This window comes from Hydractinia symbiolongicarpus, chromosome 12 (genome assembly GCF_029227915.1).
Source record: "Hydractinia symbiolongicarpus strain clone_291-10 chromosome 12, HSymV2.1, whole genome shotgun sequence".
NCBI lineage: Eukaryota > Metazoa > Cnidaria > Hydrozoa > Anthoathecata > Hydractiniidae > Hydractinia > Hydractinia symbiolongicarpus.
This window is the reverse complement of record NC_079886.1, coordinates 19,992,865-20,064,953: the sequence shown is the minus strand read 5'-3', so window position 1 is coordinate 20,064,953 and position 72,089 is coordinate 19,992,865. Positions and strand designations below refer to the sequence as shown.

The following is a 72,089-nucleotide window of genomic DNA, read 5'->3' as shown; positions in this document are numbered from 1 at the left end:
CATATCTGAAATTTTGAAGATGTTCCTCAAATGTTTTAACATAACATAATACATCATCTAGATATGCAGAACAAACAATATCTCTTAAACCTTCTAGACATTCATTAATGTAATGTTGAGACACAGGTGGAACAATAGTTAAACCAATTGGGATTCTTAGCCATTCATAAAGGGCCCAAGGTATTGCAAATACAGTAAAATGGCGCGAATTCTCGTCCATAAAACCCTGATGATAGGCCTTAGTCATGTCAAGGGTTGTAAACCAGGACTGACCTCCTAATCCATCAAAAATGTCCTGCACCCTGGGGATGGGTTGTTTGTCGGGAACTGTTTTTTTGTTTAATTCACGATAATCAATGCAAAGTCTGAGGTTGCGATCATTTTTTCTAACGCAGAAAATCGGGCTAGAATAGGTAGAGTATGATTTTTGAATCCAGTTATTTAATAATAAATTGTCAACATAATCTTTTACCTCCTGATACAATTGTCTGGGTATTGCTCGATATGGCTTGGCAATTGGTTTGTCATCTTTTAACTTGATTGTCATTTTGAAGTCTGAGATATTTCCAATATCATTCTCTGCTTTTGCAAAAACGTCGCACATTTCACGCAACAGATTTTCAACTTGTACTTTTTGGTTTGGGGGAAGATGATTCAAATCTACATCCGGTAGCCAAGGCTCTGATTGCTCATCTGTTTCCTTCAGATTCTTTTCTCTTTCTTTAACAGTGACACCACTGATTTTTGCTGTTTTAGCTGGAATTTCCAATGGTATAACAGCAGATGGCTGATTAATGATACCAATGGAAACTCCTTTTTTTAAAACTATTTTACGGTTCGTAGGATTTTCAACAAACACCGTGACGATTTGGGTTTTTCCTCTTTTTACTCTCACTAATGAATCCCTGAATGATAACTCCTCATCAAAATCACCAGTGACATTTGGCTCGAACAGCCTTGCTAATTCATTTCCATCCATTACAATTTTGGTTTTCCATTCTACTGAAACTCGTTGGTTGGGCGGTAGGATTGTTTTGGTTCTAACTTTAACATCTCCTAGGACATCTCCGAGTTCATTTTGATATTGAATGAAGTCAATGACGGCTTCTGCTTTTTTCTTATTGAGACACAGCAATGCAGCATATAATAAGGGTGGCAACTGTAACTCAGAGTTTAAAACAACGTGCTCGATAACGTTATATCTGATAATGGGTAACGCGATATTGGTTGGTGTAACTAAAAATGGTACGGAAATTGTCTCGTCTCCTGCGATTGTCAAGTTTAATGGTAAAACACCGGCTACACGCACTTCCATATCATTTGCCGCTTTTAACGATATGCCGTTTGCATGCTCCGCGAATTCCTCAATAGGTACAATATTTACGTTCGGCACACGTGGTTGTCTACCCATCGTTGACTAATTAGGTTTATCATGGAACCGGTATCCAATAGAACCTGACAAGAAACATCGTTTATTGCACAATTCAATGTGGGTTGTGTTCCAATCAACTTTATAAGCTTGTTGGCCATTTTTTGGGAAATAGGGGAATTTTGAGACGCATAAAGGTTTTTGAAATGTTTCTCTCTTTCCACTAATTCTAATTCCTTAATAGCACTACATATAGCTTTGTGGTTATTTCTGTCTTGCAATTGACACTCTTTGCAAAAACACAACCTGCAACGACAATTTGAGCATCTATATTTTACATTCTTTTTACAAACACAACAATTTTTGGAGGTCTTTACAAACTCAGCTTCTTGCCTCCCGACTGGAGCATTACCTAGTTTTTTTCTTTCGATTTGTTTTGTGGGCAAAAGGATCTACAGTGTTCAGTTGAACCACACAGGAAACAATGGCTACAACATACAGAGGAATTCTTTTCACGGCAAGTTTTACACTGGTATCTTGGACGAAATAGTTGATTTTGGAAATTTGAAGCAGTGTCTCTTAATTTTTAAACTTCATTGTTTACAAGTGAGAGTTTTGCCAGTTGTGCCTTGATTTTTTGTATCTCAGAAAAAAGTTTGGATTTGGATGGATCATTGGATATACTTTTCGTTTAGTAGATGATTTCCTAGATGCTCAGTTTCCTCGGAAACGATTTGGTTTAGTTTTTGTAAAATATCCTCATCTGTAAGTATTGGATACTGTCGTAAGAGCGGTTTCAGTTCGAGTCTTACATAATAATTTCTAAGACCTGTCAATATGGTATGCAAAAGTCGGTTCATAACCATTGACTCTTCAAATGGACAATCTTCCTCTTGCTGAATTAAAATGATTTTTTGTCGTAAACTCATTAAACGCATAACAAATTCAGGTGCACTTTCATTAACCCTATTCGGTCCGGGGTTTTTCGAACATACTAAGACCGGGGGGGGGGCGGATTCTGCCCCCCCCCCCCTTAATAACTTTTCATAGGATTGTTCAAATTGAACCAAACTTGGCACACTTATAGTACGTCATAAAAGGAACAAAATGGCGGCAATAAATTTTTTCTTGCGTCAGCACATTTTCTGTGACGTCATCAGAAGCTTGAAAATTGTTTAAAATGCCACTATCTGCTTAAAATAAAATTACTTTTGTTCTAGAGCGAATTCTTACATTCTGTTTGAAGTTTCAGAAAGGTAAATAAAATGTTTTTAACATATCTTCCGGTTTTTACATAGATCGAATAAAAAATTGCCAAAAATTGCCGGAAAATCCGTTTTTTCCCGATTTTCGGGTAAAATCCGACAAAATCGGGAAATCGGATTAGTCACGTGTCAAAATTATTCAAAATGATTCTTCTTGACGAAACAAAGTTGTGTTGCAAGTTTGAAGTTCTAAGGATAATCCTAACAGGAGTTATTATATTTTCCCCATTATAAGGATTTCATAGAGATTTTAGGGGTAGTTTCGAGTAATGGCCAATATCAAAGCCTCTGAATGATATGGGACCTAAAAATTTAGCATGCAGGTGTCTAATAGATAAATGTTGAAACTCAGTAAGTATCATAGCCATATAAGAAAGCAATCAGGAGTTATTAAAAAAAAACCGTCAGGGGGGGCGGAATCCGCCCCCCCCCCCGGACCGAATAGGGTTAAGGTTTTGTGAAGTGACTACGCAAATATGTTAACAGCTTTTGTGAAGTGACTACGCAAATATGTTAACAGCTGGTTCTGCCTTCTAGATAGGTTCTAAATGGGTTTCCATGATTTATAGCTTTGATAATTTCAGTTTCTGAAAATCCTTGTTTATCTACACTAATAATTTGATATGACCGACTTAAATAAGTCAAACGGTCCTTTTGTCCTGGTGTTCCTATTGATCCACTGATTTTGATATCTCTTATTTTATGCACAAATTTTGGGATATCATCTTCAAAATTTAAATGTTGGTGGTGTGGATGTAGCAAACGTTGTAAAAGGATTTTGTTGATTAATTTTAGAAGCAATTTCATTAGGTTGGTTTGAAGGTTTTAAAACATAGGCTGCACGAAATTTCTCCTGGGTTGGAAGGTTTGGATTTAGTAGTGGTGATATGGAGTTGTGTAGGTTTTTGAAAATCTAGATGCCTTAACCAGGTTAAATTCAAGTTCTTCAGAATTTAAGTATCTCAACACAAGTCTAAGGACAAAAGTACGATTACCTAGCTTTTCATCAGGTACCTGGATGTCCAATCTCAGGGCAACATGTATAAGGTCTTCCAAGGTAAGTACAGAGCACATTCCCATCAATTCACTCAAGACTTCTTCATCATCCTTCTCTACTTCTCCTCCCTGTTCAAAGTCAATCTAATCTGTCTCCATCACCACATCCAATCTTTAATAGCACACACCCAAACAGCAAGCCACAACCAACATAACATAACACATCACCACAATCCACTAGTTGATCAGGACAATTCTTCTTTTGGTTGACACATAAGTGGCCCCACATTGGCCACCAAATGTTAGGTGGGGTCTATCACATGTGCAATAAAATTGAACAGATAATAAGTGTATCTCACATGGATATCTTCTGTGTGTCACAATTGGAACATACTTGTACAATGTTTCTTATATAAGGTCAATACATTTGTCATATTCCTAAACCACATTAGAATGGGGGAGGGGCAGCACAAAACAAAAGAAAGAAGATAAGAATATAAAGGAGCTGGGACCAAGACTTCCTGTCCACACTGACCATACTCAAAGAGGGTAAACAAACATGGTACCCCCTGCTGCATATTACATATATAAATATACTATACACCAAATTAAAAATTGTCAAAGCTGGCTGTATCTGTCTCGATATAGTTTTTGTTAGCTAGGGGTCGGGTCACTCACATATATCGTAGCCTTATTCATACAGTAATCAGATATATAGGTGGACAAGTGCCTAGATGCTAAAAATAGGATCATAAAAACTCATTTATAACATCACTTAACTTCAAAAATACATTAAACAGTGCAGTTGGAACAACAACTTAGCCTTAAAAATAGCTACGGCTCAATTTTGCATTGGAGTAATTTTAATCTGTAAAGTACAAAGTTTCAACCGCTGTGAAATATAAAATGAAAAAATATACTGTGGTTAAAATGAACAAATTTACTGGAAAATAACTTTTTAAACAAATTTAGTGACCTTAACTGTTTTCGTCAAATACTTTCGGTTGCCAATTTTGCAGAATTGTGCAAAATATGTGCAAAAATTTTTCTTATGTCAATGTACTAAGAATTACTAGAGCTATCACAAAATTAAAAACCTTGCCTAAATTTATTCTTGCATTTTACCAAAATTAGGAACACAATAATACAATGTAACATGCTATTGACAACAAAAAAAACTACATTATTCGCGACGTTTCGGATGTTCACACACCCATTTTCAAGCAATCAAAAACGTACAATGTTCTCCTAAATATATACAAGTTTAACAGCAACCATAGTTACAGATTAATTACTATTTGTATAAATACAATGGAGCAGATCTAATGTTGTTATTCAACTGGGGACTATCCCGCATTATGAACAAACTCTCTTTAATCTCTAGCAAATACCGGTTGTTACCCCTAGAGACATGCTATTATATATATCCCTTCCTAGCTAGTTATGTAATATTTATATACAATAATTTCTAGCAAAAAGTCAAAGCCAGTCATTATGTCATTGAAGTGTGTATTTTATTTTCAATCCATTTCATCTGTGCTCTTTTTTATATAACTAGTTAGCTAGCTATACTTTGCAGGTGAATCATTTATTAAATGCTCTTCCACGTCAATCCATGTCAAACTTGCAGATCCATATATAGCTAACTATAGCTTAATGTAAAAAAACTTTCTTTAAGTCTTTATATAGCTAGCTGTAACATTTATTTCTTCTTGCCAAACTGCACTGATAATGATAGAATAGTGTTTCTTTTTAACCATTACTTTATTCCTTACAGCACAAAATGTATGGCATATGTAGCTTGCAACAGGAAGCTAACCTAATCTTACCTCTCTATAAAAGTCAGTAATTTAAGTTTTCTTCGATTTCAACATCTCACCCATGTCAATATAACACCAAAAGGATTAGCCACACCATTTAATTGTGTTATTAAAAGCAAAACGGCAGTTAAAGTAAAAAATTAGTTAAAGAAACATCAGGCAGGATTTTGCATTTTTGCCTCTTTTCGCAGTACTAACCAGAATAATTGTGAAAAACTGAAATGAAAATTACTTGGGCCATCGAGACAAATGAAAACAAACCAAAAATTTGTCCCTACAAAGCGCTTCGCTAGCTCCCACACCTGCGCGGTATGAACTCCGTAATTAATCCTCGAACATGGAAAGGAATGGGGGAATTCATGTTTATGGTTTACTATACCACACATACTGTCAGATGAATATATTTTACAATTTTATAGGTTCTACAAGTGTATGTTTATAGTGTTGCCAATGCATGGGAATTGTATATTTTTTAAGGCTGAGTAAATACTTAGATGTACCATTTCATGGATTATTTTGATGTATCTACAATATAGGGAATAAAAAAAGTTGACATATGTAAATTTTTAGGGGTACCGCCACAGACCCCGTAGATTTGATGTCATTCACTGTCCCCATTATTAGGAATAGAAAAAGTTGACATATGTAAATTTTTTAGGGGTTGGGTTTTGTGACCCCAAGATTTGATGTCATTTAGTCACCCTAATATAAGAGATAGAAAAAATTAAGATATTTTGTAATGTCCGTATGTATAACTGGTTATACCATCATCATGGATATATCTCTTGTCATCAAAACAACTGAGTGGTATTTTGTTAATCTCATAACTTCCCAATATATGTTTTTCACTTCTAATGGTTCTCATTTTATGTATCATCTGTTTATTTTCAAATAATGTTTTCCTATAATCTTTATGTTTTATTGTATTCTTAATAATGCTTTTCTTAACACCCTTCGCTGTTTTTCCTGATTTACCATTATCTTTAATATACCTGTACATTTTGATTTCATCTTTCCTTTTCCAAATAATTTTCTTATTTTCTGTATTATAAAATTGTGATGATACTTAATAGTCACTATTGTCAAATTTATACCTATCACCCCAGAAATCCATATATGCATCATCGGTTGTAACTTCATATCTTTAGAAATATGTATCTGTAAATAATAGTTTAGCATCATTTTTATACTTTCGTTTGATATAATTATAGTGAAAATCGTACATTAATGTTTTGGATAAATGTAGAATTCACATTCCAACGTATGCAGGTCTGTTTAATGGTAATGTTCCCTTAATTTTGAGAACAGCAACAAGGTTTTCGTTGAATATTTTTGATGATTCAAATGTTGGTTTTGATGTTAATTTCATTAGTTTTTTCTTATTTGTTACAAGTTCGACATTTACACGTTTTCTAATGTATTCCATTGTTTTGTTCCAAATACACTGTTATTCATAAATTTGAAGAAATCCTTTTCAAATGCGTTTTTACAAAATGTTCGTTTATTTGTATTGAAATGAATATATTTTTTCAAACATTGGGATTGATCAAATTCTAATATTCTATGTACTTTTTAACTTTTAATCCTAATGATATATATAATTGTAAGTTTCTGTAGTGCACTACGTATTTATAGTTTTTGTCCAATGTTAGGATTAATTTTTTGACAACACTGATTGATATATTATACTTTTACTGGATTTTTTTATGGTTTGATAGCATATTTTTGGTAACATTCATTTTTTCTGGAGCTAGTGGATAATCATTATGTATATCATGTAGTTCCTTTGGATATTCCAAATCCACTTCAAATATTAACCCTTTGCTGGCGTGTTGAAATTCATATTCCAATATGTCCGTGTCTTAAAGTTCCATCATAAAAAATACTCGTCCTCATATACTCAGTTTTGATTTCAGATGCCAATCAAAAATTAGAAATTACATCAAACTCCAATGAAATGTTGTTAATTGCGTATGTAGCGTCCGTCTTCTCACTCTTAATCAATTTATTGTATTCATTAAATGTTAGTTCGTATGAAAGCCTGCCCGCTAGTCCAAACTGATAGAAGAACTTTCCAGCATTTCAAAGTCTAGTGGAATAAAAAAATTATTACCAAATGCTGTAGATATTGCTTCATCTCCAGTATTTGCAACTTTGTCTCCTGCACCAATTCAATATTTAATAGCATTTTCAGTTTGTCCATTTCCTTTGATAAAAATACCTTGATATATAGCATTTCGTATTTCAGAATATGCCATCCATAAATCATAATATGTGTCAAGTGTGTCACAATTGGTGTACAGAAATTAAGTGAATCCGTTAGAGCATACTCTTATCTACTACTAACATCCCAAACGTCTACAAGATCAAGGATTTTAGGTAATACAGGTCCAACATTAGATTGCCAACAAGTGTTTCTAAACAACTTTAAAGACATTATTAATAATAGACATGTGGATATAGCTGAAGACATTAAAAGATTCCAGAATACACTACAATATGCTAGAAGTAAAGTAGATTATGTTGTTGGTGAGAATGTGTATATGTTACCAAGTGATATGAACCTTAGAATTGGGAAAGTGAATAATTATAACAATGAAATTCTAGTATCTAAATCTGGTTTTGGTGTAGGTAATAATCTTAAAATTACCAAAAGAGAAGAAACCAGATCCAACTACACCAAAGAAGAAGAACCCAGATCCTATACCACCAAAGAAGACAGATCCTACAATTCCAAAGAAGAAGACTACTAATAATACAAAATCAGAAGTACCGACAGGTGAAATAAATCATGCAGAAGAGAAAATAGCTGTAATTTTAACTATAACTATTGCGTTTTCAATATGGTGGTATCTTTTTTAGATAGATTATCCTCTTTTTCTTGTCATAAAGTATGCATAGATTAACACACATGTACCCGTAGTAAGTGCCCAATACATTTTGTGATAGGCATCCAATGGCATCCTTTTTTACACCAGAATATGTCGCAATCCACGTAATATGTCGCAATCAACGGTAAATGTCGCAAGCCAACAGTAAATGTGGCTACCTTAACGGTAAATGTCGCAACAGCAAATGTTGCACCAAAATCGATGATCAACGGTAAATGTCGCAACAGAAAATGTCACACCAAAATCGATGATCAACGGTAAATGTCGCAACAGCAAATGTCGTAACAAAATAGATGATCAACGGTAAATGTCGCAACAGCAAATGTCGCACCAAAATCGATGATCAACGGTAAATGTCGCAACAGCAAATGTCGCACCAAAATCGATGATCAACGGTAAATGTGGCACAGATAGAAAGCAACATATTACTCTCAAAATGTTTTACAACATAAGTATCACTGAGGGAAGGAATAAAAATTTGGAAGAAGCTAAAAAAGTTTTTCTTACATACGCAAATAATCCTAGCAAACTAAACTTTAATGTTGTCTCGAATTAAACACCACTTATGAAAAGACCACTTCCCTACGATTTTGTAATGTGTATTGAAAGGGAAGACGTTAAAACAAAAGTTCGACAAATCGTCAAAATAAACTTTTTTTTTGTTTTTTGATTCGGTGCCCTACTCTCCAGTGGAGGATTCGAAGTATCGTATGTAGAGAAAGGATGTTGTGTAAGTAAAGGGATGACCTATATACCACTTCTTATACCACTTTCTACTCGGGTAGTGAAATTGATACGTGATAGAATCAAAACAACCCGACCTGGCGTAAGCGGTTGGTAATTTTGAAGGGTCTGTTTATAACGGAAGGGTTACCTCTATATATTTCTTTCTCGATTTGTTTGTGGGCCATGATTAACAGATTTGGTAAGTAATCGATAACAAACCACGTACAATGATTTGCGAGGTGAAAAAGGAAAGGGAAAAATCTGCTCTCTAGTTGCTTAAAAAGACTAAGTCACTGGAATGGTAAGCATCTGGAATGGTGAGATTTTAATTGGTTGAGAGCACCACTGCGACTCCGTCCGGTTAAAAACGCCAAGTTAATTAAATACGATTGAAAAATATTTCTATGTTGACAGTAATATAAACAGTCTCTGTATCTTCTACAGCACATCTAATTTCAAGGCAATCAAAACTCGAAACAGTTTGAAAGTTCAAGCGGTAGTTGTGCAGGTGGTTTATTCTTTCTTTATAGTCAAGTGATATTTAAAATAATGTTATTTAATCAAAAAAAGTTTGAAACCATCAAAAAAAAATTGCGACATTTACTGTTAATTGTGAATTTCTGTGCGACATTTACTGTTGATTTTAACATTCGAAGCAAAAAATATTTGCGACAAATACCGTTGGGTTTGCGACATTTACCGTTGATTGCGACATATCCTGGTGTAACATCCTTTGCTCTATTTAGTATCGATGCGACCAAGGATCCTATTCCTGTTATGCTGCTGCTTTTCCTGATAATTTACCAAGTAGGCCAGCGAGTGCTTTCAACTTGTTCTTTATCCATTCTTTGGCACCTCCTTTGCCACCATGTGTATCACCACCTCCATCACTGGCTGCCACCGCTGCTGATCCACCACCGGTTAATGCTTCAACGAGGAAACCAATAGTCATACCAAAGGTTGTCATAATTGATACTATTGTTATACCTTGTTCACGGAAGAGGTTTTTAATCCGTTCGCCTAGTGTACCTGTTTCCTTATCTTCAAAATTTAAAAGTGACTGTTTAATTTTTTGTATTTGATTTAAATATTCATCTTTTAACTTACTTAGATCTTCATTATTTTTCTTAACCCTATTCGGTCCGGGGGGGGGGCGGATTCCGCCCCCCCTGACGGTTTTTTTTTAATAACTCCTGATTGCTTTGTTATATGGCTATGATACTTACTGAGTTTCAACATTTATCTATTAGACACCTGCATGCTAATTCTTTAGGTCCCATACCATTCAGAGGCTTTGATATTGGCCATTACTCGAAACTACCCCTAAAAATCTCTATGAAATCCTTATAATGGGGAAAATATAATAACTCCTGTTAGGAATATCCTTAGAACTTGAAACTTGCAACACAACTTTGTTTCATCAAGAAGAATCATTTTGAATAATTTGAACACGTGACTAATCCGATTTCCCGATTTTGACGGATTTTACCCGAAAATCGGAAAAAAACGGATTTTCGGGCAATTTTTGGCAATTTTTCATCCGATCCATGTAAAAACCGGAAGATATGTTAAATAACTTTTATTTAGCTTTCAGAAACTTCAAACAGATTGTAAAAATTCGCTCTAGAACAAAAGTAATTATATTTTAAGCAGAAAGTGGCATTTTTAACAATTTTCAAGCTTTTGATGACGTCACAGAAAATGTGCTGACGCAAGCAAATTTTTTTTGGCGCCATTTTGTTCCTTTTATGACGTACTATAAGTGTGCCTAGTTTGATTCAATTTGAACAACCCTATGAAAAGTTATTGAGGGGGGGCGGAATCCGCCCCCCCCCCCCCCCCCCCCGGTCATAGTATGTTCGAAAAACCCCGGACCGAATAGGGTTAAGATCTTAATTTTCTTTATCTATTCTATCTTTAACTTCCTGTTTCTGCTCATCGGTATAGCTCTCATCATCTTCCATTACCTTAGGATTTATGTACGCCTTCTTTTCCCTATTTTTGGTTTCCTTTATTCTATCATATATAGCTTTAATTCAATTTATGAGTTTGTTAAATGCATTATTTCTTAATTTTAGTTCTCTATTTTGTAGCGGTGTATTTTCATCGCCACCTAAGGATGTAACTTTCCCCCCAAAGGATGTTTCTATAGTGTGTCTAAAATCATCTATGGCTTTTGTTGTTCCTTCTAATTTTTTAATATCATCCATTTCCATATCAAAGACTTTATTATCATGGCCTAATTCATTTAAATCTCCATTTAGTTTAGTAGCATCTTTTGATATTTGATATCTGATTTAGATGAATTTTGATCAAAACCCATATTTCTTAAGAATTATACCTAAGAATACACCTAATATTTTCCTATACTTTTTGGGGGTTGATAAATTTTCCCCAATTAATAATTCTTTAGGTGAACCTGTTGCACTAATGAATATAATCTTTTCATCTTTAAATTCAAGACTATCATACAATATTTTACCGCTTTCTGTATCAATTTATTTTCTTTTATTTTAACATATTCTTTATGCAGTTTCGATACTATCGTTTTAGCAATCCTAAATTTTTGTTTTTCAGCTCTTTTAGTTATGTTCCTAATACCTTTCATCAATTATTCTATTTCAGTTATTTGCTCTTCTGACATTACATCTCTATCTATATTTAACCTTGTTTCTAATTCATTTTGCTCATGATACGTTTCATCAAAATCTAATACACTATCATCATTATAATCTTCAGATTCATCGAAAGTTTTATTAAATTCATCGTTACCTAATGTTTCAAATCCTTCTGCCATTGTATAATATATAACTAGAATAATTTATTTTACATATAATATAATGAAACAAATCATATGCTTTGGATATAGCGGTGAAGATTGTTTAGACGCTGAAATAGGTAAACTATTGAATTTGTATAAATATTACCATAAGTTGTACATATACTACAAATGGAAATAAAAACGTACTAAAAAATTAAAATTGGTTATAAAAATGGTTAGTATAACATTAATTGTTGTTGGTGGGATTGCTGGATCAATCACTGCAAACGCTATGGTTCTTGGTACAATTAGTGGAGTTGGTGTTATAATCCAAGGATGCATGACAAAAACTAATATAGCAAATAAAGTTGAAATATGCAAATACAATAAGGTTCCAAATACAATCATTTCTAAATGGAATAAAATCTGAGGATACTACATTTCTATCAGATACGGTGGTATTAGATGGTATTATTATTGAACTATGTCCACCAATCAATGGAAAGAGTAACAGGTATGAGAAGATTTATGGTCCATAGATATTATACTCCATATATTATAACAATTACTACTCGAATTACGAATTACTAATTATTACACTGATACTGGCTACCGGCGAGGTAAAAGTGCAATAAGTAAGTTGGCTAAAAAACCTGGTACAACCAATGACGAAGCAGAAAAATGGCTACTAAAACAACCACTGTATCAAATATATCTACCAGCACCAAAGTATATTCCGAGACCCAATTTCTCATTTTCTATTTATGCTACACCCAATGATATTCAGCAGGTAGATGTCTTGTATCTTCCAAATGATAAGTACAAAAGAAAAACATATAAGTATGCTCTCTGTGTTGTGGATGTAGCTAGTAGGTATAAATCAGCATATCAACTAACTAGTAAAAGATCAAAAGAAACTGTTGAAGCCTTTAATTGGATACATGTTAATACCGAATTAAAATTTCCCAAAACATTAATTTGTGATGCTGGCAAAGAATTTCATGGTGATGTTATCAAAATTATGAACAAGCATGGAGTCATAATACAACGTGGTAATCCTAGCCAACATAGAAGTCAAGGTATTGTTGAACGATTTAATAAAACATTAGCGGATAGAATGTTTAGTTATCAATACCATAAAGAGTTCGAAGATCTATCAAAAAGTAACAGAGAATGGGTTGGTATTGTTGGTATGGTTGGATTGCAAACGGTAGTTAGTGCATTGCATAACGAAAAAACCAGACTAATTGATATGAAACCAGTAGATGCCATAAAACGTACTTCAATAAAACAGGGATTGTCACAGCAAAGTTGATAATAAAACATTGCTAGATGTTGGTACCAACGTTAGATATCAATATGAGCCTGGTGAATTGGAAGGACACATTTATAAAGGTGAAAGACGAAAACGATCTATTGACCCAATATGGTCGGTGGACGTATATAAAATAAAAGATAGATACATTAAACGTAATCAACCAACTAAATATTATTTGGATGGTCCTAAGAGATCATTTCTTTATGAAAAGCTTCAGCCCATTTTGAATCCTTAGATATTAAAGCCCATATTGCTCTATTTCCTGCCTAGATTGTGTTTTTAATTGTGGAAATATTTTTGCATATTCATTCATACCCAGTGCTTGAAGTATATATTTTTTAGTGTAAAGTAATAGTTTATAAAGCTCTTTTTCTTGAAGATATTATTTCGGTTTGTCTGTTCAGTATTCATATTACTGTGGAAAGTTTATCATTTCTTGAACATGATAGTTTAGTAGGCGACGTTTCTTATTTGGTTTGTACTTATTGTATGAGCGAATTATGACAGTAAATAGATGCTGTACTCGATTACGTTCCTCTATTGTTAGATGTGGAAACGGTTGATTCATTATTGTGAAATAAGTGTAAAATATACTATTTTTATAGGACAACTTCTTCTTCTTTAATAGTGATTCTAGTATGGGGATACTCAATAGTATAACATAATTGTATATGCTAAATTGTCTGTATTATTAATCTGACTCCACAACGTTATCACATTATCAGGTACCACTTGATCTTGAATACATAGGAGCTAATTTAGAATCCCATCCCTCTAGTACATGCACTTCTTCCGAAATGTGCAACGTTAGAAAACACTGTATGAATTTATATAACTGGAATTTCATTACATTTTGGACAAACTAGTGTCGATGCTGTTGTACTCTTAATCTTATCCACATCACAAGTACAATCTATATCATCCCTATCATCCTTATCATCAGTAACACCAAAATAATCATCCATATAATACTCTATATAATTAAGTAAATCATCATCATCTAATTTAGACATTTCTATATCTGTAAGTCTATTCATTTATTATATACATACATGTTATTTCTTTAAATCTATTCCATTAAACGATGACGTCACAACTACCATTATAACATTTGAACTTTTTCTATTCCTTATATTAGGGACACTAAATGACCTTAAATCTAGGGGCGTTGAAAAGTTACCCCTTAAAAATGGACATATGTTAACTTTTTCTATTCCTTATATTGGGGGTCCGTGGCGTTACCCATAGAAAATGTACAATTTCCTATATTGTAGATACTTCAAAATAATGAAATGGTACATCCAAGTATTTACCCAGCCTTAAAATATATACTACTCCCAGGCATTGGCAACACTATAAACACTTGTAGACCCTCTCAAATGGTAAAATATCGCCTTCTGACAGTATGTGTGGTATAGTAAACCCTAAATATGGATTCCCCATTCCTTTTCATGTTTGAGGATTATTAACCCTGCAAATAATGATGGGGCAAGCGCAAAGTTTTTCATGTGGTGTCATAAGGCAAAGCCTAAGGGCATACAAGTAGATATAGAGATGGGTGTTCGAGGAAAGTTTGGTTTGGAGAAAAAGTATCCCAAGTCGAAATCGTTTAAAATCGTTGATTTCCTGTTCCGCAAGACCATGCGAGGGACTGTTGACTCTCTCCCGAAGCAAGATTTCGTAGGGTTACTGCTAATCGAGTTTTTGGCGGGATTTGTTAAAGGAATGTTGTTGTTTCCTTGGAAATACCAGGCTTTAATAATTCCAAAAAGTGATCAAACACATACGGCAATACCTATAGTTACAAGAAAAAAAACATTTATTGAATTGTATAATCTATTTCATACATTGGATAAAGTAAGGAAGGAAAAGTAAGTGTGTATTCAAACTCGCCATTTTTTTAAATAAATTTGCGAAACTCTTTACAAAGGTGGTGCTAGTGACAATTTTGAATTCCCACTGGGCACATATGCGTTAAGGTTTAACGCCGGGCGCTGTTGTCCTAAAGCAGGGCTGAGGTAATTTAACGCTGGGTCCTATAAACTTAGCGCTCGGCGTTTAGAAAAATTACGTTAACAAAATGCGTTCCGGTGGGAACCACGCTTAAGTAACACCTACTCGAATATTTTATTGCCCTAAATTCTTACTAATTCTTGCTGACAAAAAAGATAACTTTTGCAATATACCGAATACAGAGTGCTGGTCACGTGATTCTGTGTAACCACTCGTTACTTGATATCCAGACGTGTACTAGTATTGTGTTCTTTATCGGCCACAAGCGGTTTATGCTGAACCACGCACAAAATCTTAAAGCCGTTGTCAGTGGCGCATCCGTGGAGTCTTTGACGGGTGAACTACTTAGCCTAATCATTACACAATTGGAAAAAGATTATTAATAATTTAGAAAGCCATAAATATTAATTGGCAATAAGGGAATAAATATCTGAGATGCCTAAATGCAGATACAAAAAATGGTAATTTAAGTCAATTCAAATACTTCGCGCATTACTACTTTCCCGTAACAAGTTGTGTGTGCTCTTTGGCTTTTTCATAATGTTTTAGCTATTTCACCAAACTTAGTGACTATCTTCACACATCTGCTTCTAATGATCAATTGAAATTTTTATTTTTCGGTGATTATCATAAGATAATTAGTTGATAAAGTTCTTAATGCCTAACTTATACTTTACGCGATGCATTTATTTACATGAAAATTTGCAAGCATTACATATGGAGGTTCTATTTCAGTAAAGGCAAATCAAAGATAATCACTATACTTCACACCAATTGGAACTGATTTTTCTTTTGTTGAATGTGTTAAATACAAGCGTTCAAAACAGCTATCAAGAGGATTATATAAAGTTTGTTTGTATTGCATAGAAGAATACATTATTCGTCACCCGCGTCTACCTCTAACAATTTTCCCGACTTCTTTTCCGCTATATGCTTCTTCCCTTTGTGAAGGAAATACCAAACTATTTGTACAACCATGATTATAAGGAGGATACCAATCACTACCCCTATACTGACACCAGTGCGACCACTCCAATCCAATTTATACACACTGTGGCCCGAGATTTTCCAGTAAATAACGTTGAATATAACATATAAAACAGTTATAGCAAGGGGATATATAAAATGTAAAATGCGAAATGGAATCTTGTGCAGAAGAAAATCAACAACCATTAATGCGAAGTTGATACCTTGGCGATCAACAAGTAGGTATGTGACTAATTTGAATTCTAATTTCTTTCGATAATCATGGACCAATCCCCAATATGCAATTACAACAAGTGTGCTCAAGTTAATAGCCACGTTGAAAACTACCCAAAAGATCTTCAACTTCCACGGTAGTTTTATTTTCAAATCTGTTTTCTTTTTATCAGTCTGAGCTCCATCATCATGAGTGGTTGTGGAATAACTCGGACCAGATTCTGCTGCGTTTATCGGTATAGTCTCAGGTGATTTCTGTGTTGACCCTCCACGACAATCTAAGACAGATTGCGTGAGACTTATACCAAATGCTAGCATGAAGTACAACGTCACAAACATGTAATTCCAACTTGTGGCAAAGATTAACCATTTTGGTGACTTGCCCTCGGAAGGTTCTTCACTTGCTCCAACAACGATGCTCATAACCATTAGCACGATACAATACACAGCAAATATACCACGGGTTACCACAAGTATAATAGGATTCACCGACACCCACTAAAACAAAGACACAGGTAGGTACATCTATAACTTTTTTTCGTAGGAAGAGGAATTTTAAAATAATCTAAGTTATCTCAGAATCTTATCAATTCCAAGTTTATAGGAATACCAGATCAGTGCAAAATCTATATTTTATACTCAGAATGTAATGTTTTTACTTCTATTATTTACGAAGCCAAGTAAATGAAGTGACATATTGAAATCAAAAATTGTTTAGTTGTCATCAACCTGGAACGCAAGTTATACCATGAATTCATTGATTTCATTCAAAATACCATTTAAATCAATGCATGTTTTTAATTGAAAGTGAAGGGCGTCGATACTTAATTTGCCATATGGCGTTTCCTTCGTAATTTAACAGTGAATGACTAAATCTGAATAAATAATGAACTTTGGCGAACATTTTTTGCCAAAAATGGCAAAATTGGCGATTGTGTGTTTATTATTTTTCCATTGCAAATTAAATCCCCTTAAAAAATTTTTTTCTCTTATCACCAAACTAGATGCTAGATTTAAAAAAAAATTCGCCTTCGCCAAACAAAAAAACGTCAAAAAATAATTTACCCCTATCGCGCCAAAATTTGCACGATATTTTAGTGAGCATCTATTTGCAGTACTTTATCAAAAAATTTTATTTAAAGTACAGGTCCCGGAAATCCCCGGGCTACAGTCTGACAAAAAGGAGTCCCACCGTCGGAGCGCCATAACTTCTGAGGACTAGGCTATCATGGAAAGTTTTAAAGAGGATGAACTGAGCTACTCAACAGTAATAAACATGAACAGTCTAGGTCTTGACCTTAGCCACCAACCGCAGCTCAAATATCGTGAAGCTGCTCAGTGGTTAATTGAAAAAAAAAGTCTTTTCAAAAGGGGATAACTGAGGAAGACTGAGAATGTCCGTGTAACCACTTGCGCGTAATTTTAAGTTGAAACTTCGTCCAACTGACTCGTTTGAGCATTCTGAATTCTCGCCCAGTCTTACGTTGCCATGGTCTCTTTAACTGAACTATTACCACTTTGAAGCCACAAAACACGGTAAAAATGCAGATAAGACAGACTAAACCACTATTACCAATACACGCTTAATTTTTTGGCTAAATTCAACTTGAATTCTATCTTGTTTCATTAAGTTGGTCCAATTTGTAATCCATGCAGTGTATCAGCTTTATTTTGGTATCATTAAATTATTACTTCGGTAGCTTGATATTATGTTATAGTATTCATTAAGAGTTTCCTGGCGTTATTTACTTCACAGGCTTTTTAATAAAAAAGTTTAGAAGAATTAAATGACTAATTTCAGATCATTTAAGTAGACACACCTTATTGTTAAAGACCACATCAAACTTCAAAATAACTTAAATCTCATGTGCTCATTGCGTCAAACAAGTCAAGGTGCTGAGAAAGAAACGGCATCAAAGATATATACGCTAAAATGGAATCTCGTATTCTCAAAAAATCATTTTTCTTATTCTCAATGTTCAAAAAGGCAAATTATATTTCCGTTGTTTTCACGGAAAATCGTATCACACTGTGTCCTCAATAATCATTCGCTTTTAGTAAATAATAAACTTTAATGAGAATTTTTGCTACAGCTCGGCGTTACTTGTGCGTTCCAAATTAGTTTCGACATGGGAACTAATCAAATATCTAAAAACAGAAATTTCGAGTATTTACAAGTATTTACGAGTCTATTATTCTTTAAATAAAGGATAAATTTAGGTTAACAGGTAATATTGCTTTAAAGTTAAACCTGGCCTAAAGCTAGCCCAACGTGATTTTTCTTAGTTAATATCAGAAAACAAAAAAACAAGACAAGGAAAACAACTTGGTTCATAAACAAAATTTAACTCACTGAAACAAATATTCATTTCCAGATATTGGATGTAGCCACGGTGGCTTTGTGTTTATATGTTATTTAAAATTAGAGGTTTACTCTGAGAAAAACGTTTCCGTCTAAACTTCCGCGGGAGAAATCCATTTATTTATCCTTAAAAAAACTAGATTTACCAAGCATAAAATTCGACCTTAAAATCTCTTTTGGCATTTGTAACTACTGAAAACCATGATTGTGAATAGTCTACTAGCTACCCTTCTTTGCAGGATTATCTTATATTATATTTTAATACATACTAATAATATTCATATAATTTTGCACCTTTACCTATACTCCATCCCAATTGGCAACTACCGAAGCCTCCAATCAAGATACATATTGTGATATTGGTATGGAAAGGTATTAACACAAAATTTAAATTGTATGGCATAAAATAACATTAAGAAAAATGACTTAATAAATGCAGAAAATTGTAAACAATTAAAAGCTGAAAAAGATCAATTTCCGAGGTTTTAAAATATTGTAAGCATGATGCGGAATTCAATCATCAAAAATTAAATTTTCTTGAAATTTGCGTTTAGATAATCGTTAAGATATCGCTACCTAATAATCTGAGTTTCAGTTATTCCATGGGCACAGATAATATATGGTCCGGATTTGATAAGGTCAGGGACCGTTAATTTGATATCTACATTTTATCTAGCAACTTACGATGGTAAAAATTCATAGTGTAAACCCTAATAAAAAGTCAGAATTGAACGAGGCAATACATGGATTATATCGTTTATTCCAATCGTTTTGAAACAATTTATATTAACAACAATTTCGATTTTTTAGATAAACATCTACTTAAATATATATACTCATTATTTCAATTTTCACTTTTTTTTTCTCGTTTTCAATCGAATCCATTGTTTTCTGAGCGGCTAAAGGCGTGATACACGATCCGATTAATCGAATTCGATTAATTGGAAAGGAAATATCGAAAGGAAATCATCAAAAATCAGTTTTATATTAATGTTCAATATAATTTCGATAAATCGAATTCGATTAATTGGATTGGTATCATCACCTTGCCACCTGTTAAGTTTCGATTTTATTTTAATGCTCAATATAATTTCGACAAATCGAATTCGATTAATCGGATCATGTATCCCCGCCTCAAAAGACTAATTAATTGATCGCTAATGTAATTTATTTATCGTAGCAAAAAGTCAAGCGATAATAAAATATACAAAAATTTTTTAAAAAAAGAACTTACATAGAGTCTGTTTTAATTTTAGAGGGAAAAGATAAGTTTGTGGGATAAAAAATCTATGACTCGCAAACATTGGACGAGAACCAAAACATCTTCGAAGTTCTTTATGGTCGTTGTGTGTGAACCAACTTAAAGGTACTATCCGGTAGAAAATTAAGTACTCCTTGTATGTTGTATCATATTTCAAAAATAACGAAAATTGCTCCCTTATACCTTGAGTATTCTCCTTTGCCATGCTTACTTTCAATATGGCGTGCTCTTGTAACGTGGCTGAGAAAAAAATATAAAAATTTTCCTTAGCTATGTTTTAGAAGAAAAAATCTATAATGATAAATGTATCTTCTTTACCTGTTGTATTTTTTCCAATATCATTGAAATAAAGTATTTTAAAAATTATGAAATTGATAAGAAAGCTGCAGCACTAGCTCCAATCTAATATTTATTACAAAAAAAGTGTGTATTATTCTAATATAAAAAATTAACTTACTCTTGGCATGTGAAAATCAAATGGATTGTGGTGATCCAGAAAAAACTTAACCCACTTAAACTCATCAGTTATACCCATATTTTTCTTCGTACATTCACTACATGAATCGTTCGCATGTCTCTTAAACTTCTGCACATCTCTCTTTGTTGCGTGTTTTGTGGTTTTTTAAATACATCAAGACAACTCTCCCCCTTTGTACGAAAATAATGTATTGTACTATGAAAGATTTTACCTACGAGTGAGAGCATTTTAATTAAACAAAAATATTTACTCATTGTATGTAATGTGCAGCGCACACCTTAGGAACAAATTACATACAAAAGTTAACTTCGTCCCCAACCTCATCGATTTTTTATTAGGGTCTTAGCGCCAAAGTTGTATAAAGGCAGTCAGTTTAACGGTGATACTGAGCTAAAAGTATCAGAAATTTATGTATTAAATATTTTCCTTAAAACAAAGGTTTAAAACAAAAGATTTAAATTAAATAGATTTTAAAAAAGCGATCCTCCGGATCCGCCACCCAACGATCTTAAACCAGATTAACCCGTAATTACTGCAGACTGTACAGAGGCTAAAAAAATAAATTATATTCATTGATGCCTGGAGACGTTATGAAGAGATGAAAAAATTAACAGACCCAGCCAAAATTTAAAATAAACTCTGATCTACATGCGATTCTCCCGTGATTGAGATGCTTTTTAATTTTGTGGGCCCAAAGATGAATTCCTTTTAACTGTGTCCACTCGGAGGTGCAGGGCAACAATTTATTCCATGCGCCAGAATCCTGTGATTTTGTCAGGAAATGCGATCGCGCCCAACACAATTGCAGAACATCATACTCCGAGGACATGATAATGTCTCACGTCATTACTGGTTTTACTTAACTGGGCACATCAAAGCAAGGTACTTAGTATTATGGCTAAATTACGACACTCTAAAAACTAACTGAAGGACTTCTTACACCAGCTTCACAAGTAACAATCAATATTAAACTAGATATTACGTTGGTATCCGCAAGAATCACCACCCCGGTCCGCGCTGACAATCAGCATAATAGAGTAAAACAATTAGGACCAATACAATCACCTGCCACAGCCCATAATAAAAAGAAGCTGACATCCGAGGCTGCAACCGCAGTCGCCTCGCGAAAGGACGAGAACAGTGCCAAGACAACGTTGTAATAACTGCAGAAATTGAACCATTACGCTGCCGTGCACAAGCTCCAAAACCAACGCAACGCAAATTGAAGAAGAATCCTTGGATGACGTATCGTTTCTATGCTCGGTGACTAACGAACAATATTTTATGACTAGATCAAGGGACACCAAATGGTGAATGCGAAAATAACGAATTTCCACCCAAAAGGCCGGGGCGACAATCATCCTGCGCATCAATACCGGAAAAAATACCGGTGCTAGCAGTACCTTTAATGCATGTCCTCATCAAGGCTTGCAAGTAATGCCAGGCGAGCGATTTAATATAACATCCAAAGAGAGGTATAATTCAGTGGCAATACACAAGCTAATACCAGTGCCCCACCGCGGAAAGAATTTGTTTAAGCACTATTAGATCAAGGTGTTAACCTAGAAATAATACAACTGGTTCCTGTTGGTAACCCGACCACATGGTACATATGGATGATCATAGTGCCAAAAAGCGATGAAAGTCCACGACTGACAGTGGATCCCCACTTCTTAAACGACGCAAATAAGAAGGAGAATTATACTACTCAATGACAGTTTTATATGGTAAATACGATCTTAAAGAACACCCTTAAGGTGGCAGCAACCCTTTTTTAGCTGTCTAAATAGCTGAATTATTTACTCGGTGTTTTATTTATACCATTTTTTTTTTTCTATTTCCTAAAAATATAGGCCTTAATACATAATGACATGATTTTACTTAGCATCAAATTTGCTGAGCCAGCAGAAATTTCTATTTAAATTTTTCATAAACAAAAAAAAATTCGGCATTTACGAGCTCCAACTTTTTACAATCTCATTATTTTCAATTGTTTCTGTACAATTCCGAAAGCGCGTAGACTTAACTTTTATTTGGCAGAAGTAATGAATTATTCAAAAATTTTATTTTAAAGAGTAATTGTTGAGGCTGAATATTTTTGGTGAAAGATAATAGTATTTTAGCCCTTAAAATCGTGACAAGTGTGTTATAACAGAAAAAATATGGATATATAGTCTAAAAATAATCTTTTAGCTATAACTAATAATGTAAAAAAAATCTATTTTTAAAAGGATTACTCCCACCTTAAATTGAAACTCGATACGTGGAATAGCTATCAGCATTTCACTAGCTGACTCAGCGCTTGATATGACAACATTCGTAACAAATATCGAGCATTCAAAATCCAAATGAAACAAAAAATATCTATAGAATCAATGATCAAAAAATCCCTTAAATATTCAACTTGCCAAGAATTAGTTTGTGCGATAGAGACCGGATTTTCTGTTGGAGAATATTGGAACCTTCGTAACGAACTATAACGCTTCCATAACTGCTTTTCTTGAAAACACGAGTGCTGAGCCCAGTCAGCTTCAGACGACAACTATTAGAAGAACTTCATTTTTTCTTTTTTATTAAAAACGATCAATATCAACCATCCGGCTGTTACGACGTTTTCAAATGAAAACGTCGTAACAGCCGGGTTTTTTGTTTATTATACATTTTTAACTGAAAATTTCTCAGCAGTTTAGATAACAAATCAAAATCACTTTCTCAAGTGTTTGAGTTATATTTTTAAGGAATAGTAAGGCACATTTGTATACTTGGAATACTGATTAATTCATGCAGTTGTTTAGAAAACGAAAGATGGGTTACTGTCACGTAATAACCTTGTTGGCAAATTTTTTTGAGGTCCCTATTTTAATCTAAATACTGAAAGATATAGGTAAAAAAAAATAACATTCAGTTTAAATAAAACTTAACACATTTTCCGTTTTTTACATAGTTTGCATAAAGAACTTGCCTGAAAATCCGCTTTTCCGGATTTTTGGGTAAAATTCCGAATAATCAGGTAATCGGCTTAATAGATAAAAATAATAAAGATAATAAAAATAGATTGCCTAATAGATAAAAATCAAAACTGAGTAATTATCATAATCATGCCGAAAAAGAGTTATTAAAAAAAACGGGCGGGGGGGATCTTTAAATTATCAGGATAGTCATAACTGGTCCTGAAATTTGAAGTTAATCAAAAAAATGTATATTTTAATTTATTTCCATACGGGTGATTTGACGAAGAATCTTTGCTTCTTCAAACATCCTTATCATCATATTATAGCCTTTTTGGACTTCTGATAACTAATTTTGCACATCACAATTTGGGTTCGAAAATATCTCATGACATCGCTTGGGTTGAATAAAGTTATAAGTTCTCAAGTGTTGCTACAAACATTTTTGCCGTGATTTTCCCGAGTATTACGTCACTTTCGAAGGAGTGCGGTTTAGCTTTTTTCTTTTTATAACCATAATTTTTCTTTTTTAAATTGGTCTACGTTGTGTGTATTGATCTGGCGGGGTAGCTATATTTCCGCACGTTCTAACAGTGTCTATTAGAACGTACGTGTTGATTCCAGTCAAATCAGAAAACTTATTTTATGAAACTAGTCGTTAGCCCGTGGATAATCCACGAGTTCGCCCGTCCTTTTTATACCGCATTGCGTGCTTCTCGCTATTGCGCAGCTAAGCTACCATTTTGCGTGACATACAGACAGACATATACGGGTATTATAATATAGATAAAAAACACATTAAGTATTCAGCAGTAAATAATATATTTTATACAGTAAGGTTGTATTTCATGAAAAACATAATGAACGCATTCGTTAAAAAATGAAATTTTACATTTTATTTATCTTATTTTGTCTTGAGGTAATTATCTAATGCTATAAATTCTGCGGTAGTTTTGGATATAGCAGATAGGGTAATTTCCAGACCATAGTAAAACAAGCAACAATTTTTTTCGAAATAAGAATTTTTTTTAGTATCTAAGACTGAATTTTTAAAATGCTTTGATGGGAGAAAAGCACACAACAGTGCAAGAGTCTCATCACGTATGAATTTTAGAACATTTGTTCCATTTTCGTTAAAGAGAAATCATAGGAAAACTCAACTGTCAAAAGTGCTCTCGTTTAGTTTCAGTGGCATATTATATCGGTGCGATGTGCGATATAAAAACCACAGTATGATAAGTTATCCAATATATCCTGTTTTTTATATTTTTATCATTTAATGATAAAAATATAAAAATGATGAGGATGAAGTCCAAATCAAAAGGAAAACACAAATAGAGTTGTTTAAACATACACCTTCTTTATATAAGCAATCAATTTGTTAGAAACTGACTAGCCAGCCCCAAAAATTAAAAAAAAATTTACTTTTTAATTGTTAAGTGAAAAACTTGTTTTACACATGCTTTCCATCAATCAATCACCATAGCAACAAGTCCAGATTATACCATGACGAAAGCAATCACATATTACGACCTGGTATAACAAGAGATTGGGTGAATATCAATTAAGTTATTCTGACAAACGAAAGACTACTTAAGAATTTACATTTTCAACGAAAAATGCATCATTTCTTTGTTGTGTTAAAAATTTCAGACGTCGAAAGTTAAGAAACTTTTTACTAGTTGACCGCATGCTTGTTTGTTTTCAAAAAACGTGTATTTAAAATTCTTCAATATTGTGTCTCTTTACATTATGCTATTCCCGAGATTTGATGATTTTTGTTGTTGCTTTGGTTTATGGTTTGCTTCACAAAAATATTTCTACATCCTTCTCTAATACCTTTAGAAAAATATAGATTGCAACTGACTGCAATCTATATTTTGACCATTGGAATTTTGGACTGGTTTCCTTATGACATATTTTGCGACCCCTGCCATATTGAATCTTTCGTTTAGGGATCAAAGTTTCTCAGTTTGGTGAATAGACAAAACAATTTTAAGAACACAGTTCTAAATTTGTGCAAGATTTTGGTTTCTTAGGCCAAGTGGTTGCCAAGATGTAGAGGATTTTAAAACAATCCGCATGAATAGAGTTAAGGGTATTCATTTCTGCACGCATGCAAATTTTACGAGTTTGTTTTGAATTTCAATGAAATTAGTTCCTACGAAAACTATGAAAAACCTAGTGCGAAAGAAGCTTGTAAAAACGGTTTAAATTAATAAAAAATGTATATATAATAAAGATAAGTTATTATCTGTCTTATAAGGAAAAGAAGGCGAAAAGGAGAAATTTAATTGTTTTTCTGTTTTTTGTATTTTTTCTGTAATTGAAGAAGTATTCTCATTTCACTATTTTTCCCTTTATGATGCAACCTGTTTTTTTTTCCAAACGTTGGTAAAACTCAGTCCTCGTAAAGATTGTTTTGAAAATTAAACCTTGCAAAAATTAATTCCTTAAGGTACCCCTTATGTCTTGATTTTTGACACAACGAAGCGTTTATGTTCAAAAATCTAGAATCTTTTTTATAAAATTTTAGCTCATTACAAGTTTAAACATTGAGCAAGACTTCATATCATACCAGGTTTTAGTCTATATTATAAACTTAATTTCTAATTAATGTATGACGCACAACTCTACTTAAGATTTTTCTTGATGACCTATAGCATTTAGTTTCATCAACAAATATCTAAGGCAGGCTTTTATAATAAACCTGAATCTGTCACTACATATATCCAGAAATTATTTTAATTTCCTCTCCACTCCCTTTTTTTCCATAGAATGTGTAATGCCGAAAAACTTGTTCAACAAACTGAATTTGAATTCTAACAATGAATCACCAATTTAGCAAACAAAATTTATTTTCAGGTAGCACCAAGCAAGCTAATTATATTAAGTTGGTGCGTATTTTTGTAATCTGTTGGTAAAACAGTCCAGTGTCTTTTCTAAACTTAAAGATAACTTTTCTTCTATATTAGTTGGGCATTATGTTTACTTTTTCTGTTGCTAAAACATAAAGTTTCTGGCCACTAAAATTTCCTCATCATTTTTCGCTTGATTGATTTAACCTATTTCGCATGACGTGTTTAAGTAATTTGTCCATATATTAGCCAAAAACGAGTGTTTCGCTGTCTTCTCTCATATCAAAAAAGCAAAACTTCTTCTAGAAAAGTTAAATTTTTTTCATAAAATAAAAACAATCTAGGATGTGAATTATCTTACAATTCTCAATTCCCTCTGAAACTACCAAAAATCGTTTTCGGTTTTTTTTGCTCAACATACAATAAGTGCAAATTAAAATTCAGATTGGCGCGATTGTGCGCTTTTTACATTGCCTGAAATTTCCATAAATAAGAATAAAATAATGCAGAATTTTGTATTAGTGTGTAGTGATGTTCTTCTATTAATTTTCTTGTTAACACAAAGTGGGCGAAGCCTCTATTGAAATGTGCTACAAAGTGAAGTAAAGTAAAGTATGTTCTTAACAAATCAGGCTAAAAAGGCTCGAAAAATAAGAACAAGAAGCCTCGTGACATATTTTATTGATTCTAATGAAAAAACATGTGTACTTGTTTTGGTTGGAATCTTCAAGCTCATGGGTTTCTTGTTACGATATAAAATGTTTTTTTTTACCAAAAAACAACAACAATGCATTCCAATTAAAATTATAGAAAGGTTTCAAGATTTTAATAGATTCTTTAATAGAGTACTTTAAACATGATGTCGACGGACAACGCAACGGATTATTTAAAATACAACCATCTCGCACAGGAAGAGGTATTTGCGAGTTTAGTGTCCAAGTTAGGTATAAAACCTGGATTTAGGTGCCTTGATATTGGTTGTGGACCTGGTGATTTCACGAAACGTTTGGTTGATTTTGTGGGAAAAGATGGATATGTCCTTGGTGTTGATCCTGACGAAAACAGGATAAATGTTGCTAAAGAGGCTTACTCACTTGTTCCTAACTTAGACTTTATGTGTATAAACGCTGGAAACATGCCCACCGATCTTCAGAAATTTGATGTTGCTTCCTCAAGTTTTGTTTTGCATTGGATGAAAAACGAGGAAAAGTGGAAGACACTAGAAAATGTTTTCAACCTACTAAAGACAGGGGGAACATTTAGTTTCCGATGTTTGTTAAATCAACCTGAGTTGAACAAACGTATATATAGCTTTGTGGAAGATAAAGAAAAAATTGCCCATGTCCTAAACATGGAATTCCCGACGTTAAACGAATATAAACAAAAATTAACAGAAAATATGTATGACATTGTAGAGATACAGGCTACAGAACATACTGTTGTTTATCAAACAGCTAATCAACTCCTATATTCTTTAAAGGCGTCAATAAATTGCAAGGTGGACTTTGTTCAGCTGTATGACAAATACAAAGACCATTTACAATTCGAGCAAAACAAAGATGGCGAATATATAAAAAATCTTCAATTAATTAATGTTGTTGCGAAGAAACCGAACAAAACGTGAAATTCATGCTGTACTGTATAATGATGCTCCTAATTCCTTTATTGTTAAACTATAGTTTAATTTTACCACTGTTATTTTTAGCATTTCCTGTTGTTATTGAATAAAACTGAAACATTTAACTACAATACCACAGTGCATTTTACAAATTCACAAAGAGACTCCAATCTCCAAACTCATGAACATTTACACTATACCTAAACAACTTGGATCAACTGTTTTAAATTTGCTTAAAAAAAGTAAAAACTAAAATTTAAATTTGATATGATTTCTTGATTTGTGCGCACGGGGAAGGTCAGTTGAACCACTTTCGGTCAACACAAATATCTCCTACTCTAAGGTTCTCATATATATATGGAGCCAATTTCTAATCATTAACGTATCCGAAGCTAATAAAAAACTTTCGTTCGCCTAGCATTTGCACCAGGTGACGCAACACTAATTTCAAAAAAACGTTATTTTATTACTTTTCACAAACACGAGACTGAAATATATTGAAATTAAAAGTTGCATAAGTAAATAAGGATTTTAAGGAAATTTTGCCAGTAAAAAGCATGTTTATTCAATTTATTTTTCATTTATTTTTATTCAAACAAAAATCCCTGCACAAGATCTAGTTTATGTTAATAAAGAATTTACAGCATCAAGAAAACTTTAAAATTTACAGCTTAGGGGAAGCAACTATAATGTCTGAAATTGACCTCGTGTATTTTTATCTTTGGGCTTTGTCGCTGTTAAACTGAAATAATTCTATGTTTTGGCTAATAATAATAAGCGTAAAGATACTCTTAGCCAGACAGTATTTTATTGCATAAGCATGTCTGAATTCGCAATTTTTATTCGCTGTTAAAAAAAAAATAATATCGTGGCTTCTTGTGTTTCTTAAATTCTGTAGAAGTCAAAATTTAATCCTTGTAGAAATATATTTCATTTTGCATTATTTTAAAGTATTATAAGTTTTTTTCGATTTTTTTGTAGTTTTTGCAAAGTTGAAAGTCGATTTCCTTTCGCGACAAATTTGAATTTCGAAAATTAATTCTCGCAAAAAATCTCTAAAGTTGCTATTTTCGCAAAAATTTAATATTGCTCGTATAATAGATAGCAAATTCTTCTCCTTAATCATCCTTACCCACTGCAATCACACAATTTACACTGTTACGTTTTTTTTCTTTTTTCTTTTCACTTTCTTGAAATCTTTTTATTTTACTTTCGTTGCCTCCCGTTTTCTACCAGCATTTGCATCATTACTCATTTTTCTCTTTTCTAATTTCCGAAAATTAATTCAAGCAAAAAATGTTTTTTCCAAAATTGAAAAATAAAAATTCTGATTAAAATTTCGCGAAAATTAAACCATCTATTATATATGATGCTAGATAAATTAAAAGGGAAAAATTAATAAAAATATCATATTTGTAAAAAAAATATGTTTAAAGTTAATGACTTTAATGAATTTAACTAATTTTTAGTGCCGTGTGGTCTTATGGTTATGAAGTTCGTTTCGCAAGCATAAGGTCTATGATTCGGTCCACAGCGCGGGCATGTTTAGCAAGTCTCATTACCACAACTACGTGTCAACCCATGCCATGATGTTTGCATTCAGAACATGGGAACTACATAGGAACTACAAGGAAGCTTTTAACGGCTAATTATACTATGCGTAGCGTCTAATTATCCTGCATCAGCTAAATGTATATATATTGTTACAGCTTAATCATCCGTTAATCCTGACTGTTCGGTGCAGCAACAATAAACTTTTGTCACATTTTGGCAACTTTTCTGCAAAAAATATAAAAAAATCCTGTGTGAATATGTACCTTTTTATCTGACAGAAGTAGCCCAACAAAGTATTGATTAAAAGTTTTTTTTAGCCCCCTTTTTTCCCATAAGAACAGGAGTTGGGTGTCCAGTCATGAAAAAATTACACAAAGCAAGGCAATATGTATCTTCCATCAGGCGACTTTAAAGATTCCGCCCCGCGTAGCGGCGACGAAAATCAAAAATTTAATAGCGTTTATTCATCAAGTTCACTGAGTTTCTTAAAATGTGTTACAAATGAAATGAAATACTGCTGTTGCATGATTTTCACCATTCAGCATAACAAGATATCGTATTTTTAGATTGTGTTAGCCATTCTTTTGTCCATAACAAAATTTGGAAGGAAAAACTACAAACACAGTGATTTTTTCACAATGACAAGAAATCATTGTGAAACGGTAGAAAACGGAAATAATTTTCAATTATACATATATATACCCCTAATTAGCCTTCCAGTTCATTCAAGGATTTTTTTATCATAACTGTCCACAATGTTTTTTTTTTTAAGAACTTCCCCGCGGGGCTGTTATTAAAATATTTTTACTGCAACCATAGTACAATATATTTTCAATGACATATCACTAGCCAGCGAAACCTTTTCTTATGCCAATATAAATGTAGTCTAAGAACGAGGTTGTGTGCGGCTCGTTTTTCGTAATCTATTGTTAATTTAGCTCAATAGGTAAAGAAAATATCATTTTTTTTCTCAGCGAACTTTCGCTTTCGTATGTTGTAAAGTATTTAAACGCAGGTGAGTAGATAGCTGAAATATTTTTATATATTTTTTTAAACTTGTCAAAAGATGATTTTAAAACTATATATAATAAATAGTTACTGACTAGAAATAGGTATTGAAAGATTTGTGTTAACGAGAGTACCGATAAGCGGAATACGACGTGAAACGTTTTCCGGTGAGTTTTCCATAAGACGAACAAAACGAGTATTAGCCTACAAAATCACACCCACATTGAAGTAGGAAACAAAACATACATTTTAGATGTAGTGCAGCACCATTGTTGCATCTTTGCATCTGATGAGAACTCATTGAGTCAGAAAAACAAAGAATATAAGTGAACTTCTTCCAGCCTCAGGAACTGGGTGACAAGATGATTTATTAACGTTGCAACATCGAGCCTTGTACCACATAGGTTTGCACATAACTTTACCAAAAGTCGCAATTGCAGACGTAATGCGATTGGTACAATGCACTTTGCTATAAGCTTGTTGGTGTAAGGTTCTCCAAGAAACTGTATTTGATGCAGTATGCTTGATAAATATGTAAAATGAACTGCTTACTTTGAGGCTCACCTTTCTCATCGCTAAGTCAACGACAAAAGCACTGTTTTACTTTTCGTAAGTAATTCGAGCGCATTTAGAAAAGTGTTGTCAATGTAATAGTCAGTGTAAATAATACTTGCAGAGTAAGTTTTACGTCACCAACACTCTTTTTTCTAATGGAGGCGTTCCAAGCTTCTCGGTACCCTTGTCTTTTGACCTAGCTAGCTATCTTTCAACTTCTTCTTTGTCAATAAGTGGGTCACATATTGTTTTCTTGAAGTGACAATAGAAACGATGCTAGCGTGTTACCATGCAGCCAAATTAATTGACAGCTTTACAGTATCCTTGCAAAATTACCTGATACACTTTGTTATTTTTAATCAGAGAAACAAACTTTTTTCCTGGTTATTCCAGGTTGGTTGGTTATTGGAGGGCACGTAGCTATCATAGGTGGTTATTACAGGTTGGGTGGTTATTGGAGGGCACATTGCTAACATGGGTGGTTATTACAGGTTGGGTGGTTATTGGAGGGTTCATTGCTAACATGCAGACAATATGAGCAATCCAACGATATATGTTATGTTTAAGCGTGATCAGTTTTACCCCAGATATTTAATAACATATAAAAGAGTATTGTAAATAGTTTGTGCATTCTTGTTTTCTTTTTTATCTAAACTTTCTTTTGAATTTCTTTTTTTCTATTTTTTTCTCTTTAATGCTTTTCGAGTCCGATGCTCTAAATATGCTATTATAGAGAGTTTTGCAAACTTTGTTTTTAGCAAATAAAAAAGGGAGCAAAAAATTCATTTGAACGGAGCCTTATCATATACAACGTAAATGTTTTTATTTCTTTAGGAATGAATGAACCTTTCACAGAAGTTACTAAAAAAAAATCCATGGAATGTGAAGCACTACCATCTTTCATTTACTGCAGTTGTAAAAAGAGCAAGAGTCTTTTTGTGACAGGTTAAAACTTAGTTTTTGTCACGATTTTTTATTGCGCGCCATCACACGTCTCTATTTTTGTTAGGGAACACTTTGATAAAAAACAAAGTACAAAGAGCTATAAAATTTTAACGAACTTCCACTGCTACAGTTAAATTTATCAAAAAAAGGAAATATTTAGGACATTAAAAGTTATGCACTTAATATCGCATTTTCTTCTGCATGTTTTTGAAAATGGATTTCCTGTAAATTGTAATTGTTCATGACTTTATTTTTAGGATCCACACAAATTTAAAGTAAAATAAAGATACACTAAAACTTCAATATTTAATATCTCTTTATTAACAATCCAATTATTTAAAAGTACCTTTCAAAATTGACCTGCCACTGGCGCTAACAAAAGTGGTTTAAGAAACAAGGCATGTGCGTCAAAAAAGCCTTAATCCAATTATTTAAAAGTGCCTTTCAAAATTGACCTGCCACTGGCGCTAACAAAAGTGGTTTAAGAAACAAGGCATGCGCGTCTAAAAAACCTTGGTTTATGTTATCATCCTCCACAAAAAAAGCGGGACAGCCTACCCAATAATTCGAGTGTGGTGTTGAAGGATCAATATGTAATCTTTTTTGTTATTCTTAAAATAAGAAGATTTTGATGGTCAAACTTTAGATATTTATACCTTTAATGCTGGTTTTGTCAAAACAATAGCCTTGATATGTAGTTGATATTTGATCAAACACTTTACACACGTGTGTGATACACTTTGTCGTGTGTAATAAGTGTTGTATATATAAAAAAGATACTCAAACTTTCTGCTGATTCCATACAACAAAGCGACTCCTTTAACAGGTAAGCCATTTGCACCTCGACATCACTATGCTTTAATAACCATGTACCTTTTTAATGGACAACTTTAAGGTACTGACGTATTGGAATATCGCATTTTGTTTGAGATCAGGAGACCTTATTTATCATTTTTAGATATGAAGAATCAGAGCTTAGAAAAACATAGATAAATGTCTAGGGATTTTTACCTATTCAATATGGAAGATGACGGCAACAATCTCTGGGAACGAGGGTAGTTATACCTTACAGTCAAACGTATATAACGTTTATAACGTTGAGTTAGGTGCATCTTGTTAAAGGAAATATTAATAAAACTCGATTAATTGCAAATTTTTTTGCGTTCATACTGGGTCATAATTCCCAAAAAAGACACAATGGCCCTATCTGCAAAAAAATGTGTGTTCTAATACAGGATGATTTAATAAATATATATATCTTTTCAATACTGCTATGTGTAAACTTTAGACAGAGATTATGAAATAATTCGGGAATTAAATTCCCTTCATTATAATTTACAAACAGACTCGTTCATACGTTGCCCGAGGTGCCGCAGCATTTATGTATACGGATTTTCATAGAGTGTTGATGAGAAATTTACTTGTTACGTGCAACTGATTAATGTCAGACCGTATACAAAATTATTTGTGTACCTAGAGGGTTCCCTATGACTTTAGCAAAGCCCTATTTGGTGTGAATAGGCGTGTGCTGAATCAACAATGTAGGGAAGTGTAATCTACTCCAGTACTGGTGCTATTCGAAGTTGTGGGTGGTCAATAGAAGCTATAACTTGAAACTTCGCCATACTCACAAAAACCAATGACAGGACCGACATGACCGCTTTAGCTTATCAATTCTTTTTATAAGTATACCAAATTTCTCATTAAGTCGTTTATTTTTGCTATTTCTCCTTTGTTCTAAACAATAGACCTCAAATCTCACCTTGATTCGAATAAAACATTTAAAAAAGTTATTTATTTAAGTTTCCTGACCTCTTGGTAACCGGTTGGTCACCATGGCCAACGAATGTACTTTCCAAATATCATGATGCTAACTAAAGGCTGGAATGAACAAGAACAGAACAGGACAGAAAAACTTTCTGCTGGTAATTTCCAATTCACACACATTTCAATACAATAAGTAATCACACTTTACGCAATTCTCAAGAAAAAAATTATCTGACTGACTAACAAAATTTTTACTGGTATTTTCTAAAGAGAACGCAAAGGAGAAGTTGAACTCGACTCTACTAACCCCTGTTTGAAGGTAATTCTATCATCAACTCTCTTCTGCACCTATCATATTTCACATTACTGCTGCTCAAACTCATCTATAGGACTCTTCGACGCATATTTTATTCTGGACGGAACGGCACATTTCCAGTAAAAAATCATATAGGCGTCAAAAAGAGCTCTGAGGAGGAGGTTGACTGTTGCTCTAATAAATCTAAACCCTAGTATCTTATTCCATTTCACAGCTTTTAATTAAAAATGCTTGAACACCCATTTTGATAGTTTTAATGATACGCTGTTGCCTTTTAAATCTTGTGTTTTTTTTACATTGACTCAAATAATAATAATATTATAAGAGGGACAAGAATCACTTAGCAGACAAATTTAATTTTTGTATAATTCATAAAAATCGTCAGACTGACTGGTAAGTTTTAATTTTATAGTTCAGAAATATTTGATTATATACACTACCTCATTTTAAGACGTTGAGGGAGACATATCAAAACTATGGTGTCATTATTCATCTCTATTCAGAAATGAGAATTTAAGTCTTTTTAGGAGAAGTATTTATTCGCCGGCGAAATCTGCCTAAGCAAGTGCGGCAAAATATATTTTTGCAAAATTTTGACCCATCAGATCCTTTAGTTTTTATAAAACGTTTAGTAATTTAAATTCTCCGCGTAGCTAATTGTTTATCGTGTGTAAATCAAAAAAACACATTCCCCGTAACTATTAACCATTCTTGTCCCCAGGGTCTGTTGGCCCCTGAGCCGTTACCTCTGAATGGCTAATATGTCCTGCAAATATGTCCCAACCATCGGAGAGCAACGAAGGAGAACATTCAACCGCAAGAATGGAAATATGTCCTGGAAACGAGGTCAACAATTAAATGGCCTTGTGATGATTTTTTTAACCCGAGCTCTAAAGATACTAAGCTCGAGGTTGGTGTTTTGTCTGATTCGGGCAGGCTTCTACTTTCGTTTTTGTGTTGTTGTTCAATGTTGGATTTTGGGTTGGTAGCTATCACAGGCTAGGTAGCTGCAGGTGAAATATATTTTGAATTTTTATCTCTATCTTTACATTTGTGGGAATACGTATATATTTTTCCCAAGTACAGCTATATATATATGTATAATACATCATTTGACAGTTATTTGCATCCTTTTTTACCCCCAAAAAGGTTTTCATTATAGTCTGTAATTATTGTTTCGCTACTGTTGTAGACATGTGTTTCCATAAAGTGGTAATGTTTCCATGAAATAGTAATGGTAACTGTTTTACAACAGTTGCTCAACTTTAACAACCCTTTTCCTAACTAAAAGTTCTGTTGTTTGGCAAAGTTTAAGTTACAGTAAGTTACAAACTCAGCTTGCTGATAAAATGTGCATATTTTACATGGCTAGCTTCACAAATATTGAGAGATATACCCTGTCTATTATTTCTAGGAGGGGTTATGGCTTTGATGGGGAGTCCTAGAGTATTTAATGCTCTCTTTGAACTACGCGATCTCAATTAGTGTCAGCACTCTGCCAGACAACTCCCTGCCACATCCAACGGTCCACGCAGTGTGCCATCTACCCAATTTCCCCCACATGGCTTGGGTTAACCCGGGGTAATATTCAATTGCCGCTATTGGACTGCCGCTAAGGGGAGTCAAACTCGGGTCTCCCGCACAAAGTATGACAGTGATAAAAACTAAACACTAAATCTATCTATCTAAAGTTTGAGTTACAGTAAGTTACCAACTCAGATTGCTGATTGGTTTATAAATGTGATTATTTTTAATACTAGTATTTCCTGTAGAGTATAATTTATTTAAATTTTTTTCTTAGGGTTTTGACGTTAGATTTGTAACAGGTGGTTGGATTCAGATGGTAAGCTGTTGCATTGCGTGCGTTTCGCTACTTGCGCAGCTAAGCTATTATTTTGCGTGACAGACAGACAGACATATACGGGTATTATAATATAGATAATAATATATATGTAATGTAATTTTTGGTTGAAAACATTCAGACGTGTATAATTGCACACATAAAATTTTAAGCAAGCGATTTACCACATGTACAAAATTAATTAATTGGTTAAAAAAGTGAAAACAAACAACTTAAAATAAAGCAAAAGCTTTTCGGTATAAAACCATCGTAAATTAATTCATTTTCTTCACAATATGAAAGTTATACTTGGAGAGACATTTTCGGAACTTTGAAAAAATCAGGCGGTATAATGAATTCGCCATCAGATACAACCAAGCAATCTTTGAATTGATTAAGCACGACAAATCTGGCTGGTTACAGTGCGTTCTTGAACTTTTTCTTTATTATTGATTTTTCTTGCTCAAAATCGGAAGGAATTTAGTATGCACAACTAAGATCACCAATGATCACCAATAATCGTATTTCTTCTATAACCTTTCAGGATCTTTGATGTCCTTGGAACTGGATACTTTGATTATTTTTTATAGACTTCGGTGAAAAACTTGTCACCGTTATTGACAAGTTTAGTGTCTAGAAAGTGTATAGGATTTATTTCGATCATAAAGTTAATACGTGGGTTATAATTGTTGATCTGTTCAAATATTACATCTGGTGAGTCCTTGTATCTTCTACAGATGACATTGTCTACGAATCTGCGGTAAAAGTTATGATTTTATGGTGCAACTATTTCTTTATCTAATTTCGTCAATTATATATCTGCAAAAATGACGGATAAGGGACCTCCCATTGTGCAGCCATTGATTTGTTTGTAACGACGATGGTTTTATACCGAAAAGATATTGCTTTATTTTAACTTGTTTGTTTTTATTTTTTTAACCCATCAATTTTCATGGCGAATCATACCAACGTAACATTATTTCATTAACAAGTTTTAAAGGCATAGGCAATGTTCCCAGCACAATATAAATTCAATGCCCATAAAGAAAAATTGTCCTAAACAACACTAATTATATCACATGCCTGAGCCAAACATTTGAGAATATAGGCATCCGGTATTATTTTTTCAATACAATGAAATTGAACTAGTGTAAAGTGGTTCCTGCATTGAGAATGATTTTTTGTATGTTTACAGGATAAAAAATTGTATATCAACTTACTTGAGAAAGAGTATAATGTTTTAAAAACCTTCAATGAACCCCTTTATTTTTAACTAAAGAAATTCAGCCAGTCTTTTGGTAACAGAATTGCAAGGCATAAAAAGCATACAAAAAATAGGTTTAGTAAAAAATCTGTTTCGTGCAATGAAAAACTATATCAACTTTTAGTTGCAATTAAAAACTATTGTGAGATCCTATTAACACTGCTATGTGGTGGAAATATAGTGGATACAGTAAAAAGTAGGTATACATAGATGAAGTATTGATTTGGTAGAAGGATGTGTTCAGTAGAAAGTGGCACGTATTTAAAAAAAATGACACCTTTATTATTTTTTTATCATTTAGATATTAGACATTATGTGGATTGAATTGATATTCGTGTTTGTATTTGTGTAACATAAATAAAACCAGCTGTTTTAGCAGGAAGTTTTATGCAAAAGTTTATTTATTACTATTGTTTTTTAACATGGAGTGTATTAGTTGTCATTTTGTGCACAAAATGTGTGCACATTATATTTTCAAAAACTGCAAATTCAATAAACGTAATAATATGAAAGTTAAAAAAAAAATTAAGTTTTATAAACACTGCCTGTACGAAAATATTAAAATAAATAAAAACAGCTTGAAACAGCCAAAGTTTCTGGCTAATAAAAACTCCTTATAAGCTATAATAAAATCTAGCTTTACAAAATTTCAGATGATTAAAAAGTTGACAAGTGATCGTTGTAGTTCGTATTCTCCGAACTAACTGAACAAATGATATAACTATATCAATTAAAGGATGACATCAGCTACTTTAAAAAGCATTTCAAATAAGTGAAAAATTCAGGCTTACACCTTGCTAGGCTTACATTGTTTGTAAGCCGTCATTTCTTTGCAGTGTGTTGTGGGAATTCCAAACTTTGTGAAATTGGTCTATATAGGTGTAATTTTAACTTCGTGAAATTTTTAGGCTTACATGTTAGGTTAAATGTAAAAAAATCAGGTTTACATTTTGGATTGTCTATTTTTAGGAAAATATGAAATCATTGCATACCTTAACTTATATGATATATGAAGTTAGATTCCTCCTTTCACATGTAATCACTAAATTCTATATAAATAGGTGAAGGATTATGGCTTACAAGTTCAAAACCGCAGTAGTGAATGTTGAATGTTATATATACTTCATGTTCCAGGTGTTGCCGCTTTTAGGATTTGGTCATGCTATGTACCTGGTAGTTTTGCATATTATTACTCAAATTTAAGTAAAAGACAATGTTGTGTATGTCCTGTACTTTTTTAAATAAGATTATGTTTTGGGTGAGAATATCGGGTTTACAGCATGAAACATACTGCCTCTGTCTATATAATATATATCTATATCTGTATTAGTAAAAGTCAATCAATTTTTTTAGTGAAAACTGTATTTGTTTCATTATTTGTATCCTTGAACAACAATACACTGAGAATCCAGGTGAAAAAAATAGGCTTGCTGATGGTATATTTACACAATGAAGAAGACATTACATTGCAATACAAATAGCTATCCATTAATTTACATTAAAAATATTTTATGCATTTATTCTTGTATCTTCTTGAGCCAGAGAGTTAAGTGAATAGAGGAAGTAGAAATGATTGTATTGCTAGTTTACAAGCCAGTTGTGATAGAAGCCATTGTATTGCAGTTTAGTAGAATGTTGATAGAATTGTAATAGAATGTCATGTAAAAGAATGTTTTTCTGTAATCTTTCAGAGTAGAAAAAAGTGTTAACTTGAACTAGAAGTTGGAATATTGTACATAGCAAATTTTCAGATTTACAGATTATAAAATGGGAAAAACTGACAAAAAGTATAAGTGTACTAAGTGTGAAAAACAGTTTAGTCAAAGACAAAGTCTCAGTAGACACAAACAGTCCATCTGTGGTACTGTTAAATTTTCTTGCAGCAAGTGTAAAAAAGTTTTGAAAAGAAAAGATTCCCTCAACCAGCATATGAGACTATGTAAAGGCAAGAAAGAGCTTAAATGTCAAGTATGTGACAAGGAATTTACTTACACATGGTTCTTGCAAAGACATATAAAGCAAAGTCATACAGAAAAAAAAGGTTTCAAGTGTTTACAGTGCAATTTAGTATATAAAGGAGAGGATCACCTCAAGAATCATGAAATGAAATGTTTGAAGGAGTCTATGAATAATGTATCTAGTGTCAGTTCTGGAGAACTAGTAGATGTAGTGAATAAAGAACATTTCGATAATCTTGTATCACAGTTTGCTTTATAACTACTTTGGAGAAGATAAAAAAGACCCTCTTCCAACTATGGTATCACTGGAACAACTGTTTCTCAACAAGGTGAATTTTTAGTTTTAGAAAAAGTTTTAGTGTTGAAAGTGTGGGTTTTATTTTAAAATATAAAGTGCTCAAATATTATGTTTCCCTTGTAGCCATTTGACTTGGACATTGATTTCAATATTTCGACTCCAAATTCCACTGTATTGGAGAGTCCTTCAAAAATCTGTACTCCTTCACATATTAGAAAATTATTACAGTAAGAATAAAACATTTGCATGTCTTAATAAAGAACCAAGGGTTTTGTATTTAGAAATTTGTACCCCCTTGTCCCATTCGAAAAGAAAGATGATTGTTTTGTGCTATTAAACAATGACTTTGTTGATATCCTTAGATATGTGGAACATAATGGTTTGGAGTTTATCTGAATAATACACAGATAGCAATTAAAAGTTATATTCATTAGTTTATATGTTTCATTAGTTTATTCAAGTTTTTCCAATATCGATCTTCATTTGTAGTTTAATTACAGTTCATCAATGTGTTGTTTGAATGAGACTACATTTTGTTTGTATTATATAAGAGATATAATACATTTTTCCAGAAGGTTAGATTGTTTTAAAAGGAATCCTATCACGTTTTACATTTTTACATACTGATTTAAGCTAGTACTAGTCAAGATTAAATGATTTTTTTTCAAAAGGAATGTATAGTTTGTTTGTATATGTTGAACTTCATAATAGAAGCCTGGAATTTTCACTTGTTATAAGAAGATTGCTTTTTGTTTAAAGCTTGTTTATGTAGTTATATCACTGGATTCATTATATGATCTTATCTGTGAAAATTTTTGGCTTACACATCGAAATTTTGCCTTAAATGTTGTTGTAAGCCCGTTTTTTTCACTTTGTTGCATAGTTTGTTACTCAACTGATGGTATACATTGATCTTGACAACCTCTCAAATTTTTAAGATTTAAGCTTTAAGTAAATTAGATATTATTCAATATTATGTATAAAAAAACTAAAATTATATTGACATGTAAGCCAATAAATTTCACTTTAAACAACTGAAAAGCTTTCACCCGGATAGTTCCAGTGCAAGAGTAACTCATAAAGATCCAAATTGCAGTGCGGTATTCAGTCTAATCAATGCAGTGAACATTCTAGGCTTACAAATATAACAAAACACAAAATCACATGTAAGCCTGCAACCTTCACTTAGAATACTTTTTAAACTTACTGAGCTTAAAGACTGTATTGAACTGAGACACTCCTCAAAATTTTGAACTTAGATATTGAAGTAACCCTGATTTATGCACTTTTATGTAAAAAACTGTTAAAAATAAAATTTTTAAAACGTCACACAGTTTTTAAACACGTTCTACTGCATAAATTACAGAATAATTTATTTGTAAAAACAATAGTTTTTTGCACTTTATTTAAAAGGGTAGCTTTTTTGTAATTTCACTTAATAACTAATAAGTTCTGTACCGCTACACTAGAGTAATACCATTGTGTACTTCACTTGCCTTGGTAGTAAGAACAGCAACAGCAAAGAAGCTCTTTTTAAAGTTCTAAAAGAACAATAATAAATTTTTCATATTCTGGAATTAGCAAAAAAGTATAGTAAACTAATACAAAAAAGATAAAGCAAAAACAATCAGAAAATGTGAAAAAAATTTTTTCTTGAAAATGATTAAAGGTCTTATATAAATTTAAGTATATTAATTTCTTGTGTGCTAATATTTGCATACAAGGGTGTATAAATAAGGCCTTCATTGTTTTAAGTTTTATAAATTTATGTTTAACTTTTTGGAGTTGATAATTACTTTTCTGTACCAAAACCGAAATCCATGGGACATTAGAAAACTAGTTGCAGGAAAATGTTCCAATTATATCATATCAACAAGAAGAAATCAGTCCGAATTTAACAGTGTTCATTTTTCATTGTTTAAATAAATTAAAGATATATACAACAGATATAAAGATATAAACCAAACACTGTTGTTGTACAGCCGGGTATAGTTTTATACAAGGCAAGTGTGTACATAGAAGGTTTAAAGCAGAATTAGTATAACACAAAATTAGTAACTTGTTTTGTTGCATTGTTTGTTTTGAAACTCGGTGCTACCTGAAACATTATTGTAACCCTTTTGATCTCAATGATTTCAAAATTATAGTAAACCATATAAATTGGTCTATTTTTATATATATTGATTCATAAATTGTACAGCTTTTTTAAAGTATCTAATTTTAAATTTACCATGTTTGTATTTATTTTTATTATCATTTATAATTGAACACCGGTAGAAAGTCACAAATCCTCCTGAAATCGCTCATTTTACTATGAAGGATTTTCTACTGTACCCACAAAGATGTTATTTTTTGGTCAAATTAAATATTTTTAGTAATAACTTGATCTGCGAATCAAACCAACAAAAATGGTTTTCTTCTGGCCTCAAGTAAGGGAAATGATAAATCAGGTGTATAATATTATTAGCCTAACATAGAATTTATCTATGTACTCATATATGATTGGTCTTATTATTAATATGAGATGCCTTCTTCCATTTTTTGGTGAAAATACCTTGAAATTTACAATTTTACTAAATTTGATCAACCCAATGTATTCTATTTTCTACCCAATCACAAGTTTGTGTTAAAGGGAAACTGAAGTATAAAAATAATGCTGGATCTGCATGTTGGTTTGCAATAAAATTTTGTGATTAAACATATAGAGTCTTTAAAAGCCTACTTGGAAATTTTACTCCAAACTAAGTTGGATATCCTCAGTTATTCGGTCGTCAACAAAAAATTAAGAGGCCTGGGACTAGCAAACAAGTGTCATTTTGGCAAAAAAGAAGTACGTTAGTCAATTCACCTTTATAAAATGTATGCATTGATAAAGCTTGAATTCATATCCCTTAACAGGTCTAAAATTACTAATGACAGAAAATGTTAAAATTTGCTATTACTTAAATATGACATCATAATTTATGCAACATAATTAATTCTTTTTCTGTTTAAAAAATTTAAAAAGGCTTGTTAACTAACTCGTTAAGCTCTGTAATATAAGTCCAACATCATATATACCTTGGGTTCCTGTAAAATTTCATTAATTTTTAGGGAAAATATCTTGAAAAGTCATGTTTGGGCTGTTCTTACAAACCTTAAAAATTTTGCAAGTGATCATAACCCACTAATATCTTCATTTTGAGTCGTTACTATAGCTATAGCTGGTAAATTATTATTGTGAATGAATTGTCTAATTTTTTTATTTAGCTAGCTGACACTTCCTTTATCACCTTTATGAAATGGCGAAGCCAAAACCACAATACTCTAAACAGTATACAGTCGTTGTTGAAAATTTGTCTGCCGAAACTAATAAAAAGGCCTTATTTTTAACATTTAAAGACTTTGGAATAATCAAAAGTTATGACATTGCACTAGATGAAAGGACAGGATTACCAAGACGTGCGTTTGTTAACTATAAAGACCTAAATGCCGCTCAAACAGCACAGAAAGCTATGGATAACAAAAAGTTTTGTGGGCTCAACGTAAGAACCAGCCTGAAAATTAATGATTCATCAATATCACAATCCAATAAAATAAACTTCCAGCCATTGACAGACTGTTCATTTTTTGAAAAGGGGGAATGTAATCCAAAAAATGGAAAGGTGAGATCTTTAAATATTTTGTATATTGACCAGTGAACTTTGGCAAATTTAAATTGTGTAAAGCTAGTATACAACCCCAGACAAAAACATTGGGAAAGAAGGTGAAATTTCAAGTATCCAACCATCCAGGTAAAACATGTTAAAAGCTTATATGTATGTCCACCTTTAACATGTATATTGAAAGCTTCACTAGTATCTTAGTTACTGGCTACTAAAAGAGAAATAATAATATCACAATATTAACATTCCATCTCTTCTAAATGAAGTAGCCAAACTCTACAATATTTCAATCCAAATCAAATAAGTTTGAACTTAATTTTTAATCTAAATCAAATAAGTTCGAATTGGACCAATTCTTGTGAGACATACTTAACATAACGTAATAATCAATAACACAACAAACTTCCAGTTCATAATTGCATTGGGTTTTTGGAGGATTCCAGACACGTTTTGTCATACAATCGGCTAGTTGATTCTCACCATTCACCCATCTGACTGATATCTCACTCTCCCCAACCATCTGTCCCATCTGAGCTATATCGTCTCTTAGTCTGATGTCTTTAGTGAAGTTGCTTGTCTTGAAAGTTTCAAAAAAGGATTTGCTGTCAGTGAAGCAGATTATTTGGAGTCTTTCTGAAAGTAAAAACGTTTCTTCCATGGTTGATGCCAACAAATACGCCATGTCAGCTCCATCTCCTAAAACCATTGTTTCTGAAGGTAATGGTCTTTTAGCCACTCTAGATTGTTTCTTTGGCACATTACAGAAAGCACTTTCGTACTGTCAGCAAAAAAATATAATTAATGATCCCTGCGGAGAGCCACTTTTAAAACATGCATGAGTTACATCAGCAAATCACAGAATTTCTGTTTTTTCTATGTTAGAAATTGCCGGTATGCTCAGTGACACACGTCTCTTTCAACTTCTTAACAGCTTTGTTGGCGAGTATCAAAAAAAAATATCAGGCAGCGTCTGACCAGTAACCCAAGATAGCTGACCAGTAATTGACTTCAATTGTGACCTTTTAAGAGCATCAAGAATTTAATGAGATTGCTTCTTCCTTTCAATAGTTACAGCTTTCAAGCTCTGAGTATACTGTATCTTGATTGATTCTGATGCCATTGCTGTTTTGACTGGTGCTGAGACCCAAATATTTAAAACATGAACTAGCTTCAGAACTGATTTTAAACTTATTCTTCAACGACTTCCCGATGACTTATGAAACTGTTCTGAACCAAAATAAGTAAAGTCATCAACATGACATATTAGCAATCCTATTAGCTAAACTTAGTAATGTGCTTTTGACTCTAGTATACCATTCTCTGGGCATTATTTAAACTAAAAGACATTTTTAAGTCTCCAAGCTACATCTCCAAAAACAATATCAGCGGGAGGACTAACAAAAACCTTTCTAGTCATTGCACCACCTTGCAAAAATACTGACGATATATCCAATTAATAGTCCACCCTTTACTTGCAACAAATGCAATAACTGAATGAAAATTTTGCTTACTACATATAGGCGAATCTGTTCTAAGTCTGTAGAATCCTCTTCAAACCCTCTGGCTACTAATCTGGCGTTTACAACCTTCTCATTCTTTAACTTATCCGCAATAACCCATTTTGTTGTTATTACCGGTTGACTTATATCACTGACTTTCTCAAACGCGTCATTGGGTATAAAGTTATTCAACTCCATATGCTTTGCATTGACTATATCTTGCATAGCCTTGTCTACACTGCAAAGATAAACTGCTTGTTCTAGTGAATCAATTTCCGACCAACATTGAACTTATGACCAATCAACACTGCATTGCACTGTCTCCCCTTGTTTTAATACATTGACCCAATCTTTATGTTTCTGAGATCACTTGGGTTGTCATGATAATGCTCGTGCTCTCACTGTTTGCTCTTCCAGCTGAAATTTTATCTGTGTATTCGCTTTAGGCCACCTTTGCCTAGTACAATGGCTGGTCTATTACAGCCTTTAAAACGTTGTCTTCTACAAAACATTTTATCTCCATTTTCGTACACTTCATCTGAATATGTTCTACTTAATGTGATTATGCTCATTTGATTATACCACTAGCTTCAGCTGCAATATAATTCTTTCTGGCAGGATGTAGAGCGTTTAAATTACAGAGCATTTAAATTAGTATGTATAACATCACTTGAGCTTTAAAGCAGGAAGGCAGCTATATGTAGGGAACAATTGTAATCGTCAATGGTTTTCATCAAAGACTCGAAAAGTACTTTATTGTGTCGCTCCACAAATCTATTACTGAATGGTGACTGTGCAGCAGTTATTCTTATCTCAATGCCAAATTTGTCAGGAATTTGGCAGGGTCTAATAAAACAGGCCACGCAAAACTGAAATATCTTTTCAATAATAACATCTCCACGCTTTGTCTTAGCCATAGAAAATCCTTAGAAAGCCATAGAAGATCTTGGGAATGCATCAATTAGATGAAATATTCATATGTTGTTATGTGAAAACTCTTTAAGATCCATGCATAACACTTGATTGAATCGATTCTTAATTGGCAGACAAACAATTGGACGATGATAAGGACGTTTTGAATGTGATATCACCTTCTCGATGTTTTTTAAAAAAATTTTTACCTTCCCTCATGCCACTACTTCTTCCCAACTTTATAAGTTTCTCTTTTAATTCATGTGAAAATTGGCGGTGTATACACTGTGTAGTTTAGTTTAACGTCTTTTTCATTTTATCATTTCTTGATAAACCACTGACATTGGTTGCATGCAGAATGATATTGCTGTATTTTACACCAAGATCCCATGGTGTCAACGGTATGGAATAGTGTCTACTGCTTGAGATGTCAGTGGAATTTTCATATTCTCAATCTCAATCAAGTCCCTCTTAAATTTAATTTTATGCCATATGACTTCATTGACTTTCTGCTAATCAAAAATGGCAGTTGATTATCATCAAAATCCATTGAAAGTTTGCACAACTTTTTTTCAATTGCAATTGGTATAATAAAATTTTCACTCGCTATACATTCTTTCCCATCACCAAATGTGAATGTTAAAGATGATTTGGAATATACCACCAGTTCCTTGTACTCCTCTGGTAAGATTGATACATATTCATCAACCCAAACTTTACCAGAGAAAACTTTTAACTTTTCAATGTACATTTGTCAATATTCACTTGTCAATATTCACTTGTCAATGTTTACAATGTTTGTGGTTAGATCCATAACGTTTAAGAGACTTAAGACTTAATTTTGGCTTACATGAGCACGTCCAATTCCAGCTTATTCCGGACCATTCCAGACTACTTTGAATATTGTAAAAAGCACAGCTAGTGCATTTTCGACGTTGGATACTCAGCCTTTACCCTATTAAAGTAAAAATTTTGCAGCCTACTAGCTGCAGAACACTGACCAAGTGATATTGTTTGCTCATTTTGAGAAAGAGCTATAAAATGGACAATTTTCTAACTATTAGTATGGTTGTAGGAACGGGAGAAATTAGTACTTGTGGCAACAGTCTTCAAAATTTGCGGTCATGTGCCAACATCTTTCTTACATGTAGTAGAGGTTAATCTGCAATTTCAAGAAAACAGCTTGTATTTTTGTTATTCTTGTTGTTCCACAATATTTCGAACATTTTGAACCAATGAAAGCTTTATTGATTGCTTTCAATGTGCCTATGTGGAAATGTAACGCATATGTAAAGTATACTTTAAGAGAAATTATACGATGGTACGAAAATAACTTTTCATACTAAAACAACATAGTAGAGAAATTGCTGACTGCACACTTCTGTTTGATTTATACCTCAACTCAATGTCATACTGTTTTACCATCCATATTTACTCCTCTGTATCTTGTGTTTAAATAGTTGACAATGCCCCAGAGTTTCGTTTTTATTCGTACCGAAAAAATCCACTCAAAAAACAATTATTTCTTGAAATAAAATCACTGCTTAAATTAAAGATACTAAGTTTAAAGGGGCTAAGAAACGATTCAATAAGCTCAGTTTCGGCACATTCCGAAAAATGGCGTGTAATAAATGAACCACTCCAAAGGTCAAATTGCAAGACATTATACACACTTTAGAACTAGAAGACGTCTAGAAAACCTGTTTATGAATAATTACTTATTTTAAATTTGCTACTTTTTTTATTTTTATTTTCTGACAAAAAGAAAAAATTCCTTTTAGTATTCTTTTTTTACGGTAAAATAAGCTACGGTTTGTTTTGACGAGGCAACGGAGACTACACGAGGAGCATTTTTTTTTAAATACTGTGTTGCTAGCTTTAAGAAGATTATCAATACCTCTGAAAAAATTTTGAAGTCATTGTTGTTGCTTTGACTGGCTTTATATGCAATAATGTGATATGTTTCTGTGCAACACTTTGAAGGATATAGCTAGCTAGTTCAAAAAGTTTATTTTATTAGAAAACGTGCGTTAAAAGCAAACTAAGTGCTTATATCAAATAAATTATAGATGTCCAATATATGTATGCAACTTTTCTGTCATTCTCAGTTATATTTTCCCAATGATGATGATGCCCAATATAATATTGAAGATGATTTAAGGTGTTCTTTTTGTCCTTAGTGATCTTAAACTGTTCTACTGACTTTCGTGTAAGTCACTAAAGTCGAAAATTAACAGTCGTTTTGTAGCCCCTGTACCAATATTTTTTTGTTCCAAGTATTCTTTTCTTATGTTGAACTTTTTCAACATTTTACGATCGTGTTTTGCACGCTTTAACTGCTCTTGCACTATGGACATCATTGTATAATGTGTTTTGGGAACTCTTTAATCTTACATCTCCATAAAAAAATGATAAAATTGTACAATTTTATATTGTGGGGGAGAAAATCTGTTATTATCATAGAAATCAATTTCTCAAAAAAATCAATAGGTAAGTATTGGCTTCAATTCTCTCTTAATAAGATTTTGATGCAAGATCACAGTAATTGTATGATTCCGGTTCCTTGCAAAACATTGCAAAAGTAACAACACAGGAGGTGGTCTGAATGGTCATCAGTAAAAACGTTATGCCTACAGCTTTTCCTTACACTTTTTTTTTATGAGTATTAATTAATTATTATTATTATTTAAACTTTTTTTACTAAACTTCCTTTGGATATTAGCTCACATTACAATTCATCAAATATGTGAAAATTTTCTTATTATTTTTAGGTATGTCCTTACAGACATAACTTACTAACAGATCAACCAGAGTGTAGCTTGTGGCAAAGCGGAAAGTGTCAAAATGTCAAATGTATATATCGTCATCCCAAGAAAGGTATAATGCTATTTCACCTATTTTCACCTATTTCACCTATTTGCAGCGTGATTAAAACATCTTTTTTTTAATTACTCTTTTCCCCCTAGATCTTGTTATGTTATCCGTCTATATAAAGATATAAATTGTTTGCGTACCAACCTTTTTGGTGCATCTTGTATAGATGTAGTAATTTATAAAAAAATGAAGCAACAACATTTTAAAGAAGTATTTGAAGACAATGCCCCATTTTTCATATCCATTTTGCCGTAAATTAAAAACAAGGCCGTATATTTTAAAGCGAGTAAAGTGTTGAGAAATTTATTTCAGATGCACGCAAGTAGGGGAAGATAGGTTGTTTACAACTTTATAAGTAGTGATATGAAAGGAGGTACTGTCACGCGAAAACGTGAGATGTTTATATTAAAAGAAGCTACAGTCGACGGTCATTATCTCGAACTCTAAGCTCCGGCGAAAATGATGTAGTGACTGTTTGAGATAACGGATACAAGTGGTGTTAGATAGTAAAGGTTTTGAAATTAAGTAATACAATTAAAACCATTTTTTAGGTCACGTTATTTTAACCCAGAGATAAAGAAAGTTTATTTGAAGCATTCACATTTGTCGAAGTCGTAGAATTTAGATACATGGTATTTTGTTATAAATCTCTGTTTTCATCATATTTTCAAAAGAATAAATAAAAATACTTGTCTGATTTTTGGAATCTAATTCACCTTTTACAAACAAAGATTCGACTGTATAACCTGACACATATCATCCCCACTTGCATTGAAGATACATACATTTTGTAGAGTCTATGGTACACTTAGTACTTCGTTTTAAGGTGGTTTGTCGATTTGTTCATCGAATACTTCCACTATTTCTGTGCTGTCTTCATTGGTTCTTTATTGGCTTCTTTATTTTTATATGACCATACTGATTCAAGAATATAAGTTTGTATTTTGTCAATGGTAATGACATTTTCATCAACGTCAACAATTCAAAAGCAGTTAGATCTGGAAGGACTAAAGTTGGATCGCAATTCAATAAGATCCTTCTCCAATTTTTGAATAGATCGTTGCTGTCTTCAATCGCATTCTCTTGTTCTTTAGTAGAAATCTTGGCTTTTCTAAAACAATTTACGATAGTCCCGTGAAGCAACAAGTATTTGTAGCGTACAAAGTATTGAAATTTTTGGTAGATCTTCACCTTGCTCAAGTCGTTGAGTCATCATATTAACCAATCGTTGGTGGTATAAAGACTAAAGTTATTTTATGACTCCTTGATCCATAGATTGTGAATCTGACGTTGTGCTAGAAGGCAAAAAAAAAAACAATTTGACGTTTGATAGTTCAGCTATTGCTGAATGTTCGGTACAGTTGTCGTTGATTAAGGCAATTTTACGATTTTCCTTTTGAAACATCGCACCTAGCTCACGAACCTATTATTCAAAAAAAAGCACTATTATCCAGATTTTCTGCTGCTATCTGTACCTGCATGGCAAAGATGAGACTGCTAGACTAGTTATTTTTATTTTACTATTCCTACCGCTAGAACGCATTTTGGATTTAAAATAAAATGTTTTGTTAGGCCGGAAGCGATAGAAAAGGCCAAACTTGGATAGAATTGTCAAAATGGTTTCGAATTGTGTCTAAAGTGATCTCCTCTATGGCTCTTTGTTGAAGTCTTGAAGGTGATATTTTAATGTTGGAAATTTCGCGGTTTAGAAAATTACTAAAATTCGCAGGAATTAACTTTTTTCACCTGTAAGTTTTAAGAACTGAGTTTATCAATTGTTACATACTCTTCTTGACAAAGAAGAGAGATGGATATCAAAAGAAGGCTAATAAATCAAAATGAGACCAATATAATAGTAACAAAGAACTTCAAGGTGGTGTCACATGCAGAAGGATACTATGTGTATATAAAATATCATGAAATCCTTTATTTAAAAAGATTTTTGCAGTGTGAAAGGTAAGCAGATGGCCCTTTTGACAAATATGCGGTTTGTGTTCAGAAAGAAAAGAATATAGTGAGGTATTCAACGCTTGGAGAATCTAGTAAACTTGCAAAAACAATATTTTATTTTATCGGAGTTGATAACTGAGCTGGTGTAAAGTAGTTGTTACCGAAAAGCCAGTGAATTTGGCTAAAAGTGAGGGCATGCAAATGTAAGTTGATGTTCATTGGCGTTGTAAAGTGCATTGATATACTGAAACACTACTTGTTGAATATAAAAATATATACTATAAATTTGAAGGGCTAATTTTTTTCTTTTGCGCCCAATGTCCTATCGACTAGTATATTCTTACTTGAGACAAGAACCACTTAAATGCAACATTATCTACATAGGCGTGGAAAGAGTCACAGTTATAGTGGGCCCTGAGGTTTCCAACACTGTCTGTTCTTCTAAGCTTATAAGACTTTATTAAACGTAGACCACATAAGGCTAGAACCAATGTGGTTTAAATGTTTGATTTCTCACAAAAGTGTACAAAATCTGACATTACATTTTAATTGACAATTTTAATTTTGTATTTGTGTTGGAAAAACAGGTTTACTAAATCTTTCTACTACAGAGTTACATATTTGAACATCAATTTTGTGTGATTTAAAATGTATGCTAAATTTTTATAAAAAAAGCTCTCCAAATTATGATAGCAAACTTTTGCTGCCATGAACATTGTCTATGAACCTAATCCTTGTAGTTGTTCTAAGTATCCTTTAGATCAACTCTAAAATCTTTGTGCTATTTGTCATTCTCACATCTTATTCTTACGATGCGTCGAGAATTACCGAGACACAAAATTAAGGATCACAAAATTAACACAGGAAATTAACTATACCAATTTTTTTTTTAAAGAAATTTAATCAATGCGATTTCTCAATTGGTTTTCAAAAGGCATAACAAAACGCGAATCAGTAAATTAAAAAATTCTATGTACATATTTTTGTTTATTTAATAACTATTTTATTCAAGACTAGTCTCTTTAATTCTTCAAATCGTCTTCAATATTAACTGCTCCCAGCCTGCCTTAATCGTATTAGATGAACCGTATCAGAAAGAAACAAAGCATGCATATATATTTTAAAGCTCTATTTGCTGGTTTTATATTTACTAGTCATTTTTTTAAAGTCCTGGATATCTACGTCGCACTTCGGAGGCATTTAATTAACGCAAATTTTCTAAATGCGAGTTAATTTTGTACCTCATTAATTTCCTGAAATCAGGTATTATATACTCTACTAAACAGAGAAGCCATGTTTTGTTACTTGCGAAACCTATTACGAAACTTTCCTTGCCATTTAATTTCACTTTTTTATTTTTGTACCTTTAAGTATCTGCACCACCAACAGAAACTCCCGTTCCAACATCAAGGTCTAGTATCAATCCTTACTCTGCTCGACCAAGAACCTCTGGTCATAAACCTTCGATTAGGCTTAATGTGGGAATGGATGTTGCTGTTGAGCATGATGGAAAAGATTTGAATGGTATTGTAAGATGGATAGGCAAAATTCATTCGATATTAAAAGAAGACACTTTTGTTGGTGTTGAATTGGTATGAATTTTAAGTTTTAGGGACACGAGCAATTTTTGTTTTCTGGCGCATGCAAGCAATTGGATGCACGTGGCTGATATTTTAGACCATTTTGATACAAAACAAAATTTTGCAAATAAAAATTCATGGCTGCATTGTGCAAAAGAATAGGCTTCTGCAACAGAAAATATGTTGCACATTTTTTTATTTTGTTGCGGTGTATTTGCAGTATTTTTCTGCATAATTTTGTTGTCTTGCGTGCAAAAAAATAGTGTGGTACATAGTGCATTTTTTCTCCTCGTGGCCCTAAGGCTTTATAGAATTCTAATGTTGTTGCCTGGCACTTCTAAGGACAAGTATCTTGAAGTATTAATCTTGAAAAGCGTGTTTTAATATCAAAAGAGTTGTATGTTTAGCATGTAATAGGCCAGTTTATTGTCCTTACAAGTTATCTACCTTTCTTACAAAAAAGATAAAAATTACGGGGAATGAGATTGATGTCTTTGAACCTAATATTCTTGATTTGTTTTGAATAAAACCAGTTTACTTGAAAACTATAATTATGCAATATGGGATTCTTTTGTTTAGGCGTCTCCAGTTTCCACTGGAACTGATGGTACATTTCACTCACAACGGTTTTTTTCATGCCAACCTGGCCATGCAATATTTGTGAAAGATTCTTTGTGTAAAGCGCCGTTATTGTTACCAATCAAAGTTCCAGGTTTGTTTCATACATTGACATTTTCTTAGTATTGTAGGTGATATAACCTTTTCTTGTTTGGCCTTTCAGGAACTCTGAAAAGGTGAGTGAATAACGAGGAAGCAGTAGTGTCACAAAAACTGGACACAAACTTGTTTTGTAGCACATTGGAAGACAATTGCAGTAAAAAAATTCAGATGAAGTCACTTAAGGTGACGTCGTCATATATAAACGGTAGAACTTTAACCTTGAAATAAGCGAAAATCTTGCAATCAATAATGATGTATAAAATCATTTGATATACGCATAAAATGACTGAAATCTAACTCGTATTAATTGGACGAAAAAAGATTTGTCCTTTTTTCCCCCTAAAATGTGCTAAAATCGTGTATAGTGACATCCATTTTATTTTAAATAGTAAACTTGATTATTAGTAACTTTTTTTTCTCTGAAAAGCACAGTGTGTTAAAATATAAAATTGTTTTTATACATTTTTTAGCGTTTTCTCCTTAAATTTGACAACAAGACCTTCTTAATCAACTCAAATCTCCTGACATTACGAATTTTAAAGCTGTGAGCACCTTGTGTCTAGTTTACTAAGAGCGATATATTTTTGTTCTCTTTGTTTTAGCAAGGGATGGCATTTCAGTTAAAGAAATGAATGTGTGTGGTCACTATTTGCAGAATATTTGTAGGGCAGGGGATAAATGTGACTTAATGCACCCTCCAGTACCATCGTCGTTTATCTGGTGTTTTAAACAACTGGGTGATGTGGAATACACTTGTTGCTCTGTAAACTTAAATTCGGAAATTGAAAAAGCGTATTGCAATCCTAACTCCAGTAAATATAAGTAAGTGCGTTTTAGTTTAGTATAACATCTCTCTTGAAAATGATGTCAAAATAAAGGCTGTAAAAAGCAACCTTCTTATGCACTTTAGTGATTCGGCGACTGTGGCGCCATCCTATGGAAGCCGAGAAGGGCCAACCGAGAAATCTTTTTTAGCTGCCGAGAAATCTTTTTTAGCTGCCGAGAAATTTTTTTTATCTACCGAGAAATCTTTTCTGGAAATATTGGTTGAAGTAGTTCCACTAAAAGGTGAGGAGGAATTATTGGAGGAGGAATTACTGATTCTTTTGGCAAACTTTCATCAATTTTCTTTTTAATTTCATCACCTAAGTCATCGTCTATTACAATGGTTTTATCATTCTGAATACTGTCATGTTGAAGCATTGTTCTAGTGAGACATAAATATAAGTCTATTTTCCCATAAGGTTTCAATAACTCTTTTTTATAACCACTTTATCTAACTTTACGGCAGATGACCTGTCAACTTAAAAATATATCTGGGTAACTAAAAAATATATTTCGGCAGCTAAAAAAAGATTTCTCGGCAGCTAAAAAAGATTTCTCGGCAGCTGAAAAAGATTTCTCGGTTGCCCCTTCTGGGCTTCCATACCATCCGTACTGTAAAAGAAATTCCATTTTAACGCAAATTAAAAAATATTATGGCATACGTCGATCAAAAACTGAAGTCAAAACTAGGAAAATGTGGAAAACGTCATGTCCATGTGTGCTTTCCTCTGTGTTTGTCCGTATGGAATCTTAAATAACTATTTTAATTTTTTTTCTAGGAAAGCAGGTTCATTGGAAGTCAATTTTGAATTATTGGGTCAATGTATTTACAAAAGTCTTCCTGTGAGCTTTAAACGATTTTCAACAAAGTCCATTTCCGTATTTCCCGATGAACCAATGGCAACAACATGGAAATGGTACTGGTTGGATGATAATCAATTATGGCAAGAGTACCTAAATGAGGGATCGGTAAGCATCAATAAGGGTGGGGTTGGGGAAAGCCCCGGCTTTCCCCAACCCCACCCTTTTCCCCCGCTGAATAGTGTTACACACAAAAGAAAGGAACAGCAATAACGGCACCAGCGTAAAAAATCCCCACAATAACAGCGACCTTTTAAAAATAAAAATAATTTTAATGTTTAAAAAAGTGTAATACCCCCTTTTTCTTTTCACTTACGGCCACTTATTTCTCTGTTTAGACAAGAAATGATCTCATAGAAAGAGCTTATCATGATTGGTTGCACAATGGGTCAACCGACATCTTTAAATTTAATACACTTCAATTTCACTATCAACTGGAATTCAATACAATGCATCAGGTGAATTTAGATCCAAAGTATGGTACTAAACGTGCGGTGAGAAGAAGACCAGTTTTAGCTGCTCCCACATCAAGGTATTGTAAAAGTTCTGTTCTTCCTTATGATAAGGTTTTATGTTACGAAGAATAGGTAAATATAATAGTTATCATAGCAAACGAGATTTTGTACAATTTGTTTGGAAAAATCGCGTTCTTATGCTCTCTTTTCACAAAAAAAATCGTGATTTTACTCATCTCAGCCACATTCGCGAAAGTTAGGCACCGCGAATAATTTATATAAAAATTGTAAAAGTTCACTGCCTCGCAATATATTTAAATTGGTTAATCGCTATTGTTGAGTTTGCGTTTTGCTGTAATTTTTTCCGTTATAGCATTTCCATCCTAATTGTCCAGTCTTACCTAATGGCTGGAAAAAAAAATATGACTAATGTTGTCACTTGGTCTTTGTTTTTCCGTTAATATTGTAACTTCATATAGTTTATTCTACATTGAAATTTTGGTACTTTCAATACTTTCTCCTCCAATAAAATTTGTCAGTTTTAATAGCATCTCCTCCAATGGATGTTGTCACTTTTTATAGTTTCTCCTTCAATGAATGTTGTCACTTTTTATACTGTCTTCTCCAATGAATATTGTCACTTTTTATACTGTCTTCTCCAATGAATGTTGTCACTTTTTATACCACCTCCTCCAATGAATGTTGTCACTTTTTATACTATCTTCTCCAATGAATGTTGTCACTTTTTATACTATCTTCTCCAATGAATGTTGTCACTTTTTATACTATTTTCTCCAATGAATGTTGTCACTTTTTATACTATCTTCTCCAATTAATGTTGTCACTTTTTATACTGTCTTCTTCAATGAATGTTGTTACTTTTTATACTATCTTCTTCAATGAATGTTGTCACTTTTTATACTGTCTTCTCCCTTTTTATACTATCTTCTCCAATGAATGTTGTCACTTTTTATACTATCTTCTCCAATGAATGTTGTCACTTTTTATACTATCTTCTCCAATGAATATTGTCACTTTTTATACTACCTCCTCCAAGGAATGTTGTCACTTTTTATACTATCTTCTCCAATGAATGTTGTCACTTTTTATACTATCTTCTCCAATGAATGTTGTCACTTTTTATACTATTTTTTCCAATGAATGTTGTCACTTTTTATACTATCTTCTCCAATGAATGTTGTCACTTTTTATACTGTCTTCTTCAATGAATGTTGTTACTTTTTATACTATCTTCTTCAATGAATGTTGTCACTTTTTATACTATCTTCTCCAATGAATGTTGTCACTTTTTATACTATCTCCTCCAATGGATGTTGTCACTTTTTATAGTTTCTCCTTCAATGGATGTTGTCACTTTTTATAGTTTCTCTTTCAATGAATGTTGTCACTTTTTATACTGTCTTCTTCAATGAATGTTGTCACTTTTTATACTATCTTCTCCAATGAATGTTGTCACTTTTTATACTACCTCCTCCAATAAATGTTGTCACTTTTTATACTCTTTTCTCCAATGAATGTTGTCACTTTTTATACTGTCTTCTCCAATGAATGTTGTCACTTTTTATACTGTCTTCTCCAATGAATGTTGTCACTTTTTATACTATTTTCTCCAATGAATGTTGTCACTTGTTATACTATCTTCTCCAATGAATGTTGTCACTTTTTATACTGTCTTCTCCAATGAATGTTGTCACTTTTTATACTGTCTGCTTCAATGAATGTTGTCACTTTTTATACTACCTCCTGCAATGAATGTTGTCACTTTTTATACTATCTTCTCCAATGATTGTTGTCACTTTTTATACTATCTTCTCCAATGAATGTTGTCACTTTTTATACTATTTTCTCCAATGAATGTTGTCACTTTTTATACTACCTCCTCCAAGGAATGTTGTCACTTTTTATACTATCTTCTCCAATGAATGTTGTCACTTTTTATACTATCTTCTCCAATGAATGTTGTCACTTTTTATACTGTCTGCTTCAATGAATGTTGTCACTTTTTATACTACCTCCTGCAATGAATGTTGTCACTTTTTATACTGTCTTCTCCAATGAATGTTGTCACTTTTTATACTGTCTTCTCCAATGAATGTTGTCCTTTTTATACTATCTTTTCCAATGAATGTTGTCACTTTTTATACTATCTTCTCCAATGAATGTTGTCACTTTTTATACTATCTTCTCCAATGAATTTTGTCACTTTTTATTGTTTCTCCTCCAATGAATGTTGTCACTTTTTTAGTTTCTCCTCCAATGAATGTTGTCACTTTTATAGTTTCTTCACCAATAAGTATTGTCACCTTTTACCGTATCTCTTTGAAGAATGTTGAAACTTTCTATAGTTTCTCCTTCATTATTTGTTGTGAATTTTTATAGTATCTCCTCCAATAAATATTGTCACACTAATAATGGAAATAATTATTCCTCGCGAAAACGTACAACAATGTTTATTATGTTTTATCCATGACTTTGTGAATTGACGCACTATAAAAGAAGCCTGTCCCTGTTTTTCCGTCATAAAAGTACATATCTTTCAAAGGTTTACCAGTTGCAATGGCGAATTGTATTAAAAATATGTGAACAGAATCATTCGAGAATGCAATGAGAAATAAAGTTCATTTTTTGATATACGTATGTGGGCTTCTTTATAGGTGGACTCAGAAAGTAATGAATATGATTGTAAATTACTTGATCTAATACGTGGAGAGAAAGTGCACATGAATTAAGAAAGAGATAGAATGATTTTACATACTAGAAATTGTGTGTTACCCAGCAATCTTTTTATTTTTCTTAGGTTGTCGCCTGATTCTTCGTCGCCATCTACTGGGCGTTACCCTGAACATTGGCCGTCCACGTTCCCTTCATGTGGCTACCTTTTGTTGAAAGTTGATCGAAACACGACAAATGATTAAAAAAAAATTTAACGAAACCATGAAAGCCAGAATGCGATGTAAAGTTGTTTCTATCAGAGAGATTTGCAATAAAGCATTTTATGATAAGTATGAATGGTGAGTAGAATTTGGTGACGTTTTTTTGGGCGAGATTTTCCGTCCGTGTCCGCCAGGGGGAAATAATCTTAAATTTTATAGCGTGCAGTAAAGAAAAACGTGTAAATCACCTGTGTATTTCAATTTTGAATTGGCTTAACATAAAATTATTTGCAATTTTCTTTCGCAACTTCTCTTAACGAACAGAATGCTTCAAATCTTTTTTCTCTCGCGTTAATTTTTAGCCAAAAAAGATTGATGAGGGAGCAAAGCTCAAAGCTTAATGAAATTCAACTGTGGCATGGTACAACGCATGCGACAGTTGAGCATATTCTCTGTCAGAATTTTGACTGGAGATTATGCAAAAAAGGACTTTTTGGTGAAGGATCGTATTTTGCCAAAGAAGCAAGCTACAGTCATTCATACGTTGACGCCAATGATAAGTATGAAATGTCCATGTTTCTGGTTGATGTATTGGTAGGTGATTATTGGCAGGTATGGTATTTCCTCTATTCAGGCGTTTTAATAGCCTAATCGAGAACATGCCTAAAATTAATGAAGGGTACTTTTTATGTCAATGCTGTAAAACATTTTGTTTTGGCTTTTGCGTGACAAAATTCCGGGTACAGTACCGTTTAACAAGTAGTTTTCGAATGTTCCAACTTGTTTTTATATCTAATAAAAACGAATTTTCTTTTTTTAAGAAAAGTTGGCTTAGCGAGTAAGGAAATACAGTTCATATTAACTTAGCTGTAATTTATACTTCATTTTTGTTACTCTAAATTGACATTTTTTGGCAATGTATACTTTTAAATTGCAGAGATTAACTTAGCAAGCAGAGTGTGTGGTTTTTGGATGAAATTTACATCGATTTGACAAATACACCTCTCTACACGAATATTCAAACAGACTGAGAAATACCTCCTTTCGCTTAGGAAATATTTCTCGTCCTTTAAATTTCGTGAAGGGAAATTAAGTCGCTTAATTTGCCAAACTCAAAATTGAGAGTTATTTAAAACGTTCAAGTGTCTTTAACTTCAAGGTAGAACAAAAGTGACTCAGATGTAAACGGAAATTTACAGAACATCAGCAGGAAAAATATTAATTACTTTTTTTGCTGTGATTTGATTGTTTGATTTCGACTCTCTAATTTTCTCTTTAACCAATAAATGGATTCGATTATTTGATGACAGCGGCAGCTGTCGAAACGTCGCTTAGAATAAACTCACTTTTTCAGGACAAGATAATATCTATATTATTTAATGCGCAGCAGGAAATTGTAAAATAATTACGTCATACATGCTAAAGACTGTTCGCGGACCTTTGCTGAGGTGATTTAGCTTGTCATTTTGTACCCTAACGGAGTAGCTGTCCTACATTTGTTCGTTTGTTCAATGTTTTAGCGAAGGTGTGATAGGGATTTTTTTCACTATGAACTAAACAAAGAAGAATAGTTTAGCTCTAGCATCTTTTGACAATTAATTTGTTTGTGTTCTCATTATTTATTCAACTAGTCGATAAAGCCCGTGGAAAAATCCACTGGTTAATGAGATATAGGGTTTTAATTTTTGCTGACGTCAGCAAAGACCAGTCAAAGCACAAATTTTTTTTAAAAAAAAATTGTATACCTTTTGCTTATATATCAGCAACAGTCCGTAAAAACTTAAAACTTTTTTTAGAAATTTGTATACCTGTTGCCTTTATCGTATAGATCTTAAATCGCTGATCAAGAAAATGTATAGGATCATATACTTTTGATAAACGGTTGCAGAGATATTAGGGTTTGAAGGTTCTTTTGATAACGTCGTCAACCCGTTTATTCCGAAACGGATTCGGGGACCCAGGTTTGGAAAACTTACCCAAACTGGTCCCAGGTGGTCCCTAGTTATCCACGCGGTGAAAAATGACTGACGTCACTACCTTGTTTCCAAGTTATTTGGCCTTAAAGCTTTAGCTGCACTGTAATGGCTTCATTAATTTAATATACTTTCCTTTAACGCTAATATTATTTTAACGTTAAAGTTTGGTAAATTACAGAACAATTTTATGAGAGATGTTTTACAGACTTTATCGAAGAAAATAGTGAAGAATATAATTGACTTTGTAAAAGTCACAGACAGACAGACAGACAGACAGACAGACAGACAGACAGACAGACAGACAGACAGACAGACAGACAGACAAACAGGTAAATGGTTAAATGTGCGGAATTTATTAGTGCGATTTCGAAATTTTTATGAAATTTGCGGATTTAATTTATGCGATTCCGTACGTTTTTTTACTTCTTAAGCAAGGTCCCCAAACGGTCCTATTTTCTAAGACAACTTAGATATCTGAAGACGTGTGGAAGGCCTAAGTTGATGTAGAGAGATCAGGGATAATGGGGACAGAAGAAAAAGAAATCTAAATGTCTTGTGACAATATCTTATATATAATAAAAATTTTAGAGTTTATAATCTAAGATGTCGAAAATATTTGTAAAATCGGTTCTATCTTCATGCTCCCACTCGTCATCAGAATCTTCTAACATATGCTTTTGTCTAACCAAGCGAGAAATATCCTCTTTGCTAGCTCGTATATCCCTTTTATCTGGAAAGGAATCATCCGTTTCTAAAGGATCCACAAAAGCAAACGGGTCAAGGCTTTCGACACCCTAAGACCCTTTAACGAGTAGTTCAGTAATTCCCGAAGCCTGCCAACCATTTGATATTAATTCTGCTCCCTTAGATGAAGTGAGGTAGTCGTAAAGATCCACAAGCCAGCGTGAGTGTAGAGGTTTTAGCATCGTAAGTGTAAGTTTGATGTCAATTTCGTCCAGCCTCAAGTTCTCTCCAAAAATCTTTACTATACCACTCAGTGAACCGTCGCTTCATGTAGGCTTTCGCAGCACCATTAACTTCGAGGTCGGGTGGTTGAAACAAATTAGTCATGTTCGGAGGGACACGAACAAAATGGATATTGCTTTCTTGCAATTTTTCAAGTACGGCACGTGTTATTTGTCCTGAGAACACATCATAGATCAACAATGCAGGATGGTCATTTCCAAGTTGTAATTTTTTGAGTTCCTGCTGGATATCTGTTAGTATGATGCCATCAATGAGTTTTAACGTTCTTCTGTGTTGCTGAAGTGTTTCGGGTTGGCACTGAGAGCAAAGCTCTTTGGAAACAAAAATGTTGGTATGCTTCTTTCCGTCTTCTCGCCATAAATCAGCGGCATTGGCAAGAAACCATTGCTAAATGTAATACCAAAGGTGGCAGCGATGGCTTGTTTTTAAGTACCTCCGATATCTAATGTGCGACTTTGTACTACAGCATACTTAACGGGAGTTTGGTCAAAGTTCATGATTAGTGAATGAGGAACTACATGGTTTTCGACTAAACTCAATACTTGATGCTGAAACAATCACTTTGCTTCTTCTTTGGCCAACTCCGTGATTTCTGGTTTTGAGGTGGTACATGCACGTGAACAGAAACCCATCTGTATGAATAAACTCTTAGCCCATGATGTTGAATCAAGATCGATTGATTTAAGGTGTTCGTTGTCACTCCTTTCAATTAAGGCTTTTGCTGTAGTAATTGCAACTACAGTATTCACTACACCACCCTTTTTTCTCAACTTAAGTAAAAATGTTCTCACTTTTTCATCTAGTGCTCCCAACATTTAGAGGCCTTCCACGTTCTTCTTTTTCTAGTAAACTGTTCGTAGCGAGCTTTAGGTTTTTGGGCGGTACTTTCACCGAAATCTAAATGTTTGTGCGTGTTTTTAAACTGTTTAACAGCTTTTGTTGCTCCGTTAATGGCTGCGAACTTTCCAATTTCGAAACGTTCTTCCTCCGTAAATTGTACACGCTTTTTTCTGAGTTTCTTCTCTTGATAAGCAGCTTCTACCACAGTGTATTCCATCTCACCAAGACCACTTTCAACTTGTGTCACAACGTGACTGAGACTTGATTGTGAACTTGATCCTAGAATATACACGTATTTTTCTTTAAAAGAAACCAGTGAAAGGCTTTAGTACTGGCAGTTCCTTAATGTTTTGGTAATTCTACTACTGAAACTTTCTTATATGGTTTCTTCACAAAGTTAAGAAAAGAACGTTCATTAATTCTATGTGTCACGTGTAAAAGTTAGACATAAACAACATTTGAAATTAGCAATATCAAACGTTACACATATACGTAATGAAATTGACATCGACTATGTACAAAAAGTTCATGAAAAGTTATGTCATGAAACTTAAAGTTTCTTATTTTTTGGAAGCTCCAGCCTCTAGTTTCTTATAAACGGGTTTCTTTTAAAAAAATACGTGTAGTGGGGATATTTCCCAAACACACTTACGACTGTCTGTTACAATGCGACCTTTCATTTTCACGCGAGTGTTTTTTTGTACAAAACGACATATTTTGTTGGATTGACATCACATTTGAAACGCTTTGTGTTCCTTCAGTTCATTTAGTAAGTTCTAATTCATTTGCGAGACTTTTTTCAGCAAAAATTGCCTTCAATTATTACTTCAATTGTTTTTCTACGGAAATTGGGCAAGCGAAAACCGGGCTTAACTTCATTAGAATGTCTTCAAAAATAAAAAAATAAAAACTCAGCTTTTCCCACACAGTTCGTCGTCTTTTAGCATTGCAACATGGGTGAGAAAATCTACGAATATTCATCTGCTGTGAGAGGGTATCATTTCTATCGCAAATATTGGCAGCCGTTTGTGGGAGAAGAACTCGATTGTATGCACGAAAGGGACAACCCTTTCGACTTTTTTGCCATAAAGTCGTAGCAAAACTACGACAGGACAAACAGTTGGGCATTTGCCAATGGAATATTCTCGAGTGACGAAGTTTTTACTTGACCGTGGAGCAAAGCTCATGGCGAGTCTGAGTTCTTCTAATTACTGTGTTTCACCACTGGTGCAAAGTGGACTTGAAATTCCCTGTACAGTAACAATTACATGCCCTGCACATTTAAAAACAAAAAACTTATTAACATTTTTGAAACAGTGATACATCCAAGCATTTACCCACGTGATGAAGGCTTTGTTGCTGGATCTTATTTGGCACCTGAAGAGACGAAAGGAAAGCCTGAAATGAAAGGGGGGGAAAGAAAAATGATGTTTTGACGAACATTAACAATACACAGAAAGACATCAGAGCTTTTTTAATAAATCAGGAAGAATTCCAGTGGAGAAAAAACGTTTTGGAGAATCAGTAAAAAGTAAACCTATTGAAATAGATCTTGACTTATAAAAAATGTTTGTTTTATTATCTCTTGTCTTTCCCAACCTGTAGCCTTCTATTTTAAGAAGTTTCACGGAAATTTCTGATGCTGGCCAATTTTTTTACATTGGGCGGATTTTAATAGTGCGAAATGCTAATTTTTTTTTCCCGTTGGGCGGAATTTATAAGTGCGAATTGCAGAGCTCGATTAGATTTGGGCGGCATTTATTAGTGCGAAATACACCCTAATTTGCACTAATTAATTCCGCACCATTTTATCCACGCCTTATTTTCTGTCCTTTAAGAGCCGTAAACTGCGCTTTAGTACAGGTATACAGTTTGTCGTAAATCAAGTGAGGCGCATATACTATTATAGTGTTGCGACTTTAACATATTTTTCAAAATCTAACTTTCCGCAACGATAGTTGAAATAAAAACCGTTTACAAACCGTTGTTACTCCATTACTCCAATATTATTTTATTTTGCGCAATAAGTTTTTGTGAAAGTTAACAAATTAATCGTGACACTGGGATGAGCGCTTAGTACAGTTAAACCATGTTGCACAGGTGTGTAAGGATAATACCCTTTTAAAAAACACTTTAAGTTAAAACACAAGAAACAGTCCATTGATAACACATGACTGAGTGGTTAGTCCAGGTAAACAGTGTTGCACATTCGTACAGGCGTTATTCCCGAGAAAGTTTCAAAATTAATTGTGACAGTGGGCTGATCTCTTAGTACAGGTAATCCACGTCACACATGCGCATAGGCATAACAGCCTTTTCCAAAACAGTCTGTTGTTAACACTGGGCTAACCGCTTAGTGCAGTTAAACAAAGTTGAACAGGCGTATATGCATAATACCCTTTTCCAAATAAACTTCATTGCAACTTCGGTTTAAATAAAAATACAGGACACAGCATGCCGTTACCTGTCCAGCTAAAACAAACGCTCAGCCATTTTATTTGCAGAAAAGGTTTTCAAGAAAATAATAAAAGATGTAGCTACCTAGCTAACTGCATTTAGCATAAGAAGTATTGTTTAATAATATTGTTGTAGGCAAACTGCATTTTTTTTACTCTCACTTTTTAGCCACAAAATAAAAATAAATGTTAGGTAGTTTAAAAAGGTCTTATGCCATACAGAATTGTAATAAGTAAGGCTCAAGCTAGCTAGCCTTTAAAATTTTCGGTCCTAACCAAAACCTTAAAATTGGTGATTTAAGATTGGTACGTGGGTAAAAAAAAAAGGAAAAATATATGTGCCTTAACATGTGAAAACAGAAAGAAACAAATACTACAAAATTAAGGGGGATATGAAAGACAAAAAGCTCAAACAGATCTGCAATCCTCACACCATCACTTCCAAACTGAAATGGCCTCCGTAGCATGTTGTTTATCCGGTTTTGTCGTGATTCCGAAATTAAGCTAAGTAAAACCAAAACGCAAAGTCCTTAAAAATCAGGCTCTGCGATAATTTTCAAAAAAAGCTGGGCGCAACCATTTTGAACAGACAGAATACGGCTATTAATAAAAAAGATAGCCGGGAAACCCGGCGTCGAATCGCCGGGATGAGCCACAAGTAACTTGTTGAACGCCCTAAGGAGCGCTTAAAAAGAACTGTAAACTGTGCGACAAAGTCAGGTGGAGCGCTTTAGTACAGGTATGCAGTGAAGCGCACACACCATTATAGTGTTGCGACTGTAACATATTTTTCAAAAAATAACTTTCCCACAAAAAAGACTGAAATAAAAACACAGTTTAATTATTTATTTATTTATTTCCGAATTTATATACAGGATGAGTATGTCAGTAAAAAATATTGTTATAAATATACGTCCTGTTTATGCATACGTTAAATCTAGTTAGTAATATATATTAAAATGCAAAGAAAAGTATTAAACTGAAAAAATAAAAAACTCAAAAACTCATGGAAAACGCAAAAATTAGCCTAAACGTTCGAAAAGTAACGACCAAAAGAAACAGTGGCAGGAAAGAAGTAGTTGCCATCGAAAAGAAACAAAAACTAGTTTACACATACACACAATCACACAAATAAATCAATATAACCAAAAACTAAAAATTCGGCGAACTATCTCGAAAAGTATGAAAAATACTCAAAGAAATTATCTAAACTCTAAAATTAAAAAAAACTAAAATCTAAAATTTAGTAAATTTTTACTAAACTCATGTCCACTCTGCCGGATCTCCTTGGGCAAGGAGTTGAAAAGCCTAGCTCCTTGAAAGAAGAAACCCGACCGAGCAAACTCAAGTTTTATTTTAGGAATTTTTAAAAGAACATTTTGATTTCTAGTTGATAAATTATGGGAGTTTAAAGTAAAATAATTATCAAAATTCGAGCAACAATCACCATCCAAACATTTTTTTACCAATTTTACAGCATGTTTTTTAATCATGTCTGATGTGTCGATACTCGCACATCTTTTGTTATCGTTATTGCGTCTATCCAACGATCGTAATTTTTGTGATTGTGTTGCTGTTAAGTTTAAAAATGACAAGCAATTATATCGAATAACAGATTGTATGATAGATTGATAAACACGTCTGATAGCTTCTTCGTTCAAGAAATACTTGAGTTTACACAACAACCTTAACTTTGACGAGAACTTTTTGTACATACTATCAAATTGCGGACCAATATTAAGAGTGTGATCGAGTACTGTACCAAGATATTTATAAGATGTAGTCACATTGATTGGTACTCCGTCAAAAAGCAATGTAAAGTCAGTCTTTGACATTGATAATCTTTTTGCTGTCCCAAATAGCACGCAGTCAGTCTTTCCAGGTTTTAAATTAATTACAAGTTCGTTTTCTCGAAAGTATGAGCTGATGTTCTTTAAATCATTATTCAACAATTCTTCTATCTCAGAAATCTTGTTTGAAGAAACGTAGATAACAGTATCATCAGCGAATTCCACAACGTCAGCTGTTTTCAGAATGTCCGGAAAATCGTTAAAGAAAACTAAAAACAGTAGAGGTCCAAGGATAGAACCTTGTGGCACCCCACACAAAACCGGATAAGGATCGGATAACTCATCGTCAAAACCAACAATTTGTTTCTGTCAAACAAATAGCTCTCAAACCTGTGATATTGCTTACCCCATATTGTTTTAACTTTGCTAGAAGGGTTGCGTGCCCAAGGGTATCGAAAGCTTTCGATAAGTCAATGAATATCGTGCCAGTAATTTTTCCTTTGTCTGCAGCTTTTCTTATATCATCTAACAATAATGTTGTTGCAAGCTCGGTCGATCTCTTTTTACGGTAGCCAAATTGCTTCTCTGACAGTAAATTGTTGGATTCTAAATATTCACTCAATTGATTGTGGACAGCTTTTTCCATAATTTTGGACAGCACAGGCAGTATTGAAATAGGGCGGTAATTATCAGGATTTGCTCGTTCTCCAGATTTGTGAAGAGGTTTGATCAAAGCAAATTTCCATTCAGTTGGCATAACTCCGGTCTTTAAAGAAAGATTTACAATAAATGCCATTGGTTTTGAAATCATCTCGGCACTGTCCTTTATCAAGTTAGGAGGTAAATCATCAAACCCAGTTGCTTTGTTACGCTTTAACGATTTCAGTTCTTTTTGGATGTACACTTTGAAGTCCAGTCGTTTTTATTTTTAGATCTTCGCGCTTTGCGTAACAATTGATCTTTATGATTAATCTGCCCTTTTACTTCCTGTGTGAGCCATGGACAATGTCTTTCCTTTACTCGTTTAGTTATCTTGGGAGCATGCTTATTATATACCGTTGATATAATATCTTTGAAATCAGTCATATCATAAAGTGCATTCCACTCTTCCGATTTAAGATCACGGCACATATGCGATTTGTTGTATTTTGAATAATTACGACATGTAATAGTTTTGAATTGACATTTAACATGATTCATTTTACGCACGCATCCTATCATGTCATGATCGCTGAAATCTAATGGTGCTACATACATCAACCGTAGATATTAAACTTTTGTTGTTAGTTAAAATAATATCAATTACAGTACTTGTATCTTCAGTCACTCGAGTTGGTTTAGTTATCAATTGAACAAAACCGTGCAAAGTAATAAAGTCTTTTAATTCTCTGCATACATTTTTATTTCCGTAGTTAACATTGAAGTCCCCGAGGATTATTGTCTCAAGATTTCTACTGTTAATGAGAGTTAACATATCATCGAAAATGTTGTTAAAATGTGCGTGAAGATAATTTGACCCATCCGGGGGTCTGTAAAAACTCCCAAGTAAGAAACTTTTTGACTTTTTCTGAAATATTTCTATAATGATACCTTCAACTTCAACTCTTTCAAGGTCTTTTCTTCTTTTCCAACTGATTTTATCTGATATATACGTGGCAACACCACCGTGGGTACCATTTGTTCTGTTCTTTTTAATGAACTTGTACCCCAGAATTTGATACAAACTATCGTCATCGTTAAAACTATGAGAATGAATATGTGTTTCGGATAGTGCTAATAAATTTACGTTTTTATACAAACCAAAAAACGATTGGATTTTTTGAAAACTTTGTAATAAACCTCTGATATTTTGATGAAATATGCGTATTCTTTTTTCTTTGTCAAATTCTCCATACATGGATTAGGACCAGGACATGTCTCCACATCTCCACATAAGATCAACAAAATGTGTAACAACGATCTCGGTTTCGAATAATTTTTCTTCTGTGTAAATAAAGATGAAAAAGCAAAGTTCTCCTGCTCATCCTCTGCATTCATCGTAATACTAACACCATCGTTTGTACAAAAATTCTTTTTACTCACTCGGAAAACCGTAAGCCAAACTATGAAAATAAAAACTGTCAGCCACAAGCCAGTGACCGCACGTTCCGCCATCTTGTCTTTACAACCGTTGTGACTCTGTCATAGCAAAAACAATCGGTCAATATTATTTTATTTTGTGAAATTTAAAAAATTAATCGTGTCACCGGACTGAGCGCTTAGTACAGTTAAACAGATGTGAACAGTACCCTTCTTTATCACAACTTCGGTTAAAATGACAACACAGGAAACAGCCTGTCGTTACCCCTCCAGCTAAAGCATTTGCTCAGCCATTTTATTTGCAAAAAAAGTTTTAAGAAAATAATTAAAGTTGTATAAAGATGTACCTAGCTAAACTGCATTTAGCATAAGATTTATTGCTGAGAATATTGCGATAATTGATAGCCAAACTGAATTTTTATACTATCACTTTTTAGGTAAATATATGAGATAGCTAAATGGCTATATCCTCGACATAAAAATAAATGTTGGGTTGGAGAAAAACCTCTTATACCAAACAAAATTAGTAAAAAGTAAGGCTATTAGCTAGTAGCCTTCAAAATATTCGTTCCTAGCCAAAAATCCTAAAACTGGTGCGTTTAACATCTGCACGTAGCTAAAAAACGTGACAGTATATTTATCTTAACATTTTAGAACATAAAAAAAACAAATATTACAAATATAAAAAGATTATAGAAGACAAAAAGGTGAAACAGACTTAGAAACAACACTGAGACTGACCACCATTACTTTTTAAAAACTAAAATGGCCATCATGTTTCTTCGTTGGCATGTCTAGGCCGCGAAAGTCTTGATTGGTTTTTCAAAGAATCAGGCGTTTTGATTGGTATACACGTGCGAGCGGTCAAAACAAAGTCAGTTAAACTGTCAGTAAACCATCCTATTTGTTTTCTGTGACTCCTGGGCGGAATCGGCGATTAAGGTCACGGGGGTAAATTATTATTAAAAATAGCGCATTTAAATAATGAATTCATTTTAATCACTTAATTTTTTTTTCAAATTAAAGATTTATCAATTAAGTTAATTAAATTATGTAAGGAAATAAATTAATTTCTGTAATTTATTTTGATAAATCATAAGATTTCTAATTAAACAACCCCTGGTTTCTAAAAATTCGCGGAAAGATGAAAGGTATATCGGTAACCCTTTTGAACAGACAAAATGCGGCTATTATTATAGAGATTTGTACACAGTCGCAAAAATATATTAGAAAAAATCATTCCGCTTCACAGTTATTTTATTATCAGCAGAACTTGGAGAAAAACTCTATTTTGCTTTGTATATTGTTGTGGTTGTTGTTGTATTGCTTCTTTTTCTCATTGTACGCAAAGTGCCTAAAAAAACCAGATCACAAAAATAATTATTAACATCTTGTCAGTCATTTGAAAGGGCAATCTTGATATCTGCAATTCACTTTGGTCTTTCGGTCATTACCAACACCAAGTTTGGTGCATAAGACTTGCTAGAAACTAAGATCAAGAAACCCTCCAAGTTAACATCTTCATTTCCTTTTTCTTTCCACGGCACATTCTGCCCTTACCATGTCAAATAATCTTCGAAATCTCCATCATTTTGCTTCAATACACGTTTAGTGTATTTACCACTCTTTTTAATAGCTTTGCTTAAACAATTGCTTCACAAAGCCGTAATTTTTTTATCATATTTCTTAAGAAATCAATTTGGATTTCAAAACAGTAGGTAAGAAACAACAAAGTGGCCACGTATAACCATAATTATTTCACATTCCCTCAACTTTGTTGATAATTAATTATCCCAAGTATGATAGGAACTTCAATTACAAACTTTAATGCAAATTTAAGAAATACTAAACCTAATTTTTTGACAAGTGCTTTATGCTCTCAATCTTCTGTTCAATACTATAGCTTTTTTGAAATAATTGTCTTTAAACTTTGTATTATATATTTTAGGGTTATTCTTCTTACAAAAGACCGCCAGAAAAAGAAAAGCATCGCCTCTATGACAGTTGTGTCGACAATATGAGCAATCCAACGATATATGTTATATTTGAGCGTGATCAGTTTTACCCCAGATATTTGATAACATATAAAAGAGTATTGTAAATAGTTTATGCATTCTTGTTTTGTTTTTTATCTAAACTTTCTTTTGAATTTCTATTTTTGTGGTTATTGGAGGGTTCATTGCTAACATGCAGACAATATGAGCAATCCAACGATATATGTTATGTTTAAGTATTGTAAATAGTTTGTGCATTCTTGTTGTTTTTTTTATTTTATCGTTATTATTATTTTTAATGTTGTCATCTGATTATTCCTTGAATACCTCAATTAAAAGTCTCGCCAATAAAAGAACCTGGCTTTGTAATATATAATATATAATCACAAAACTTTGATGTCAAAAAATTTCGCAAACAGAAAATTTTTGCGAATCGTGTTTTTCTTAAAACTGTATAAAATTTACAAATCAATTGCAATCCGTTTGCGCAGATTTTAGCGGATACGCTTTTTTATAACAACGTGAAAATTTAAATTTGACTTTTTTTAATTTGCCCTGGATTGCTAAAGGCAAAATTTTAATTTTGGCTTCAGTGTTGATTTTTAAATTTTACATGAATTTCGCTTGGCATTTTTGTTCATTTAAGGAACTAAAAACTTTTATAGTTTTTTATACAGGTATAAGCCTCGGCTATTCAGTTTTTGAAATTTTCAGCCCGATAAGTTGTTTTGTAGTCGTTTAAGATTAACCCAAAAGCCTTAATCTTTGGTAGATCGGTTGCTCAAAAAATCGCAAAGAAGAAATATATTTAAGCTTTAGAGCCCAACTTGCTTTTCAAATATCATAATTTCTAATTTTAAAATACCAAATACTCGACATTGCGTTTCCTGTCCACAGATATAATTTTTGAATTATCCAATAAAAAAATTCAAGAGAATATACTATTGAGAATTAAGCAAGGAACTTAAAATCTGGGATTTGTGAAAATTTTTAATTATGCATCTTTACATTTTATCACTATATTTAATTTGTATTATTTTAACTTTTCTTATAATCTGTTTTACACGGTTATAGAATAACTACGAGAGCAAAGAAACATACGGACAATTGTAAGGGTGATTTTAACCCACAGGGCATTATCTTACGATTAATTTTGATTTTAATTTTTGATTTATTAAAACACTGTACACTTGTAAATATTCTTTTTTTTTCTCGCGTGACAATTTGCCTAGATCGCGAAGGCTACAATGGTGGACAAAGATATTGAGGCTAAGGCAGTTTTTTACTCATTATCCAAATATGGACAGAACAGTCAAATGGTCAATACTCTCCAGCCGGCAGGCTGCAAAGTAGCTACTTTTGCACACAAGTAGGCCAGGCAGAGAGCGTTGAAAAGTTGCTAGTCACATTCTTTAGCACGCCCGCACACCAAAATAATTCACGTCGGGGCCTTGCTGACGTCAGCAACAATTAGCACATTTTAAGAATTTCGTATTTACCAAATACCCTACGATCCAAAATTGACAAGTTCAAGATGTGTGAATCTAATATAGAATGAGCCTACGCAATTACTTGTAATTATGTTGTTTGAGAATTGAATTTGGCGAAGGACCATCGATTCATACCGTTTTTAGGGACTTTATGTTGACATTCAAATATTTTCTTTTTATCTGTAGCTGTATTCCGTCTGTTTGTGTAGGAGGGAAATTTCGCGTCTACTAAAATACAAATTATTTATATAAGCCACGGAGGGGATTTTATTTTCCCGCTTTTAGCGCATTTGGACAGCTGCAAATTTATCAATAAATCAACCAATCAGCAAACCTTTAATATTGTTGCCCGCGTTTGTGCATTGTTAAATTATTTTGCCCGACTTATTATTACATCGGCACTGTTTTTACCCTCCGGCAAGTTGCAAATAGGCAGTCTAAAATGTAGCAAGAAGATTGTCGTGGTCAGTGCTAAAAGGCGGATTTCCACTCCAACGAATGTGGTCGAATCGATCGATGGCGTTTTTATTAAAATTGGTTTCCATTTAAATTCTACCATGCCTTGATGGATGGAAATTCATTCAAATTTATTTCAAAACAATAATACAAATTTAATAAAAATGATATTAAGAGCATGTAGTTAGAATTTCATTGCATATTAATACGATAACCAAAAAATATTTTTAAATATTTTTTCTAACATTTTTTAGCCATGCCTACACACTCTTTGCTTGGTGAGACTGTCTGTGAATCTTCCCCAGAAAGTGTTTCAAGTCACTAAAATCCGCGACTCATTCTACGAATACTATCTCAAATCCCGCAACTTTTCTCTGTGAATAATCACTTATCGGTGATGCATTTTCATCTTTTTTTT

The 72,089-nt window shown here is 33.1% G+C and overlaps 4 protein-coding genes across 5 annotated transcripts; 3 read left to right on the top strand and 1 right to left on the bottom strand.

The window, feature by feature from the left end:
- Positions 1 to 15,923: 15,923 nt before the first annotated feature.
- On the bottom strand, positions 15,924 to 20,603 carry LOC130621164 (protein rolling stone-like). The gene is made up of 2 exons (XM_057436479.1): positions 20,440 to 20,603; positions 15,924 to 16,857 (listed from the first exon to the last, which is right to left on the bottom strand). The coding sequence occupies exons 1-2, from the start codon at positions 20,515 to 20,517 to the stop codon at positions 16,036 to 16,038; spliced, it is 900 nt and encodes a 299-aa protein (XP_057292462.1). The 5' UTR covers positions 20,518 to 20,603; the 3' UTR covers positions 15,924 to 16,035.
- Positions 20,604 to 27,125: 6,522 nt separating this feature from the next.
- On the top strand, positions 27,126 to 27,952 carry LOC130621356 (ubiquinone/menaquinone biosynthesis C-methyltransferase UbiE-like). Its single transcript, XM_057436647.1, has one exon. The coding sequence runs from the start codon at positions 27,126 to 27,128 to the stop codon at positions 27,888 to 27,890; it is 765 nt and encodes a 254-aa protein (XP_057292630.1). The 3' UTR covers positions 27,891 to 27,952.
- Positions 27,953 to 34,938: 6,986 nt separating this feature from the next.
- LOC130621162 (protein mono-ADP-ribosyltransferase PARP12-like) lies at positions 34,939 to 58,914 on the top strand. Of its 2 annotated transcripts, XM_057436477.1 has the most exons (11): positions 34,939 to 35,042; positions 35,831 to 35,872; positions 42,639 to 43,033; positions 48,216 to 48,321; positions 51,640 to 51,860; positions 52,428 to 52,560; positions 53,171 to 53,390; positions 54,173 to 54,362; positions 54,593 to 54,786; positions 57,528 to 57,741; positions 57,966 to 58,914. In XM_057436477.1, exons 3-10 carry the CDS (start codon positions 42,671 to 42,673, stop codon positions 57,643 to 57,645), a joined length of 1,545 nt encoding a protein of 514 aa, XP_057292460.1. In that variant the 5' UTR covers positions 34,939 to 35,042; positions 35,831 to 35,872; positions 42,639 to 42,670; the 3' UTR covers positions 57,646 to 57,741; positions 57,966 to 58,914. The 2 variants fall into 2 exon arrangements, with proteins under 2 accessions (XP_057292460.1, XP_057292461.1); XM_057436478.1 differs by lacking the exon at positions 42,639 to 43,033.
- LOC130621355 (protein mono-ADP-ribosyltransferase PARP12-like) lies at positions 57,665 to 70,922 on the top strand. Its single transcript, XM_057436646.1, has 3 exons — positions 57,665 to 57,741; positions 57,966 to 58,215; positions 69,680 to 70,922. The coding sequence occupies exons 1-3, from the start codon at positions 57,665 to 57,667 to the stop codon at positions 69,830 to 69,832; spliced, it is 480 nt and encodes a 159-aa protein (XP_057292629.1). The 3' UTR covers positions 69,833 to 70,922.
- The last annotated feature ends 1,167 nt before the right edge of the window (positions 70,923 to 72,089 follow it).

Bases quoted from the DNA above. Each gene is read 5' to 3' on its own strand.
- LOC130621164 (XM_057436479.1), bottom strand. From the start codon at position 20,517: ATGGGTATAACTGATGAGTTTAAGTGGGTTAAGTTTTTTCTGGATCAC. The intron at 16,858-20,439 runs GTAAGTTAATTT...TCTTTGTTTTAG, and splicing joins TTGATTTTCACATGCCAAGA to TGGGTGTCGGTGAATCCTAT.
- LOC130621356 (XM_057436647.1), top strand. From the start codon at position 27,126: ATGTCGACGGACAACGCAACGGATTATTTAAAATACAACCATCTCGCA.
- LOC130621162 (XM_057436477.1), top strand. From the start codon at position 42,671: ATGGCGAAGCCAAAACCACAATACTCTAAACAGTATACAGTCGTTGTT. The intron at 43,034-48,215 runs GTGAGATCTTTA...TATTATTTTTAG, and splicing joins GTAATCCAAAAAATGGAAAG to GTATGTCCTTACAGACATAA. The intron at 48,322-51,639 runs GTATAATGCTAT...TGTACCTTTAAG, and splicing joins ATATCGTCATCCCAAGAAAG to TATCTGCACCACCAACAGAA.
- LOC130621355 (XM_057436646.1), top strand. From the start codon at position 57,665: ATGAAAGCCAGAATGCGATGTAAAGTTGTTTCTATCAGAGAGATTTGC. The intron at 57,742-57,965 runs GTGAGTAGAATT...GTTAATTTTTAG, and splicing joins TTTTATGATAAGTATGAATG to CCAAAAAAGATTGATGAGGG. The intron at 58,216-69,679 runs GTATGGTATTTC...TATATATTTTAG, and splicing joins TGGTAGGTGATTATTGGCAG to GGTTATTCTTCTTACAAAAG.